Source organism: Spodoptera frugiperda, chromosome 30 (genome assembly GCF_023101765.2).
Source record: "Spodoptera frugiperda isolate SF20-4 chromosome 30, AGI-APGP_CSIRO_Sfru_2.0, whole genome shotgun sequence".
Classification (NCBI taxonomy): domain Eukaryota; kingdom Metazoa; phylum Arthropoda; class Insecta; order Lepidoptera; family Noctuidae; genus Spodoptera; species Spodoptera frugiperda.
In genome coordinates this window covers 7,661,630-7,733,718 of record NC_064241.1, presented here as the reverse complement: position 1 = coordinate 7,733,718, position 72,089 = coordinate 7,661,630, and the positions used below count along the sequence as shown (strand labels likewise).

The 72,089-nt window shown below is 35.4% G+C and overlaps 1 protein-coding gene across 1 annotated transcript; it reads right to left on the bottom strand.

Annotated features, from left to right (window-relative positions):
- Nucleotides 1-14,837: 14,837 nt before the first annotated feature.
- Nucleotides 14,838-47,588, bottom strand: LOC118269988 (roundabout homolog 1). Its single transcript, XM_050707150.1, has 10 exons — nt 47,236-47,588; nt 29,352-29,455; nt 26,098-27,070; nt 25,393-25,548; nt 23,791-23,919; nt 18,510-18,647; nt 17,704-17,853; nt 17,493-17,561; nt 16,872-16,955; nt 14,838-16,607 (listed from the first exon to the last, which is right to left on the bottom strand). Exons 1-10 carry the CDS (start codon nt 47,324-47,326, stop codon nt 16,522-16,524), a joined length of 1,980 nt encoding a protein of 659 aa, XP_050563107.1. The 5' UTR covers nt 47,327-47,588; the 3' UTR covers nt 14,838-16,521.
- Nucleotides 47,589-72,089: the final 24,501 nt, after the last annotated feature.

The following is a 72,089-nucleotide window of genomic DNA, read 5'->3' as shown; positions in this document are numbered from 1 at the left end:
TGTATTCACAACACAAACTGGTTCCTACTTATTGTCAGAAACACCGTTTCTATAATGTAAAGAGATACATTAGATTCCTCCTTCCCGGTTACATTCATTCGGAATTAGAAGCAGATTTTATACGATGTAATTCTTTGCTTATTTTTTATTAAATGTAAGGGTTTTCTTTAGTAACTTTTCCACTTTTTCTTGTTGTGTTCCGTTTTTTATTTATAGAAGTCTAATATAAGCTTAACATACTTTAACATATGTAAGGGAATTGGATACATTGGGCCACTTGTTTTCCTTTTAGCGTACCTACTATTATCATAAAAGTCGTGTTGTTGAATTACCTGAACATCGTATATCATGTAGCAGTACTCAAGCGGAATATTCATACTAGAAGTGAAGCAGAACAGAATATGTATCCATATCGAAGTGTGGGCGAGGCGATCTAGGTAAGACTCCGATTAGCAATGCGAATTTTATACCTGTGCTAAATATTGACTTTGAATTTTCAACTTTATGTTGACTGTTGCAGAGTTTTCGATTCATTGGGCTTTCTCACACGAAGTATACGAAATACCACGAATTTTAGGCCAAATACGTTACTCAAATACACCTTTGCAATATTTCAGCTATATTTAAGTTATATCCGATTAACTAAAGTCTAATTTGGTTGGCAGGGCTCATGTTGCTTGCTGTCAGAACGTATTCATTTAACGAGTATTGACGTAGATGTCAAATATTATAATAAAGTTGTTTAAATTACACGTTTTGATGTTACGCTGTTATTATTCTTGTGGTAACGAAACACTTTTGTTGTATCTTGGAACATTATAATTACAAAAGATCTTTGTTCAACGTATCTGTTACGTCTGGCTCGTGTACATTCTTATGTAGATACTATCATAGATACTAAAACGATGTGTAGGTATAATAAAAGACTGAGTAAACATCTTTTTGCTGAGTAAATGAATGAAAACGTATCTATCTTTTATCTTGGATAAAGGAGTATAGAACGTATTTAATTATTCTGGCACTGACACAGCTAATGGAAAAGAGATTCGTATATTCTATAGAAAAATACAAGTAGTTTAAGGCTTTTTATTATTAATTTATTTCATTTTCAGCCATGATAGTCACACAGGGTAAAGGCCTCCCTACCCACCATCATTCTTTTTTAATTATAGGAAAGTATTTCAATTTGATCGCATAAATTTGTACAAAGACATCGTGTCAAAAACTTGACATTGATCTAATGTTTTGATCACGATACATCTAACACAGAACATTATTGAATAAACGTTACAATATACAACGTTAAAAGAATGGGTTCTGAGTTCCGAGAAAAGCTTAATTGCTAGTTTCTGAAAACTAAAAGTGCCTAGAACGAAATACCAAAATTATTTGCAATAAACTCTTTTTAACCTAAGCAATATCGATATTGATTAAAATTATTACTAATACTCTATAACAAAATAAAAATACTGAATAACAAAACTTTCAGATAAAAACTATTTAATATTATAAAATATTTACTGGTAAACATATAAACTGCAAACTATTTGAACAAATTTGATGCGAGTTAATAAACAAGTTTTCCAACATTAAACATGCAACTCCATATCACACAATCCACATTGATCCCTTTAATAAAACATAAAATGCTTTTATAAATAACCCGACAAAGTTACAACAACAATTTTAATAAAAATCGATGAAAACTTAATGAACATCTTTCGGCGTATGAATATGTAAAACTTTTTGAAAATGTCATAAAATTTGCGGTTTTGTTATTGGAGTTGCATGGGTATTTGGGTAAAGCTTCGGCTCATCTCACGTTATGAACACGAAATGAGTAAATACGAACTTTTGGGGGCGCACAACAATGAAAATGTCACTTTATGAAATGGGCCCGCAGTTGATTAATGGAGTTAGAGTGGGGTGTTGTTCGGACCTTCTTACTTGTTTATTCATTCATTCTGGAACACCGTGTGGTAGCGTCGTAAATATAAATATCAAGCATGACGTAGTACTGCTGTTCTACTCTGTAATGTAATGTAAAGTAACGATTTGCTCCATAAAATGCATTTATGTTTTCGTAAGTAAAAGTGTTTTGGTTTAATAATGGAAAGAAGATTTTTTAAAACGAGTTATAAACATATTTATTCTAAAATCGTATCGGATGTTTCGTCATAATACAATTTCGTTAGTTAAGTTCGATTTATAATTTTCTAATCGACAACTAATTGTAAGTAATAATATCACGTGATTTTGAAACTTATTATACAATTCGATTTGAAGCGAGTATTTTTTAAATAAATTCTCACAGACAAAGTAAGCAATCACGAATAATATATGGTATTAACCTTTGATTTTGCAATAATTTCCACATCGTTAGCCATTGTGTTCGTAAATTCAAGTTCACTCAAAGAGTTTATCGGTTTTACATAGCCAATACACACAGTAACTATTACATCTATGAATTGGAAACATTATTCATAATGGAAACTTCGGTACAACTTGCTTACATCAATTACATGGGGCAAATAATAGAGAATTGAGATTAGATACACAAATCTTGGTATATGTATAGAAAATATAGCAATCTATCAAGTTAGTTTCTGTTTGAAACTTGGGACTTAGGGAATTAGCCAAATCTCTAACTGCCCTAGTTTACAGAGATTGTATTATACAACGATCTCACTTTATTGTTGATACATGCCTCTCTGCTATCTATGTATTTATGTACAATTGACTATTACCCCTGCTATCTATGTATTTAATGTACTAGCTGACCAGGCAATCTTTGTAACGCTTCAAAAATGTATTACTAATTTTTTAAACCTTTCCTAGACTACCATAAATAATTCTAGACCAAAATTTTTTATTACTTACCGAACAGCAATATTATTACTTTACTGCAAAAAAGATTGAAGACTAAACGTTTAACAACGGATTGAAATGGTACAGTAATATCGTGTTATTCTAAGCAGTATAAGCGGGATTAAATAGTTAAAAATATCGTTACAGAATAAATTACTATTAACTCAGAGACATTTAATGATTATTTACTTAAACTATTCTTTAGTAATAATTTTATTCCGAAAGCAATGCTAAGGACTAAGTTAAATAACCATTAAATTACTCTAGAGTGCAGACACTATATACAACTTTGAATGTCGAACAATAGGTTGAGAGATAAGAGTTTAATTTGGATTTTTTAATTTGTCATTTAATTTAACGTTAAGACTGAACCAAGAAAATGGGCCTGAAATAGATTCTCAAAGTCCCTAAATACCCAAAAGAAATTAAACGCTTATATCAGCTTTCAAGGAAACTCTTCTAACACCCGAAAACATCAATTTTCATGAGTATTACAACGAAGTTTGTAGTCATTTACAAGTCATATTGTTTTATGATTTAATTTCGTCATTGATTATTTAATCAGGGTTGGGACACGACAGTTACTATAAATGTCGTTTGACGTGATAACAATGCGATAGACGGTTTATGAACCAGCTACAGACTTGATAAATGACCCAAGCTGGTTCGAAGCGGACGCACCAATTTATGCATAGCCGTCATCGGCAGGATCACAATGCCTCATGGTAAAATGACGCCGCGACACAAAGCACATTGGCCTTTGTTTACAAAGATTTTCACACTGAAAATGTATAACATGCTATGTACACAACAAAACATAACGATGTTCATTCCCTAAAGGGGTAGAATGAGGTGTTATATACTACTTTTTAAAGGTTGTGATTTCCAACATCGTATTATTTTTGAGAAATTTAAATTTGGAAACCGTAATAAACGCCGATCCCAAAATTGAAACTGCAAATTAAACAAGACGGTAAATGAGTTTGTGACCATTCTAAAACCATATATCTCGAAAGATGGAAAATAATATGTTAAGTAGTTAATAAATTGTATTTATTTACTGCACACATATTACTGTAATAAGTATATGTCTGCTTGTAGCCTGTTGAGATATCAATCGTAGTAATAGAAGGTGACAAATTATACATGCAATAAGGTTTATTTTCATAAAATAAAACGTTTCTAAAACCAAATAGTTACTCCAGGAAGTTATGATTTCCACATATTTTCCGGCATTTTTATACTTTCGGTTATGAAGTCACGGCAAGGGGATTGCCTTTTGTGAAGGGGGACCTCTGAGGTTCATAACTCTCAGTATAAGCGTCGAATTAAAAAAAAGATCTCAATGGAGCGGAGAAAATGTTATGCTCTTCCATAAGCTAGGATTTGTGCTAGTTTCGTCAAAGGCCCTTTGTTACATTATACGGTAAAGTAGGTACACTTTAAGGTAGTTTGCTTCATATATACACATTGTAGGTATAGTTGAATTTATAGGTTTATAGGGTTCAGAGGCAGAGGGCTTAATACGAGTTTGTTTTTCGATGAACGGGATCGAAACGATACCGCATTCGGCGCTTGTATGATTGGTTTGTTCATTGGAGCTGGCCAATCAGAGCGCCAAACGCGGTCTCGTTTCGATCTCGTTCAATGTAAAACAAACTCTTACTAAGGGTACACATCAGTTTTATACAAGCCGTCTAGGCTATGTAAAAACTAAATGAATTTTTCTTTAACAAAACCTAGTCAGGCTTTGTAGAAAACAAAGAAAAAGAGGTTAGTTTTAAGGTACGGTATTCAACCTTAGCTGTAAACTATGCCAACCCGTTCAATGTTTAATGGCTGCAAATAATAACGCCGTAAAACACAATACAATAAAAACATGAAAGGTGCTAAAGTGTCTGGTATTATTAATACCCGACCTAGAAAACGCGAAAGCTCGAGGAGGTGTTCAGTACAGAATTAAAAAGGTTCAGTAAATATTATGACTGGATGCTTTGAATGATATTGTATTTCGATATGACGGTGCTGAGCATTGAAAGTGATGTTTAAATAGGCTGCTAATCCCACCAATATTGAAATATCTGCGACAATATTCACCCAGACAGCTGTGATCCGCTTTTATTAAAACACCGTTTTATATGAGCAACGGTAGGAAAAAATATTGTCTCCAGTTTTTATGGCACTGTTAACAATATATCCGACCTAGGTAGCGATTTGGAGAAAGTGTGATTTTATTTTCTTTCTAGTAAAATGTAAGAAGAATAATATGTCATATACTTTTTATATATTTTCGTTATTAAATTATACTGGCAGTGATACTAAAAATATACAATTTCGTGTCTTTTCTTTATTAAGATTAGAATAACAGGGCTGTTTTCGGTTTTTCGAAAATTTCTCAGTGGTAGCAGGGAGTCTGGAATTGTGCCCAGTATATGGCAATAGGCTCACTCCCTATTAGATGTACATTGTATAGCGGCATTACGTGCCGTAATGTGCACCTCTGCCTACCCCTTCGGGGATAAAAGGCGTGACGTCGACGTCTTTATCAAGATTGAGTCTAGAATAAATAGCTAGTCTAAACCAATTTAACGTTTAAATACATTTCTATAATATGTGTAAGTATATTCAAAGGGATGTATAATTAGACTGACAGGCTTGCAAATACGAGTTCTACATGAGTAAATTTAATATACAATGATTAATCATAGAATTCAAGAATACTCAGTTGAGTTGAAATTGATTGTTTGCGGAGGTTATTAACATGAAATTAATTACGTAGAGATTTGATTTATCAGTTTTACATGTTTTGAAAAATTAACTTCAAATTAAAACCGAGCATCACAACACAATATTTGGTAGAAATTAATATTCGCTGGAAAATATTCCTTTATTTTATTAAGAGAATGTGAAATTAATATTAATGTACGTTGGATAATTATTATATTTATGGCTGCGGATATTTTATTGAGATCGAATTCGGCGAAGGACTGTCTCGTTAGTCGGGTGGTTATAATGTGGAATGTGGGACTACAGGACCTAATCTCGATTTACCTATATAAGAAGCAAAGTGATACTTGATTCCAAAATTCTTAGAAGAAACATATCGCATAATAATTACGTTGGTAAAAAGCATATGAGGTACCTCTGCCTACTCTTTCTAAGTATGGTAGGCGTAAGTAATGTAATAAATCAAGAATTTGGCACATCTATGTTTAAATTCGCAACATGAAAGAGGAATATTTCTAATTTTGGAGTGTTCTCAGTAGCAGTTATTTTGAGTCTTGAAAATGTATTGTTGACTGTTTATGAATCAGACTAGTTAGCCTTAAACTAAACGATTCAGTTTAATCCCTAGGGTTGTTATTCATTGGTACAAAACTGGCAAGTTATAACTGTAAAGCTTATGGTGTGTGAAACAATGAGATATGTTATCTGCTTCTATTGTGATAAGTCCTCTCCGAAATGTTATTGTAAGTTAAAGCAATGTTTTGGAAGTGTTATCTATGTGGTTTGTATCAGAGGGTAGCTGTAGCTATTTTCAGTTGTGGTAGCACTTCGATATAACTTAACTTCTATTTATGGAATTATACTGATTTGACTCGTTACTGTTAATAGGATTGGCAAGTTTATTTAGAAATACTACAGTAGTTTGTTATATAGTAATGATACCACTATCTTAGCTTTTTTTAAGGGGGGAAAATCATTTAATGTCTTCCCGCAGCTTGGGTGAGACTCTTACAGACTATAGGCCACCTCGTTCCTACTCTTGGTTTTCGAGCTGGAGCCCCGGTAAGTCCGCTAGGTAGTCCACAGCTCTGGATCAAACTATCTTAGCTACATAACGTAACGTTTCGAAGTTTTTCCTTTCACAGTTTTGTAATCATAGTGTCGTCCGAATATTAAATAGTGCAGTCATAATGATTAGTCAAAAAACCGAACTGTGAATATAAAAATCTGTTTACTGCCTCGTTGGTTGTGTAGTCGCAAGTGAGACTGCCGGACAAGGGGTCTCGGGTTCGATTCCCGGGTCTTGCAAAGTTCAGCTGGGCTTTCCTAGGTTTTTCTAAAATTTCAAAGTAGTAACACGGAATCTGGAATTGTGTCCAGTACCTATATGGTAATAGGCTCACCTACATGGGACTTATAGCACAAATGTTGAAAAGTGGGTGTACATTGGACAGTGGCATTATATACCGTAATATGCACCACTGCCTACTCCTTCGGGGATAAAAGGTGTTACGATATCCAGAATAAGAATAACCACATCACCAACAATATACTTAAGTCATAAGTACTACGCACAATCGTGTGAACAAACGATAATGTTAATTTATAGTAGGTATGTTAAGCCTTTTAGTGGTTCTCAGTAATTGCTGCAATCTGCGGCCTCCTACAATATTAGGTGAATGCATAATTTTTCCGTAAAGACGGGAATGATTCCTTTTATGTTCGTACTAACCAGTATTAATGGTCTCGCCCGCACTACCTTCGCAGAGATTCTGTCATTTGCGAGCAATTACTGTCGCCCCCGTTTACTAAATTGTGTTAGATATGATTAATAACGTTTTTGTTAAGATTCCACTCAATTTTTTTTCCGATAGATTGGAGTACTTGGTGGTGGTAGTTGATAAATGTATGTAGAGTAGTAGCTTTATTGGAAACTACTTCTTCGATGGTAAAATGTTTCTTTTTTACTTTTAGAATTTTTTGTTACTTATGAAAATATTACTTACGTTGTCTCTATTAAATTACCTTTTTACACACAGATGTGAGTAAATTACGTCAGTTTATCCGTGATCGTGGCGCTTGCAACAGTGCTGAAATATCGGAAACTCATAGACATAAATAAACATGGTAAATATCTCGTCTTAAGTTCTAATGATAGTATAAGTTGCGTTTAAATCTATTATCAATTGTATGCAGTTACTTTGTCTTACCTTTAATAGGTTAAAAATTACTATTGTGTTCCATTACAAACTTATTTACTCTTAGGTACTGGGGTAATACTAATATGTCCTAGTAATTGGACCACATACCACATTGTACGGTGTAACTTTGCTAATTATTAAGCTAATTGTCTATGCATGTTACGCGTTGTCTAACAACGTTATGACCTAAGCTTGTATGTTTTAGGCAATTTAGGCTGTTAACGATGTCAACAGTTTAAAGACTTTTGATTTACTTGTAGTTAGGATAATAAATTAACTCTTTGAACAACTAAATGTTTTGTCAATTACTTCTAAGACTAAGGTTGACTTTACAACTATTATAGAAGCTACCACAAGTGAAACTAACGTTTACTAACATAATCTACCCTTTATTTTCATTTTAATTGTAGTACTTTATTCCACAAAATGAGTGCTGGTTTTTTATGTAACTAGTAGTACCTTTTTATAAATTTAACTGTACTTCAGTTTACATAACAATAAAGTTAGGTAGGGACACACTTGTGGTTGGACTAGACACACGTGTTACATGTACTTTAGTATAGTACATTAGGTATGTACTATAGAGATGGTTGAAGTATCTGACCCTCAAAAAATCACGAACAAATTCATCCCGAATGAGAAAATATATCAGTACTTTATTCGGAGTGACAGCCATCCGATCTCTTCGACCCAATTAGTACTGGATTCTAAGTATTGTGCGGCTAGACGTCGTACCAAAAATAACTTCAATAGATTGAGACTAAACTACGTGAATTATTTGCTCAATTATTCATACAAAACTAAATGTGCAAACGATTAGGATTGAGAGTTTTTAAATTATATATGAAGATAGCTAGCAGCTTTTTCTCAATACCTTCCTTTGCGTAAAAGTTATTAGACAATTTCAATTTCGAAATTCATGGAATGGGACGAAGTTAAGAGTTATATTCTGTGTATACCAAATGATAATAGGGTCACTTCTTGTTATTTATTATTATAACTGCTAAAGGTAGGTAGGTATAAATATAATCCAACTAGGTGTATCATAGTAAACCCTACAATAGAATACACATGTTCCTTAACAATACGTTATACATATATTTCATTTGTGCAAGTGCATTTAAAACTGTGTCCATTAATGGCTTAACGAAACCTAGAAATAGGTCATGCAATATTTCCTAGTATAAAATCAACTTAATCTTGGTCCCATATGCGGGAACTACGCCCCAACCCCGAACACCGGCGGACACTGCGCTTTGAACCATTTAGGAGCCATTTATTGTGGACTTACCGTTGAGTTCAAGCTTTATGTAACGACGAGTTATTAGGTCGAAAAAGATGGCTCATAATAGTTAGTTATAGTCTCAGTGTAACTATTAATGCGATGTAGTTACCATTTAGGCACATTATGAGATTGACCTGACCTATCTTTTATTCACGGTACATTTTCAATGTTTTCATCATCTATCAAAGTAATATTCAATTTGGTACCGTAAGCTTCTGGGAGGAAAAATAAAAGCAGAACTCACGCCATGTTGGCGAGCCACCCGCGGCCGCCGGCGAGTTTCGTCAGAAAGCCGAGCTCGCTCTCAACTACCATCTTATTAACGACTAGCTTCTGCCCGCGACTCCGTCCGCGCGGATGTCGGTCTTCGCGTGGAAGTTTTATTTCTCCATTTTGAGTAACTGTGAAAATGACATCTTATAAATATCTATTGGACCCAAATACGGCAAGGCCCATAATAATTAAGGAGATCCCTCTATTGAGCTAACTGCTGTTGAGCAGAATAAAACTGAAAAATAAAGAATTTTTTCTACGTATTTTTCCAGGATAAAAAGTAACCTATTTTATGTCCAGGATAATAAGTTAATTATACCAAGTTTCATCGAAATCAAACCGTTAGTTTTCACGTGATGCTTGAACATATATAGACAGACAGACAAAAAAATAATACACATATTTGGGTTTGGTATCGACCCAGTAACACCCTGCTATTTATTTTTTCTATATTTTCAATGAACAGAATTGACCCTTCTACAGATTTATTATAGCCCGCGACTTCGTTCATGTGGAATAGTGACTTCCGTTTTTGGTTTTAACCACATAGTTCCCGATTTCGCGGGATCTCTTCAAAAATGAGATGTGGAAAATATTCTAGGGAACTCCTCAAAAATCAACATAATGAGCTCTGCGTTTGAATTTAATAGATGTATACTCACTTAGGGCATTGAAAAATAGTTTAAAAACGGACTTAAACTAAAGAAATATTATAATCTTTCCGAACTTAAGATGAAAACTAACTTAAAACTAAAGAATTAAAGAAAGCTACGAATTACGAATTTATAACAATTAAAAAAGAAATTATATTACAACCTATCCTCAATGAGCCAAACCAAGCTTAAACTAAATAATTTAAAAGAAACGACTTAAATCTAATTAATTTATAAATTATAGACTTACAATTTTATTAAACAAACTAACTACAGTAACTACTAATAATCGATATCAAACTAAACCTACGTTAAATAATTTAACCAGGAAAACCCAACAAATAAACTTTTTAATAGACAAATACAACGAAACCAATTTAGAATATACGAAACAGCAGGACCACTGCAGACAAATAATCATACGACTTATAGTACACTATTTCCACAACAGTACCGAAGCGCTCGGCCGATACCCAACAAATACTAATAATAAAAACGATAGAAAACAAATAAAAACTATTCTATGTCCTTTCTAAGGTTCTAAACTATATCTGTACCAAATTTCAACCAAATCCGTCAAATAGTTGCGGAGATTAATGGTATAAGCATAGAATGTTCGACGTGATTCTTTAATTTGACATAACTTTTTTATTTATGAACCGATTGACATGAAACAAACACTAAATGTAAATTTAAGCATCCCACAATATATTCGTGAAAACCGCATCCAACTCGGATCAGCCGTTTCTGAGATTAGCGCGCACAGACGAACAGACAAACAGACAAACAGACAAACAGACAAACAGACAAACAGACAAACAGACAAACAGACAAACAGACAAACAGACAAACAGACAAACAGACAAACAGACAAACAGACAAACAGACAAACAGACAAACAGACAAACAGACAAACAGACAAACAGACAAACAGACAAACAGACAAACAGACAAAAAAAAAGTTAATTACATTTTTGGGTTCGACATCGACATAACAATAACCCCTGCTATTTTTTTTATTTTTATTTTCAATGTACAGACAGCACTTTTCTACGATTTTATTATATTATATGTATAGATAATGTTGACTTGCTCGCTTTGTGCAACTCGGTTTACGCAAACTTGGGCTCATGTTTCAGTGGTTTATCTTCATGATGTGATGTAACGTCGTTCAATTTTCCAACTGATTAATTGTTGTTAAACTTTCCATTGAACTTAGTTCACTCAATGTGATTTACAAGTCGTACCTATTTAAAGGTTTTGTGAGGTTTGTTGACTATTGATTTTGATTTTGTTGTAACTGGTGCTTTGTATACAGGTCCTCTTTATTTTATAATTAAACGCATTTGTTACTTACATGAAAACTCATTTTTGGACATGTATCCATATGATTACACAAACATGAAGATATTTCCACTGAATGAAGTTAAAATATATAAAATAAATGAAATGCTGTGTTATTATATTTATGTTTGGGTCGTTACAGAAAAGCACAACAGACAGGAAGTTATTATTTTAATGGTGGACTGGGAAGTTTTAAAAATGTTGTAGTCGCTTTCATCGTTAATGTGATGGGCACGAAAACTATTTTTTTCTGATAGAAACCGAGGGAAATGTAATGCGTTGCTTCGTAAATGATATCAAATAAAAGAAGATATTTTCGCTCTGCATTTTGTATTGTACTCGTACAATTGAAAAACTTGAGAAACTTATTGCTTTTAATGAGGGAAAGCCGACGGAGAAAAATAAACGAGCTGAGCTTGGTATGTTAATAAAATAACTTATTCTAGTTAAACCATAATAATGTCGTCAAAAGTACATCTCAAAATATATTCTGGGTATTAGAGTTATATCTGTTTAATTAAGCATGTTAGTGTCCACACATGCACGAAGCTAAAATAATATTATTCACATTAAGTATTCGGATTAAAGGGATATTAATATTGTTTGATGCTAAAAGTTAATTATTAGTTGATAAATGGCAATACAGTCTCGAGTCAGTCGGAGATCTTATTAATTTGGCATATTATACGCAACGCCAGATAATTGGATTAATCAAAATGTCAGCGCTCATCATGTTGTCACCTAGAACCTTGAGTTGTGAAATGGGAGCTCGGAATTGTGTAATGTTGGTATGACTTGTTACGTCGTATTATTTCGGTGTAGTATTACTTACCTATATACTTACGTACTGTTTCTGATATGAAGGTTCGCTATCAAAGTATTTTGCCTGACCCTGATCAGTGAGAACAGGGCATTGTCGGCCCAGACGGGTCGATCATGTCCCGACAATTGTTCGAATTCTTCGCCGACGCAAAGAAAAAAGCAATCATCTGGATCAAGAACCAATTTTATCTTACCAGAATTATGCCCTTTTAAGATATTACATACATAAATTATCTTGCTACAAAATGGTTATTTTTTGTAAAGTTTTATAATAAGTTTCGAAATGGTAATATTTAAGAAATATTTTTAATTTCATTTAATATAACTTGCACCCTATTTCTCCAGCCTCTTAATTCATGTTTTGTCGGCTCTAACACAGTTTGTATTTCTTTTCCAAGGATGATCAGGGAAATAAACATTTTTATTGGCATTACACGGAGTAACAGATATCAGTGTGGCGTCAAATATCACCGACCGCGATACAATAAACGTACCAATATTGCCCTGCGACAGAGCGGAGCAGATAAATCCTTGTAAACAAAATTGTGACTGTCACCGATATCGTACTTTATGATTGGATGCTGAAGGCAACATGAAATTCAAATCGTACAAAATTGACCGCATACCCTTTTCAAACGTCGTATACTTATGTACAATAATCCTAAAACACACCCTAAATCCTTTCAAGCCGTTGGACAATGACTTTGACGGCGTGCTATTATTATATTTTATTTTCCCTCACGGCTCCTTATTATTTTTGTACTTTTCTTTATACGAGGATATCGACAATAAAAACGAAATGTTTGTTGCTTGATTGAACCGCCGTGTGACATGTTTTTTTATTTCATGTCTACTGGCTTCAAGACAGCAATCGTATCTTATACGATTGCTGTTTGTTACCCAACAAAAATGAGAATATAAATTGATCTCTCGAAGTACCTGGTGTTTATGGTATTAATACGTTATTGACTTTTCGAGATTTCGTTCAGTTTCTAAGTGAACTCTTGATTAAATAATATTGAGTTGTGTTAAGTACTTACCCGAGGTTACTGGAACTGTTCTAGGTGTTTCGTTTAATCGATCACTGCTGATTATATCTGTTTGTAGTGCATATGCGTTCGTTCCGTTTCTCCCTTCCACGCCATCGAGACGAGGGCACATTAACTCATCGATCCCATTTAATGTTCTGTATCACCATTATAGTTTTCGATATCCAATTAAGTGTTTAATAATGACACAATAAAATTTGTCAAGAGACACGTAAAATTACTGACTTTGAACGCACAGAGCGTTCAAAGTCACTAATTTTACGATTCAGTTGTCAGTACTTTAGGAAACATACATACATCCACAATGTGTCACAACTCTTTACGTCATTAGAGTTACTGAAGGTGGGTGGCTGAACGTTGAATTTAATTATATTATTTACGCAAGTAAGATATTTTTTGCGAGTCTTATAAACATGTTAAATATAATGTTATGTAGATCGGTAGGCCGGTAGCCGCAGTTTCACAACCCCAATTTACAACGATGGTCCGATAAGTAGGTAGGATAAATTGATGGCTTATTTTATAATAATAAAGCGCGCAGTGCTGGTAAAATAAGCGCGGTTTACGGCTAATATAGCACAGAGTGTTCGTAGCGAGGAAGTTTGTTGCATTTTGCATAAAATCGATATACCATCATAGGGTCGCTCGTAACCACACAACCCTGAATTGTTTATATCATTGAAATACTTTACTTTAACCTACTTAGTATGTTTACGTCTGGTTTTGTGTATTTGATTCGACTAAGTGCTTTTTTTTAAACTCATGACCTTTCGAAATCTTTTTATTCATGCTTGAATTTTTCTTTAAATATTACAATATATATATATTTTTTTTATATCCAAATGGTCCGAACTCGCAGCAAAATAACATTAAATTGCATACACATTTTTGAATAAAGATCTGTACAATTTATTACCCTTGCAAAAATTGTGTCTGACACAGTGAAATTTCATCGGCTGCGTTTAAAACACCAATGAAAGAACGTTCGAACTCCGACGTGTGCTCATGCAAACGAGCTGATTCCATCCGTACGTCATCCAACCGAGTTTTGAATGCGATGCAGCCACGAATTTTAAAACCGGTAAAGCTATATTCACGCTCGTCAGTTGCTCGTGACTCTTGGCAGTAAGTGCATTAAAGTGTCTGTGCCCGGCCGCGCACTGCCTAGTTGGCCAGGTACCGCTTCCGCCTCCATTATTTTATGCAAAATAAGCCCGAGTGGGAGAACTGTAATAATTCTGTAAACAATGCCGCTTTGTTGCTCGTCTACGTTTATGTTCGCGATGTCGTGGCGATACCATTGCCTTACTTACGTGTGAACAAAGAACATAGTGTTACTTCAAAATCTTGATATAAAAATGTATTTTTTTAATTAAACTAAAACCCATTTCTGTGTTAAATTTAATAGTCTTTGCTTTTGTAAAACTCACCCTCTATAAACCTTTATTTTTTATTAACAAAAAGTACTCACTACATAAAACGTATTCATTCTAGTTTCGACTAAGTTGTAAATAGCAATTCATTTGTAACTATGTTCATTTGTTATCTTTCTGTAACATTTCAGAAAGTCTGGCTCAGTGTAGAGTAATTTCAGTGACAAATTATACTCAAAGGATTTAAGAAATTTCATTTATTTTGTAACTTTACATAAACAGCTAACTGCAACGGTCACTATACAAAGTTTTCAACGCTGAAATAGACCATTTCCAAGATATGTAGTTCTTATCTATCTATTATTTCTACAGGTACAATAAATTAAGATTCCATCTTGTTCTATGATTCTCTATAACAATTTTGGAAATGGTACAAACAACAACCAATGCGTACTATAGGAAGAAAACAACGCAAGCCTCGTACGTCGAAATATTACATAGCTATTTATTTATATTACAAAGCACGCCATATTGTCTTTATTGCAGAAGTGATGAGATTATGTACAAAACGTATTTAGGTAAACATTTGGTAAGAAACGAGTAACATAACATTAAGTAGGTACATTAATTTAACATCGCGTATAACTTATAATATTTACAATATTTGTATAAAGCTTTTATCCAAGGAACAAATTATCTTTGTATTTCATAGAAGCCTGTACTTTCCTTTCTTTTTATACATATTAAAAATATTGGTAAATAAAATAAAACAACAAAGATTAAAAAAAACTGCAGTCCTATTCACAAAGTGTCACTTTTTATTCGATTTTGCGAACATTCGAATAGTGCGTTGTCATTCGATAGAGTTTTGAAAGTGAATTTTATTGAATAGCACTACAGATCGATAGAAACTAGATTACTAGAACAATTTGTGGATAGGGCAGGTAGGGGAGAATCGATAACGTAATTACAATACATAATTGAAACTTAAGCTAGAACATTTTACAACAGACCAGATATTTAACAAACATATTTTCAAAACAATTTTTACACAACAAATGCTAGAACTCAACATTTAAAGCCTTTATATCCTTTACTATTTTATCGGGGAAGGAGAGAAAACGAAATACAAAGCAAGAATTGATTTTCTTTGTCCTGCACATTGTTGTGGCGAGGCGGTAGATCATAGAGAGGAACTAAGTACGTAGGTATATAAATTCTCCTTTATTCTATTTACAATGAGGGAAAATATGTTCATAACTTAATTCCAAGTTAACAGATGGTCATTTAACTGGCGAGTGAGTAATTGTAACGAGTGTTAAATGGTATGATATTATCTTAATGCGAGCAAGTACGTGACACGGGCCCGGCAATGGCGATGTAGCGTGTGCCGTGCCGTACATCGTACAAACGTATGCTCTAAGTATTTAAACCGATTAACTACACGGTGTAAATTGAACACACTATTGAAGTTTAAGGACATTTACTACTGACTTTGTAAACCGATTTAGGTTTGTAGATAGAAGAGTTTCATAGTATTGTAAAATCAAATGAAAGTAGGAAAACAATATTAAGATCCTTATGAACTAAACGCAATTTATAGTTATGAGATAAGATATGGCACATTAATAGTACAATTCTATCAGTCTTTCAATTATATCGAAAAGTATTTACAATTTCTATCAAATAGATACTACGTCTCCATAAATTATTCTTGCAATATAAATAAACAATAAACTTATAATAGACTCATAATTTCGATGTGATGACAGTTTTTAAATGATATTTTGGAGTCGTAATTGAACGATATGACAAGATCATGACTGACACAGCACCTATCCTATTGTTTATCACCGCTTTCGTATCTCTTTTAGCACAAACGTCTTATTGGCACTAGGATAGGACCTGCAGACCGGTAGCCGTATGTCAGCTGGCAATCAAAAAGCCTCCAATGATGACCAGAGAAGCGCTTCGACTGATGGTGGACCGGGAAGATTGCGTCGACTCGTAATCTAAACGCAAGGAACAAAGTAAATACACCGATAATTCAAACAATTTAAATAAGAAAACGTTCATTTGCATTTATAGTTGCTAATTATATGTCCAAGTTATTTCCAGTCAGCACTTAACGAGCGCTCCATAGTGAAATATTTTACCAATTTGCATCTTTCTATCGTACCAATTATATCTCGCAGGCAACTTTATCGACGTAAAGCGGTGCTGCAGAAACACTAAAAGGCTTTTAAACTACTAAATAATGTAAGTATTACACTTACCGACATCTTTCCACTCTTCTACTTCGTAGTCTCCTATGACTCTGTTCTCGGCGGAGCTGTCCCGCCAACGATTTTTATGTTTACCTGACAGAAACAAGGTACATGTGATACAAATGTCCCATGAGCAAAAACACCGATGTGGAAAATGATTGCGTCGTAAAATTTTCTTACATGCTGCTAAGGGGCTGTAAAAGTGGGCTTTCAAGTATGAACAAAACATATGACGCCATAAAGAGTATAAAAGAAAACCCAAATCTATAACAATAAGAAGGTATATTGGAAGTCAAAGCGCAAACAAAATCGCTTTTCCCACAATAATATTACTAACGACCCAATTGTACGCAAGCATTGGGCTGTGCCGGCAAAACCGATAAATACAAAATTCTCCATCGACCCTTCCGTTTGGTGACCCTGAGACTGCGATGAATGTATAACTGTGGAATGCGGGACTTGCACCACATTTTCCCGGCAGTAGGTGCCAAAATTGCTTCTTTATCAAACGGATCAAGTCACTTAAGTTGCCCCATAAATTGAATCGTCTCTAGAATGTTTACATTACGCACTTGTTTATTTGAAATACAATTTACAGCGAACAAAAGATAAATAGAAAGAAAAACGCACCTTTCTTCCTTTGAGGAAATGTGGGGACGTTATTGTCCGTGGTGCTCGTCGTCGAAGGTGCGGGGATTTCTGTAATTCAAATGAATTTTAATGTACCTATCAGCAATTATTTTCTAATTTCGTAAAGGTAAGGAAGTCATGTTCAATATTTCCAAAAATCGATGTATGGGAAACAGCATATGTAGTATGTCTACGAATAATCTGGTGTTACCGTCAAGTCGGATAAGCCCATCCGTCTCGCCGAGGGAGTTCTTCGCGACGCAGCGGTAAGATGAAAAATCTCTTGACGATACCCTCCGTATAGTCAATTTCATTTTCCGACTGTAACTGTCGTCGCTTAGTGACGTGATGTATTTATTTCCTGCAGACGGATAAACGAAATCATTAGTAATTCGATTAATTTGCTCGCTCCGGAAAGTCTGACGTTAACTTGTCAATTACGCTGCGAATCAATTACATCTTAGTAAATTCATATTTTGATCTTGTTCCGAATGATTTCTTCTGTCCAATTTACGATATAAACTCGTATTATGGTGGTGTGAAACTAGTTGGAAAGTTTGTTAATTAGTTGAGACAGTAACTAAATCATAATTAATTTAAATATTAATATTAGAGCTGATCAAATACCTGTCGTCACACAACTCGGATTCTAATTTGGTTCCCCAGATATAGTCCGGTTACGAACTTTATTCAGGTTTCAAGGGCGTCGGGGACTTAATTAAGAGGTACCAGAGCGGTTTAGAGACATATGTCACGTTGCCTTTTTTGCGGCAAGAGCACATTATGTTACTTACTAAGTGATTTATCTGTTTAAATAGATTTTTGCTAAACTATAAATCATTTTGTACTATTGTTTGCTAATGCTGAATATGATGAACACCTATGGTGCTGAATATTGTGGTAATAAAAAGCATAAAATATTTAGATAATGTCTTTAACTAAGTATTTTATGTTTTAAAGAAGTGTCAAATAAATTTTAATTCCACTATTTATTATTCTTTTTTCAGATGCAAGTACCTGATATGATCATGTCTCCGCGGTCAGTGGTCCAGTAGTTGATGGAGGAGGGGTACGCCTCCGTGTGGCACTCCAGCGTCACGTCCTGCCCAATGTACGCCGCTTCCAGTTGGTTGGGTATGGACAACATCGGTGGAACTGTTGATTAAATGAAAATTTATTTTAACTGTCTTTGTAAACGTAAGAATATGATCAACTGGAAGTGGCACATATTTTCCAATCAGTAGTCAATGTAACAAGTATGTAAGTAATATATGAAACATTCAGTACAAAATATAAGAATGAAAAAAGAGATTGGACTACGTACTCTGTTTTTATGGAAACCTTAAATCTTAACATTATTTCCCTCACTTTTTGCAAGCAGGTACTTAATGTTATGAGTTCTCTTTAAGTAGAAGACGAGATATACATATTTTGAGCATTAGACATTCAAATAATTAAGAAACCAAACCCACTTTGTGTTTGTGACCACTCAACCGACAAGGAAGTCAAACTATTTAATTCCTTAGATAACTTCCCTTTCATTACAATTTAGTTAGAAACGTACTTAATAATACAAATGCTATTGAAAATTTAAGGACCCGACGGTCTTTGAAGCGATTTTTAGAATATTAAGATGCGTTCCTTGAGTAAGATTTGGTGTATAAATTATTACTAAATGACAAAAGGGATCGGTGCTCGAAAGGCAAACGTGCCGCGGTGCGGGTCCTTGCTAATATTTAATTTGCATCTCGAAGCTATGTTCAAAATGTTTACGACATTTTTACAACGAAAATGACGAAAATTGTAAGCATGCGACGACTTTATAGCTTTACTTATGTGTACAAAGATTATGACATTATTCAATAGAAAAATTGGTATCATAAACGGCTGCTTACAGTTCAGAATGAGTTTGTGGTTTCAAGTATGTCGTAATTTCTATTTAGTGGTACGAGAGGGTACATAAAAGTTTTAAGTAACTTTTTAAATTTTGATGTTAATAACTGTTATTTTAAGGTGTAAAAAGAGACATTGTCCTGTTAAAGTATTGCTGAATTCAGGCACTTTATTACTAAACTCTAAGAATAGCGGAAAACTACGTACCACGCACGCACAGGTACGTAGTTAACGCACGCACAGCTAAGAATAAAAAATGTTCCTATTCACAAAAACTTTGTCTTTATACTCGTTACATAAATAACACAACACGTAGGTAATACATATCACATGCCTTTTGCGAAGAAATGGTGCCCCACACACGTAAGTATATACAATCGTAGTGACGTCCTTGGTGCATGTACGTACCTATTATATTATCTGCGAAGAGTTATGAATGAATAAAGGCAAAGGCAGGCTACAGCGACGCGTATAAAGAATAACATTGTCATAAAGATTTGTCTCCGGTACTACCTAAATGTAATGAAAACTGACAGTGAATTCATAAGGAAGTCTCCTTGGTTAATCGAGTGAAAGTTACGTGAGCGTTTCACGTCTCGCGTAAGAAATGGAGAGGACTGTGAACGCGCTGAGATACGGAATGTGAATTAGGGGAAAGAAAAGCGTTTCATTGGGTTCGGTGGCGAGGCGCGGCGAGGTGGCGAGGGCGAGAGGACAGATAGTATCGCCATTATCGCGTCCGTACCGTATTCACGTCAGCATAATGCTCTAATTGGGCGCAATTACGGCCGATCCGGCGGAAGGCGCCGCCGTCAGGTAGAGACGCTCGTGTCCTCGTAAATACTCGTTAACGACACCCACCCCCCAGAAAAATAATATTTCTCGACGCTGACTCCCGTCTAAAGAAAACGACTGCGATGAAAATGCTCACGTACTTACGAACGAAAGAATTTGAGGCTAAGTTAACGGGCTGGGACAAATGTGCGGCATATTCTTCCGTCTAGATTATGATATCCGAATTTGAATGAGTGCGTGCACAATTCAAATTGAATGGTGTGTCGTAATACTAAAATAAACCATCAAATTAAACACACACATTCAGCTTCTGTTTTTTGGTAGCCAATTTATAAGCTGAAAGGACTATTTGCAGCTAAATGGTCTCTGTATGCACGGTACGAATATTATAGATTAAAATGCAAAAATATATTTGTTTCATTTCATAAATAATAAATATTACGTAAATGACATTATGTAATTTATATAAAAAAAATATGTACATGTAATCTAAATAAAAAAGTATGTTGGTGTATAAATACACGTTTCACGTTGTTTCCTTATTTACTTTGATTACAACAAACATCGAAATATACATTATGGAGCTGCGTTTAATACATTGAACAAAAAGTTACAAGCTCCTTACTTTTGCTGGAAACTTTTCTTATAGAAACAGCAAGGTAAATTGGAAGGAAAGCGGTCAGTGGAGGAAAAGTACATTAAATATTGATGATAGTGTTTTTACCCTACTCCAAGAGGACTTATATTTATTACCCACTACATTAGTTTCTATTTAAAATTACCGTGACATTAACAGATGGCTATTTAACAACGTTGGAAGTTCGAACCCTTTGAAATCTAATTAATATTATGAATTTCATCTGAAATCAATAATTTGGAAAAGTTTTACGCAATTAGTGATACATGTATGAGTAGAGTTTCCTCTGGGAATTCTGTTCAGGGCTAGTTAACTAGTCGTCAATCATATGTGGGGACATTATAGTGGTATATTGAAAATGGTTTCGTAATTTTGAGAGCCTAAATTTGTTTGAGCCCAGAGGTTTAAGACGCCCACTTCTCATGCGTGAGGGCAAGGATGCAAAACCTACTAACGGCAACGTGTAATTTTTAATTATGAGTTTGAAATTGAAATTACCCAAGCCCCCATGTAAGAAGAGACCTTTGGTCAGTAGTGGCCACTTATAGGCCGTTGACGCGTTGTGTAATGTCAGGTTTGTTTAAAAACTAACTTCGTTTTGCTACGTCTGACTTGTGATCATAGCATACAGCAACGGCACCGCTTTAAATCAGCTATCATTTTGTCAGTTAACATTAAATCTTATGTCGTATGTGATATATACTTCATAACGTCAATACAACAAGGCTGTAAGCATCCGCGTGTCCGTGTGCTAACAGCACGCTTACAGCTATTTTGTTTTCAAAGCAACAAACGCCGTGCCGCAGCCGTGCCGTTACTGAATGCCAAGACCCTTATACATTGTGTATGATGTGTATAATTGGTTACGTTTACTTCAAAATTAAGACATGTTATAAGTTGACTCCTATATGATTGTTGTGAAGAGGAAGATGCAAAAAATGTATATAAACAAAGTACGTATTCGATCGAAGACGAGTATATGCGTATGTGTAAGATGAAGAAAGGTCTTTGAGCGATACAATACACAAACATACAAATTCTTACAAAAAGGGCAAAAGGTAACAATAGATTCGGATCCGAATGGATAGTTTAGTGACCTTTTGTACGATATTAAAGTTTATTAATATATTTTCTATTCTGCATTTTCAAGATTGAGATTGATTGAGTTGGTTAGTGTGCTGTGAACGGAAAAATTCTTTCATTGAATCATTTTATAATCCTGTCTTAATTAAATTACAACTATTCTTATTGCATTAAATATAAAATCATGGACCGTGATCGAATTAATTAAAACGATAATAAGTTTTATCTCAAACTATATCAATCGTCTAATTATGAAACTTAAAAGATATCCTCCAGTTTTGACTGTATCACGGAGTTGTCACAGCACTTACTAGCAATAAGCTTAATTGCTATCAATACACCGAAATACTGTCACGATAACCTGAATGTAAACAGAAATCAAATGTAATGAACCACATAGGAACGGTTGACCCAACACACGAGCACAATGATTCGGGAATACGATGGTAACCGTTAATTGTCACGTAGAGCAAGCTACGGGCCTATTGTGGTGACATCGAAATTACCAAAAATACCTCATAAATCACAACCAATGATTGGCTTCAAAGTATTCCAGAACATTATGTTCACCGATTCCCGGGACTCATCAGCGGCAGTAAAAATTTAAATGAGTCGTAATTTCAAGTTATCGAGGCGTTATCGTAAAAGAAAATCAAGAACAAATATGTACCGCTAAACACGTTCACTGTGTTGTGTAACGCAAACATGACAGTACAGGAATACTAACACATTTGTTAAAGCCAAAACATGGCACGTCGTTGACTAAACTAGTTCACAGAATCCAAGCAAGTGAGTAAGCAGCTTATAATATTCTCTGTAAGTGTTGTTTATAGTAGTTCATAGATCGTGAACTAAGAATAAAGTTTGCTGAAGTTGTCTTACAGCATTGAAGACAGCCCATAGTGTGCAGTTGCCCGGGCCGACACCGGACTGGCTTGAATTAATGTATTTCTTACTGGACAAATCCCAGTTGGAATTATTTAAATTAAATAAGCAGCTGCTGAGGATATTAATTTTGTTAGTCCTCAAAGTTTATATTTTTCTTAATCTTTTAAGTCTTTACATCTCTTAAGTTTAAAACGCTTTTAGTAGCATAATTTATAATTAATTAGATACCTAACCGAGTAATTGTATAAATTTAAACTAAGTTCCCGGGGAAAGGTGTTTAAAATAATGTTGCTTTAGGTAGCACACGTCTCTTGAATTTTAGATAAAAACGTTTGCATACATACATACATATATTGCACAAACTCTGCATAAAGCAGCGGAGGTCTTTATTAGACTTTCTTGTGTATTTTATTGCTATATTCAAACTCGACATAATAAAAGTTTTGTGTAAAGAGAGGAAACTGCGGGAGAGAAGTAAGTGGAGAAAATTCTGTGAACATAAATTTTAAGTACAGGTGGGTTCTGTATATTTCCATGTTGATGTGTTAATGAAAGCCGGTGTTCGTTTCGCTCAAGGTTTTACAGTCAGCCAAGGTACGGAGCAGGGTCCTTCTACGACGAATATTACCTGTGGGCTCGCAAACTTTGCCTCTGAGTACAATATGGAATATTTTGGCAGCTCGTTCAAATTATTACTTTACGATGAAGTATTGAATTTGTAAGAAGTTTACGTTCTCCTGTCAATTCATTACATCACATTCACTGACAAAATTCAATATATCCATAACTAAGACAATATTTCTTTCTTGAAGACGACAACTGAGATATTTGAGTTATTTTTACAAAATTTACCTAAAAGCAATCTTGACAAATGATTTCATTACCTATAACACTGTAGGTACATATGTATAATGCAGCACTTAATTATAATGTAGCGATACATCGTTAACTTATGTAGAACAGCGAAGATTGTTTCATGCACGAGGTAATAATGTAACTTACATTGCACCATAAGCACGACGCGCTTGCTGATCGATGGCGGGACTCCGTTCGAGGCGATACACAAGTAGGCACCCATGTGAAGTCGAGACACTTTCGATATCGTTAAATTTTCACCATCCACCACGTTCACTGCAACCAAGCAACACTCATTTATCGAACAACTTCGTATGAGCTAATTTACACACGGAATTTCAAATGTTAGGGAACTTTGAATATTGGGTAGTTTGTTATGAATGCGTGAACAGGGTCTAGACAAGTGCGTTTCGATGTTCGTGATCGTTTCGTATGACTGATCGAAATGTTTGGGATTAACATTAGCTTTTGAAATGTGTCGAAGCGTGATAGACTTCGAACATGGATTTCGTAGGCATAAAGTCACTCCAGAGTCTTTAACTCTAGTTGTAAAGGGAATTTAAAACTGGTGTTACTTTCTGTTTCTGTTAGTTCCGATATGGTTCCAATAGATTCATAAAAGCAACTGAATGAGTCCATCACCCGTTTCTACGTTTTTATACTAAGAACAGGCCACCTATGATGACCCAATTTAAAGGCCAATAATGTATTCAACTAAAATTACGAACGTTTATTTTAGATGTAAAAATGGAATGTGATAAAATATAGAATTGTTAAACGTAAGTGAATTATGGCGGGCTTTCGTAATTATTCACGTTCGATAGTCCATTGTTAATTCAATTGCGAAAATATTCCTGTTATGCTGGTTACGGCTACAATTTCATAGTACTATGTGGAACAATTCATTTCATCTCGTACCCTTTTGGGATCCCCTATTTGAGGATCGAGATGTGGTAGAAAATATTTGCTGTGAGTTCAACCTTCAGCCTTTCACCTCTTTTAATTCTAAATCTTAATTCAATCACATTTTTTTAAATAATTTGAATGTGTGTATGTTGAATGTTAATAAAGCTTGAAACACATTCATTGTTAAAAATATAAAAATTGTATAATAATTATTTACAAATTAAGCTAATTATCAACACAGTATCCAAAAGCATAAAATTAATTTCATAACTCTCATTTTGATCAACTGGCACAAAGAGGAATACAATCTTTGTTATAATTTCGTGTTGAAATTTGAGCAGAATTTTGTTTTGAACCGTGTAACGTTAGCATGGACGATGTACGAGATTCCCAGTGGGTACATTCCACTCCATTTTTCGCTTCAGGGATTTCTTTCATTCATCTGCTTTGTTTCGCTGGGAGAGCGTCAGTGTAATGAGCGTCCGGAACTAATGTTTTGACCGGATATTTATAGGAGCACCAAAATCTTTTGTTAACTGTGTTAGCTGTTCTTTTTGTTTCCATTTAAGAGAACAAAATAGACTTTTTACTTGGTACGAAGTATTTGGGCGTAGATGATTCGCATTAGCAACAAGATTAATTTTGTGATATATTTCAATGGGATTTAGGAATTGTCTTTTTTATGATTTTGGTGATGTAGAGAGGCAACATCAATATTTTTACTAGTGTGTTTAATTGCTAAAAGGCTTCGAAAAATCATGATGTGTGATAAACAAGTTTAGATAAATAGGCCATAACTAATAACCACTTAATAATAATTATTCAGCCCCCAAGACTTCTTACCTGATTCGCCATTACAGTTGAATTCCTGTCCGTCTTCCCGCCTCCACATGACATATGGTTCAGGATAGCCAGTGGCGCGGCAGACCATGGTCACGTTGGTACCTTCGCGTACCACCATGTCGGTGGACGTCATATTGTCTATTATCACTGGCGGTACTGCGTACAAAAGAAAAGTAATATATAATAGCTACGAAGAATAAAGGCTAACGTAATTCTCAATCACATTTTCCATTACCTAAACACAAACACAAAACATATTTCATGTTATAATTGATTCCGTGAATATATTTTTTATTAAGGGTAAGGTCACCGTTACCTGCTCTATTCCCGGGTCCGAACCGCAACCACAGCAATGCTATATAAATTCGTAACCTTATTACACCTAAACTAGGGACGGTGTACGCAGGTATTTAGTTCGGGTATTTTAATGTCAAAATATCAACTTGCTCTTAACCCAGGTTTGATAGTATGTAAAGCTTTTAGGGAATAAAAATTCCACACTAGAATGCCACGTATGTTACGCGGTTTTGTCAATAAAACTGGACAGGCAAACCTGTAGAGTGGTACCGCCATTCAGTAATTGAGCTAGTACAAAGTTGCAAGAGCATTGCAAACTCCACTAAAACGTCCATTGATAGTCGTTTCACCGTATACGTATAGGTAAAATAATAGAGGTTCCGATAAAACATTACTTTGTGTACTCACCCACCACCTGCAGGTATCCCTTCCTGGAGCGCATGGGGTCGGTGTTGACCTGGCACATGTACCAGCCGCGGTCCACCTCCTGCACGTTCTTGATGTGCAGGTACCACGAGCGGTGGTCGTTGTACGACAGGCTGATGGAGGTAGTATACTCACCCACCACCTGCAGGTATCCCTTCCTGGAGCGCATGGGGTCGGTGTTGACCTGGCACATGTACCAGCCGCGGTCCACCTCCTGCACGTTCTTGATGTGCAGGTACCACGAGCGGTGGTCGTTGTACGACAGGCTGATGGAGGTAGTATACTCACCCACCACCTGCAGGTATCCCTTCCTGGAGCGCATGGGGTCGGTGTTGACCTGGCACATGTACCAGCCGCGGTCCACCTCCTGCACGTTCTTGATGTGCAGGTACCACGAGCGGTGGTCGTTGTACGACAGGCTGATGGAGGTAGTATACTCACCCACCACCTGCAGGTATCCCTTCCTGGAGCGCATGGGGTCGGTGTTGACCTGGCACATGTACCAGCCGCGGTCCACCTCCTGCACGTTCTTGATGTGCAGGTACCACGAGCGGTGGTAGTTGTACGACAGGCTGATGGAGGTAGTATACTCACCCACCACCTGCAGGTATCCCTTCCTGGAGCGCATGGGGTCGGTGTTGACCTGGCACATGTACCAGCCGCGGTCCACCTCCTGCACGTTCTTGATGTGCAGGTACCACGAGCGGTGGTCGTTGTACGACAGGCTGATGGAGGTAGTATACTCACCCACCACCTGCAGGTATCCCTTCCTGGAGCGCATGGGGTCGGTGTTGACCTGGCACATGTACCAGCCGCGGTCCACCTCCTGCACGTTCTTGATGTGCAGGTACCACGAGCGGTGGTCGTTGTACGACAGGCTGATGCGCGCGTTCTGCGTAATTATGTTGTGGTGGATGCTCAAGATTGTCTGAGTATCCACGCGGACCCACGCCACCTGTATAAATAAATTAGGTTGACTACCAAGATCAACTATAAATTGATTTTATTACCATCCTACTGAATAATAATATTGTGACAAATGAATCAGATTCAGCTTTAACAATGCTAAACAGCGATTTGTTATTCAAAGTTTAGCCACTTGAAGTCAATATTGAAATGAAAATGTCGCGGCTACCATAAAAATAAATTTCTCAGGTGCACAAGCAATGAATTTCTTCATACGGCTGGCTGCATTATAAGGACATGTTCGGATGAACGAGCAGCAAATGTAAAAGTGCGGCAAACCAGAGAAGTAAGTATTTCCTTTGAAGCATTTCAAAGAATTTATGGATGTGCACAAAGTTTTAAGTATACGCAGAAACTTGTATTTTTACGAGAGTGACAAACACATTTAGGTTTCCATGAGATAGTGATCCGTTATACAAAGTTACGAGTTTTATCGAGCTGACTCACGTCCACATGCAAACTAAGTTTTACCACAAAAATTACATTACACTTATCAATCTTATCTTGGAACCCGTAAAACAAAAGCTTTTCTCAGCCATATTTTGCTAGAATGACCTAGTTGAAGAAGGCATTGCTCCCTTTTTAATTCAGTTGATTCTACGTGTTTATAAATATGTGCACATGTATATTGGTACGATATTCTAGAATATTATTTAACTCTAAAAGGCATAAAGACTAAACAGACCAATTTGATTATTCTGCTTCTCATGATATGCAACTATTTTATTCTTTTGACTTTATAATTTAATTTTCGTCACCGCATAATCCAAATGGCGACTAATTCAGCCTCACCTTCTCTCAAATATATCTGCGCTATACAGCACTCCAATTTCGCTAACTAGCCGTCCTGCATGATTAATAACTGGCGAATCGTGCATTCTGAGCAAAGTGATATTAAGTTGGCTTGTTAAAACTTTACCCCGTGCACCGCACGAATGGAGTTGTATGAAGTTCTGGCGCAACGTATCCGTTCATAGAATTACACGGCGCTCGTTCATCATGGGGCGTGACGTCATCGGTGAAGACTTCGTGCTACTGTTTGTTTGCTATCTTAATTGCTTGCCAATATCAACTTGAGGTATGCTCGTGTACATAGACCGAGGAGCTAATATTGTCTGCAATGTGTTTGGAGGTTAACAAGAAAACGTCTGTAAGCTTCTTTAGTTGGAATACTCGTGCAGAAAATTCCTGTTACCATTCATTCTGTCCGTGACTCAAAATTTTGTAAAAGGACAAGGCGGAGCATGAAGCTCCTTGTTGAACTTTGCTGACATCATGTGTGTACACGACATGCCTTCAGAGATATCCAAGCCGTATTTACTTTACAGTGAAGAAACTTGTAAATTCTTGATACGATAGAAATCTTTCTGAGAATTTGTGCTGTTCTATTGTTGGGATCAACCCTTTAGTAGCTAATAATTTAGGGTTGTACCAGAATCACCGCAACGGGTTTTGATGGATTAGTGATTTGCGGCATGGCGTATCAGTTAACAAGTGAAGACTGACATGGCCTAGTCTAAATATACTTGTGTTTCTCGTATAAAATATATAACTTTGTGCGATATAAGTAAATATGTTATAATATACGTATCTTGGCAACAACGTGAATAACAAGGAAGGGAGAATTGATGTGTGTTAGAGCGAGGTAGCTTGACAGGATCAATTTGAGTAACGATATTGGCCAGTATTGGCCTAGCTTTCGGTTTGAAATGATTTATTTTTCCTCTTTACTATTATATTTTGTTGTTATACCTGTAATATACGTACTCAATACGTACGTCTCTATTGAATATAATCACGTACTTACATATAGTACTGCATTTTTCCGTCATATTGTGTATTTATATGTTTTCAACGAAAACTTTGGGAGAGGTAACAATCAACTTTAAAGTAGCGAGCGAGTGAATGGTTATAAATACACACCCGCATTCCTCTAGACTTGATATAAGAAAAGAATCGAAACCAAGATAAAGCGAATTCCAGAATTAAACTTTGGAATAATGGTTGTTTAAAATAAAACACTTACACAACATTCGCTCATTGCGAAGCACTAAAAATAACGAGGCCACCACGCGTTGACTGTTTACACGCAAAAATTACAAAGAAAACAAATTGCGAAACAAACCCTTGAAAATGGCAACTAAAATAGCGACCCCTATTCATGAAGCCTTTGTTTAATTAACTTTATAAAGTTACAAAACGAGTGCTTTTCTTGGTATTTTTCCACTAAAAAGGGGAGAAATTTAGTAGGGAATGGAATGTATAGTCACCTTGTAACCTCGTAAGTCTTCGACGACGCAGGCGAGGAGCGCGTCTCGTCCCACCGTCACCGTCACGTTCGTGACCGGCTCCACGAAACGAGGAAACAATGATTCTGAAACAAACACAGCAGATAAACAGATCTGTTTGCAATGCCGTGTCCTAGTTGTCGTGTATTTGTATGTATTTTATTTTATAACCGTTTCTATTGGTGCATTTATGACTCGTGATGTGGGTGTGTGTGTAGGTTCTACGTGTTCTCTTATTTTTTCTTACATAATTATTTGAAATCTAATACAAGAGAATGGCCTAACAGATAATAGACAAATTTGTAAATTTTTATTCATTATTAGTTAAGTGTTTAACAAAAATAGTAAACACAACAAGTCAGGACGAAGGCCAAGTAAAAAATGTGAAGTAAGTACAAGAATTAGTAAAACTAATTGGTCGTTATTAATTAGAAGTGAACACGAATGTGCCGGTGACTTTTGACTGCGCGGTTACGTCCGCAGGTAGTCACACTGAGAACTGTACACTTAAATTAATCAATCACGACAGAGAATAATGTTGGGTCGGCCATGAATACATACAATGGGCTTAGGCACATGTAAGTACGAGGGCTACGTACAAGAGCAATCCATCAAAGTACATACTTTAGTTATATTGAGTAATATTTGACACGGACCCTTTGATTCGTCACTATTTGCTAACGTTGGCTTTTCACCAATATTGAGCCGATTTAAAAGGTTAGGTTTGTAGAGAAAAATATACGACGCTTTTATGTTCTTAGAAAGGTGACGTTTGTTACAATATTGTTTAGTAAGAAGTACTATCACGTATTCTGATAGTTATTTTACGTGCAACTCTCAAGTGTTTCGAAATACCTTAAGATGCCTCAAGAAACTTCGATGTAATCCTGGCTCATAAACTAAATAGTCAATGTTGTCGAGTTGGTAGAACTTGTAGGTAATTTGAAGCTTTATTTACATGGCCGCTATAGCGTAGGTGCCGTGTGCGCGCCGGCTTGTAAACCACAAGTAGCCTATTTGGTTATCTGCGAAGTGTGTACCAAATGGCGGTTGGAGCTGGTCGCATTGCGGCCTGTGGTTACACCCTTATAATATGACCAGCCATTGCTTCTGAATTACGCCGCTCTCTGATTATATTAGCCAGGATACTAATTTATTGTCAACACAAACTTTAATTTCCAACCCCAAACTTATAATTGAAATAGAGTATTACACGAAAGTAAGAAACTTTGAATTATTATCATAACGGTAAAACAACTTTCTAGTTGACTTCGTGTTGATAAACCGAATCTCAGCAAAAAGATTTTGTTTTTACAGTTTCGAAATCGGCTCCTAAAATATGAATAAAACATGTCGATAAAGTTGAATAATGTCCGCCACTTTGGGAGTGAGAAGACTTACGTATGTAGCCGTCAATACTAAAGCGATCGATATGAGCGATGCTTCAATGCTGCAACAATCTATTTAGGCTAAACAACCTGAGACACGGAAAAATATCCGCGAATGATTGATGAGTGAGTACGCGAATAGAACAAATCCATCCAGCGGCCATCAATCTTAGCGGCGGAGCGGTGCGGGCCGCTGTGCAAGCGACGCGCGACGTCGTCGTCTCTAATGAAAGAAGAGCTTACCGAGCACGTATAAACAATCGGAAAATGTTGTTTCTAATATCCCGCAAGATAGATGGCCCGTGAAATGTGCTCTTAGCTGGGATCAAGCCCTTTTTAATAGAAAAATGATTGTGCCAAGTCTTTTGTTCAACTTGGGCACGGCTTCCATGCTACGTAATAGTGTACGATGTTGGCCGGTCAACTCTCTAACGTCACATTGTCGAAAAATGTGTTACAATGTCGGGGAAGCGACAAAACGTTTGCTGTGTCGTTGTATTCTACGATACGTGACCTTTGAGAATGGTTTTGTAGGATTCCTTTCAATTTTGAATTGATGCTGCTATGAATAATGAATTCGACTTGCTTTGATTTTTTATTTACGTTTTGTTTTCTACGGAATAATGTTTGGCTATGTTACATGTTATGTAATTAATATGTACTGAAAGTATATATTAGCTTTGTTCCAAAATAACAGTTTCTGTTTCACTAAGCCTGTATACGTACACGTATACCTAGTTGGAATCGAATAAAGTTGACCTTTAGACTGGAACAGACTACTAACAACCGCAATGTTGCCTACAGTCTTATTACCCCTACGTAATTTCATTCGCTTAATTGAAAACTATGGATTCTAGTAAATAAATATTACTTTCAGTCGGTAACTACATTCACTAAGCCTGACAGTATCATCATCGTTTTAGTTTAAACTAATATCGTCACGTGATTACAAATCGTTCGTAATAGGTAACCTCCATAACTTAACGAGACCCCAAAGACGGTTAAATCCTACTGTAAAGGGTTTAATTACTTTAATAAGCTCTAATACAGTGTAACGTGTTAATAATGTAGTCGGTGTTGATGAGACAACGAGATTACTCGGCCACTTGAAATATGATTACGGGCGGGCCGCTCATCAGACCGTAAGTGTTTACGGATGCACGTGACGGGTCGCGCCTCCCACTCGGCAGTCGGGCCGCCTCGTCCACTGCTCGCGTATTTACCTAATTGGCACAGTACGCTGTGACAAAAGTCCGTGTTGGGCTCCCCGGCAAATTAGATTCCCTGCCCACCCGCCGCCCGCCGATGTCCGGGCCGCTCGCCATCGCTGCCGCTCGCTTTACTTACCTCTTTCACCCTAAATTGACTTTCCTCTAATTGAAATACGCGTCAAAGACTCATTCCGCTATTAATCTTTTTGTTTGTTTTTATTATTTAGGTACTGCAGTGCAATTGGAAACTATTTTATCTACGCCATTAATTACTCAATAATGAAGGATTTAAGTAGGTCATTTTGTTTTGCCATAACTTTTTATGTCAACGATAAAGCTTTTGAACAAATTAATAGGACCTTTGCACTATGTTATGTTTTTATATTTTAGTGTAGTTTTACAATAACCACTTCTTTTGAATCTACATCATATTAAGTAGGTACAAACTGTATCACACATTTCGGACATGGGAAATGGCGTTCACCTAAAAATAAAACCGATTGTAGCAAATTCGAGTAGCCGAGTCTCACGGCGGCTTCGCTGTGGCTGTGGGTATTCATGAGTATCGATTTTATGCAAAATGCAACAAGATTCACTTGAACATGTCGGCTATACGATACGCATTATGTGAGGAACCGATCTATTGTACAATTACATTGGCGTAGATACGGCGTTTGTAAATGGGTGCGTACATTGTCGGGCCGGTCGAATGAGCCTGTCCGGGATATAGAGCGCGTCGAAGTCGTGTACGTATAAACATGTAACACAATTAGCGGTCAGGTGTTCCAAGCGACACAGCCCTTCGCAATAAGAGCTTGATAAAGCCAATTTAACCGGAGATTCGATTCTGCCTGTTTATTATTATCAACCGCGCCTAATTTCAGTTCCTCGGGTCCTATTGTGTAAACTGAATGAACAAACAACTAATGCAAATTTCGGTTAGTTAACTAATTTGAAGTTTGCAGATAGATCATGACACTATCTAGTATAAGACGCGAATTTGTGGTGTACGAGTTCATTGGAATCGCGGGAGTGGATCATTTATTGCGCGGATTGAGTTTAATTTTGGTTACATCGTTAATCTTAGTACTTGACAAAAAATAAGATTGAGAGTCCGCATTTTTCTTTGTTCTCAAAATTGTGTGTGTTATGTATGTAGTAGTGGCGTCGTATGTAATTGTGTCGCGTATGTTGTTACATTAAAGTTTAATTGTTAACATTAACACGTGTGATGCCAATTAGTACAGATGCTTAAGCGTAATCGCTTCACAGGCTGAGTTTGTAGCACTTCGTTACATCGTTGTTAAGTGCACCTAATGCGACTTGTTCCGTACTTGCTCTGTTAGTAATACATACATAAACTCGCCGCAACATCACAACCAGACTCAAAGAACACATACGCAGTGTGAAGAACAGGGACACCCATTCATCGGCAGTAGCCGAGCATGCTTGTAGCGCGGGCACGGCTCATTTCCTTCGCTTCGACAAGGTCTCCGTACTAGCGAGGTGAGAAATACTTTGTACCGCGGAAAGTACGTGAGGCCATCGAAATAAGTCGCCGTCCCAACTTCAACAGAGACGGTGGCTGGGCATTACCACCTGCCTGGAAGCCGAGTCTACAATCTGCGTCAACCTACAATGTTGCGGGTCTGGAGTGTGACACAGTGAGCGCGGTATGTAGCACCGTTTTTGCGCCGACCCGAGAATCGAATCTAACACCTGCGCAGCCGCCGGCGAACGAGTCTAACGAGCCAACATCGTCGCGCGCGCCAGATAGTGCGCGCGATTCCAGACAGAGGGCGCGATGGGCGCGATCCTCGAATCGCCTGGCTTGAAACTAGTCGAGTTCCTCGTCAAAATAGTACGTGAGTAAGCCGATAACATAATAATTAATTTAGTATGTCTCACGAAAGTTACAATAAAATCAGACACAAACACAGGTGCACTCTCTATTCCCAATCTTGTAGTCTCGGTCTCGACAAGACGACACGAACATACGGAATACACTGGCGATTTTATGCGATATCTAATGTGATATGAAAAGTATAAGAGACGTATAGAATATTTATTTGTTCTTCCTCCTATACATTCCTCCATTGTTTGTGGTTTGGGATTTTTTTACTATATTTTCTTTTACTTGTCGAAAATTATATATCTGAATGATGGTCTTGAGTATAGTATGGTGTTTAGGAAAAGGTTAACCAATCGATCATTAATAAACTAGTACTAATGATCGAAGCTTCCCCAGCGATTCTGTTATGAAGTAATCTTTTGTTTTCTTTATTATCCTTTAATACCTCTCTACACTTTCAAAGAATAAAAATCTGATTTGTAATATAACTTCCGTAAGATGTACTAGACAGTTGTTATCATTCGCTGCGTCGTGGGTCGTGAAAGCTGCTCATGAATGTGAGCCCCTGGTGTAGCTTGAAACTAGTCGAGTTCCTCGTTAGAGTAAGTTACGTGTGCATGCCGGCAAACATAACAAGTAATTGAATTCATGGTACTATATTATGTCTAATGTCTATACATTCCTAGTGCTAGTATTCTTAGGACATCTTTTCTACCATGTCATGGTCTTTTGTACTCGTACCATGTCATCCGTTCAAGGACTTCAGTGGTCGATAGAAGGCCGTATGAATGTCCATAATGACATGAATAATACAATAATTTCACTATAGTGTCATGTTAGGTTCTCTTGTTTTGTCTAGGTATTATATTACAGATCTAAGACATTTCATGGAATAGCTAATTGTTGGCTATGGATAATTATGACAGACTAGTTCTATGATTACCTGTAACATAATATTTTTAAGGTAATGTTTATTGTGTACATAATGCACTTTAAATATCACTTAATCAATGAGGCGGAATATTTTTATTTGGAAAATAAAATGTGATAGCGTTGATCAGTTTCTTTGTGTACTTTACATTTGCATTGCATTCCGAGCCCAACGTATTAACATTTTGGCGTTGTAGCATTGCGCATACTTAATTTTGGTGCAATTGCGACAATTGCTCTGCTTGAAAATACCCTTAGTTAAATAAATTCCAACGTCTGATAATGATATCATCTGTATATTTTAGAGGAGAATAATTTGTATGTCGCAATATATCTGTATCTTTAAAGAAATCAGCCAAATTAAAAGTCTGTCTTAAATTATAAAGTTTCTTAATAGTAATCTGGAGTTTGGTTCTATGAAACTAAATACTCATTTTAGTTATTAAAAATTACCATCTCTAACTTATAACGAGAATAAAAGTATGATAAGAACGTGACGGGCTATAAAAGCTGCAAGTATCAGTTCGATGCATAACGCATCCATCAAATCCGATATAACACTCATTATGTAAATGAAAAGAAAAGTATCAAGTATTACCGTAATTAATTTTCTTAACATATTATAAAGCATACTAGTTGTGCTACGAAATTTCGTAGCGTATAAGTAGTATGAGTGCTACGAACGCTACGAACTCTCGTAGCACATACAAAATGTGTGCGACGTATGATTTTGCCTCAGAAATATTGTTTGTTTATTTTTTCTTAAAGTTTGACTCAACTTGACAGTGTTAAATTGAAGTATTTATCCACGAGGATAGAACATAAATACCCAAAGACAATTCTAGCAGTTTGTTGTTTTAAGTTTGAGTAATAAGTTTATACAAAAAACAATCTGTAAGCTCTTTTGTGAAAATGAATATTGTAACAAAATCAAAAGTTTCAATGTTAATTGCTCGATATAACGTGAAAAAATGTACTAACTGTAAAAACAACAAACAAAACAATATCAGCTATTGTTTTACATCTGAGGGACGAAATCAAAGCGTAAATGTCGCAAAAGTATACGAAGTTAGTATGAAGGTTATAAAAATATCTGGAGGACAGGTTGGCGTTATATTGCCGTTATAAATCAGCGCGTGCGACAGGCGAGCGTGGCGGCGGCGACGCGGCGCGGCGGCGTGACGACGCGTGGCGTGCTCGGCAGTGCCACCTCGTGTCGCCTGCCGACATTCTACATATGCATAAATATTGCGCCTAAAATTCTACATATAAAACGGTACGCCTATTCGTAGATGTAGGTTATTTGTTTCCATGAACTTTGTCAATTTATCTAGCTTTCTTTTTATTAGCTTAATGTTTTTAAATGTGATTGATGTGCTTAGTGTTACTTCGTTTTTGTTAATTATTATTTTATCGGCTTACTCACGTAACTGTTTGTTGGTTTTTTAGTTATTATTATTTAGTTTCCAATCGATTTAATAGTAAATACAAGATTTGAATAAATACAAAACAACGCTCGTAGTTATTCATTTGTCAATTTTATATGCACGGGAAAATATTTCAGTAAGTTACGTGTCTTAAGTAAATACTAAAAACGTATGTTGAGAAATATATTATAATACGAATCTGGAGGCAGAACTAAGGGTCTCGTCATAGTTCTATAGGCCTTATTATACTAACGAGCTCACGGCTACAGAGATACAATTTATAACAAAATTTCGCAGAAGCTAATATAACTCCGGTGAAGTACATATTTCTCTACATAGTGTGCAGTTTTACAAACCTGCAGTTTTTCTCGCGATGTTTTCCTTCGTCGCTGGAAGTCAGCAATAAACTTATATTGAGTTCATATGTTTGAAAAACACGCCGGTCGTTACGACGGCGCGGGCGACGCTATGAATTATTGTGAGTTGCACATTTCGCGTGTACTATATTTCTATGATTGTTTTGTTAATCATAAAACTTTTGTATTACTAAAGTTGTGTTTTCTCTTCGTAGTAATATATACTTTTTAATCTCTATAAGATGTTATTTATTTTTAATTAAATTATCTTGCATGTTGATTGTTGTGTAACAAAAAAAAAAACATTGATTTTGATAAATTATAAAATCCTATGAAATAAAATAATGTAGTTTACATCTTCTATGGACTAAGAAATTAAAGTTTAATTTGCGACATAAGTGCTAACTTGCGTGAATGTGTACACACTTTCACACTTATAATCGTTATTATATATTTTATAATCTTGTTACTTAAATAAACAACATGAAGCTTACATAAAGAATTACGTAATGCACACCATATTTTAATTTGATCATTAATTGAGTGATTGCCAGTAAATAAACGAGATACAAATAAAATGGATAGCGGATACTTCTTCGGTCCATTTCATAACGGGTGCGGAAATTCGATGATTTATGCGGTCATCCATAAATGAATCGGATTCTCTGTGACGGCAATTTTTATTTATGAAACAATTAAAATTAATAGTATCGTTACCGTTCCTATGTAGTTTGTGAGTCGTGTCGGAAAGTTACTTTGTTTATTCGTATAAAGGTTGTTTCAAAAGCTCTGAGGTAGTACTTTTATTACTGGACTGATATTTTATTGCTCAACTGAATTAAGGAAAACAAATAACGGTAGGTATTTTTACTACATGCATGGGTACCAAATAACGCTAGGTATTTTTACTACATGCAAAGATGTAATATTTGACATCCAATTTTCGCCAGTTATGGTGCATGTTAAAAACGTATTAAAATTAAATGGAAGATACAATTAAGCGATCCCATTTTGCGTTACGTTTATATGTATGAATGTATACCAATTTAATAAAGCCATTCGAGTGTAGGTACAAATAAAACCGCCCGAAAATTGTTGTTTAAAAAATATTCAACCAAAATTGGAAAATATGTCGTATTGTTTTATAGCTATAAAAGCTGAGAGCTGGGAACTGCAAGTAAAATTTTAAAGCGTGCATACTACAGATCGGTGGCCGGCAATGGTTTCCGGGTCATATCGCCAGATTGGAAACGCAAGCGCCTGACCAGGGTGAATTACACGAAACGGTGTGAGCGGTGAGGGCGAGAGCGTAGGATTCACTTACTTACATTCGCTTCGTGACTGAACTCCATAGAGCGGTGCAGTACAGCCGTAAATAAAATGGTATTGTCGCGCGGAAACCGCACATCGAAAAACCGGGGAACGTCGCGTGAAATGCTACCGGTGCCGGCATCGGCATAGACGTCGAGAAATATGGCTAAACGTACCGCACATACGAAATATGGGACTATAGGCACCGGTGTCGACTCGTGCCGGGTCGCCGAAACACGTATATGTAGCTCTTATACAATTATAACTGTTTCTTGCTGGGGAAACGACTACTCGTATGCTTATTTTCGAAGTAGTATATTGTTTTGTTTTTAATTTTAGGTGATTAATAAATCGTAGTAATTTATGTTATTTTCATTTCTCATACAGAGAGAAAAATAAAGATATTTTTTGCTATACAACCAGTTTTTATATTGATTTGAACTAGATCAACGGAGCAAAACTGTAGAAAACTACAATTTTAGCACACAACATACACAGGTTATATTCCATTCCATTATCCCATGGGAATACAAGAGAAACCAACGTAGAGGAAAGCTTTAGTCAATATATAAAAAGCAGGAAGCAACTTTTGACAGTTACTAATGCTCAGTAGCACTGCATGATATTCATACATAAATACATTATGTGTGAACATGGGTATTTGACATTTAGAAATGTAGTTTCTACTATCATGCACTCAACGGACATATTCCTAACACAATGTCGACTACAAAAGCTAGCAGCTAGCATTTTTTGTTCAAAAATCTTGTTTAAGTGAAATAATAGCTCTATGAACGATAAAAACCTGAGCTCCTTAATTCCGTATTCCATTTTATGAGCACTTATCGGCATAGCGGAAAGTATAGTACAATTGAAATTAAATGGCAGCTGACTCACTCCCTCGTGGTTCACACATTGCTTTAACCTAATTGTTAATTCTTTAATGACACTAAAGAACTCCAATTTTAAACGAATTACCAAATGCATTAGTATGCTACGAATAATCCTAACACATATGTCACAGAAACAATTTTAAAACGTACGTAGACGAAATTATGTGTTTCATTGTATGGTAGAAATTGTAGTTGCATTCAGACTCGGTAGTCTGAGATTCTAATATTTGTTGTTACAAAGCCGTGTTGTGTCACTGCAGTTAGGTGTACGGATGGGTAATTTTCAATGGCCGCTGAATAAGAGCTAGTATTCTGCATTTCGTTCGTAGTCTCGTAATGCCGGTTACGTAGCATCCAGCATCTGACTCGGAGGCAACTAGCATAAACTTTAAGTAAGAGAAAATTTGCTTTGAAATATTTCTATCCTAGAGACGAAGAGGCGTACAGCTACTGGCTTTATGTACTCTAAGATTTCTTTTAAAAATAACACATTCGACGAAGTTCGCTGCGAAGTTAATAAAAATTAGTTGAAAACTCGCGGCAGTGGAGCGACGTCTATCGAGACAGACGTGTTTGCCGCCGCGCCCGGCGTATGGTGCCGCTTTCCTTCTTTAGACTCCTTGTTTTTACTTCCAATGTGTTTGACTTTTGAAACATAGTTTAATTGCCTCGTGCGTTTGTTCGTTATCAGATATGAAGCTGTTATTACATAATGTTTGATATAGGCAATTGATCACACAATTTGGTTTCAGACTCTTTTCCAATCAATCTTTTTGTAATCATTAGAGTTATGAAAAATATATTATTTTTAATTTTGTGAAATTGTTGCACTCCATGTACAAAATCTATCTCCATCCCATGCTAATAATATATATCGTAGCGGATATTAATTTCACAACCACAAGAACCGATAATAGAACAGATTGAATTTATGAAATAAAATGTTCGTCTGCAACGATTAGATGGACATTTGTTGTTTATTAAATCAATGGTGTTAGAATTTGGAATCAAAAGTAATCTGCTTGTGCGGAAGCGCGGAAGGAGATGGATGACAGGGAAAATACGCGAGAAAATTCAAAAGGAAAGCAAGGTGGAGCGCGCGCGGAAAATTGGCTTCATTAGATAGAGGGACCGAGGGCGCTCCATAGAGGACACACGGTCTAGCCGGACCGACAACCTGATGCAAACTAACTGAACTAACTGAGGGAACTTGTCCAATATTCATATTAAAATCTCTAGTTTAAAAACTATTATCTCATGAAATTGAATTATAATTTGATATGATATATTTAGAAGTTCTGTAAATGTAAATTACAACGTTAGTTTAACTTGTCCAACAAATAAAGTGAGTACAAACTTTTCTGTAATATTGCAAACAAGTTGTCAACACTAAACTTCCGAGAATCCCGCGCCCCGACTACCCCGGAACATCCAACCATTCAAATTTCATATATCAAACACTGATTCACACATTCTCTTGAAATTTTTCATGTTTTCACCTGAAGACAAATTTTCTTGAATATTGTCGAGCAGCGTGCAATATACGAGACTGGTATGACATGTATTACAAAATTTTATGAAAATGTCCAAAGATTTATGGTTGTTTCATAGCAAAAAATACGCTTTTTCCAGGTGTACAGGGGCGTTGAACCGGAAAATCGTGAATTACGTTGTTACACATAAACAATGAACTAACATCTCATCTAATCTCATTTGAGGTTATTATCTTCTGCTGGCGAGTGGAGGTCTCCCTGAGGCCTACCCACGCTGCCTCCCGGTAAAAATATTGGCCTTGAGAATTTTATTGTTTTTATCACACTCACTGTTTATTTGTGGAACTTGAAGAATTAATAAAATTTGGTGTTGTACAGCAAATATTACCGGAATACTTTTTGATATCGACATCTTTCTCTGATTTTTTTTAATGAAAGGATTTTCTCCTATTTCATAGGTATAGCTTACAAAATCCTTAAATTATAACTTAATTCTATATTACTTTTACAATTTCCATTTATTCAAGAATAAATGAAATTAGGTAATTCAAAAATGTTCTGCAACATTCCTCGTTTTCATACAAAAGGGTAACGGGAGTCACATTCAAAGTGCAATTAAATTCTGACGTAGTCTCGTTGTAGAGATTGCTTTGCATCTTATGTACGCACTTGTAAAGCTTAAGTCAACATTTATGTACTACAAAAGTATGCTATTACAATTGTTGGTAAATACATGTATTTTAACCAGTTAGGTATTATTTAAATGTCTCTTGTTTATGGAAAGGAATGGGTTTAAATGTTTGTTTATACTTTGAGCATTAATTTGGATATAATCATTCTTAAATATAAGACATGTTCTTACATGGTAATAGAAGTAGAAAAAATCAATGGCAATGGTATTATTTAAATTTATTTTGAATCATGCTCATCCGCTGCACTAACTGTAAAGAACTCGAGTTCATAATTCGATATTAATAACGAAGACCGAGATACAATGAAATGTAACCGAAACGTAAGCGTAATTTTGGTTAACGAGCCATTATCCGTATAATTAATTGTTTTTCTAAATTGAACGTATTATATTAATAATATCCCATAATACAGTAAATTCAATTAAAAGAAACAGTACACCAACTGGGAAAAGCCTAATCAACGTATTAATTGCCCAACAATAACACTCAAGGGTCGGTTAAATTAATTTCCGTTTTGGATTGGTCGGGATCATAAACCTAAAACATTATTATTTCCTAGTACGTATGTTATTTATTAACAACCATAATTATAAGCGTTCTGCAGTTTATTTAGGAAAAATGTATTCACATGTGTATTTTGTTACATTATCATAATATTACGTCTATTCAGAAATTCCACGATCAAACATTAAAAGTACAAAAAAGTTTGTAACGAATCGACACAGTCGTATATTTCAATACTTGGTAACAGTCGTCAGCTTTTCCTTACATGTGTGAATTTCGGGGCTAATAATTATTATTTTATGAACAACAAAGTTCCGTGGGGCTTGTTAACTCGGCAAAGATGAGTGTTTAAGTTTCGCCCGAAATAGATGTTTTATGATATGTAGTGAGAACAGTAAACAAGCAAGTTTTGGTATCGCGACCGCATAGCCGGGGTTGGGCGAGGCTTGTTTATGTGGCAATTGGCGTCGCAATGAACCGGCATTCTAGCTGGGAGCAAGTTCGCAGCAAAGGCGTTCCCGAGTTGAGTAACAAATTGAAGTATGGCGCCGGCAACTCGCAAATAATCATACACAAGGTAAGTTGCGATTCTAACTGAAAGTTCATCCAACTTGAGACTGATAGTAATACACTCTGGAATTGCGGTCAATAACTGGGGAAATAACCTGTATTACTCTATTCGTCGATTCTGAATGTGTAATCATTATTGTACGTGGATTTACATTTCATTTTGTCCTTTTGTCTAGTCTCTACTTTGTTTAATGTGAGTATAGTGCCTTTTAAAGGATTTTTAGTTAATTGATTAAGGAAATTGATTTCTGTAATTGAATTTGGTTTCTGGTTACTAATTAAAGAAACTACTTTTCTTTAGATACATTACTTAAGTTTCCATATCTCATGTTTATGATTTTTAAGAAACGTAAAATGCACATTTTTGTTTGCGTATACGAATATTTATTTATGAATTCACGAAGCATGTTAATGAATCATAACGTTTATCTAATAGAATACAAGATAGTTATAATAAAGGCTTAATAAACACGTATTTAACCACCTACACTGGGAGTAAATTGGGAGCGATGATAACCAAGTCGTTAATTTTCGGTTATTTAAAGAGGGAGTCGTTAGTCTGGATAAGGTTTCATTGTGAAATAATATATCGTTCCTACTTGACTTGTACAACAATTTGTTAGTTGCCTTACATTTTACGATTCATGCTCTGTAATATGCAAGGTTAATTTTACGTTTAGGGTTGTGTATGAAAATTAAATTTCATTTTATATTGAACAATTGGGCGATCTTTATTTTAATAGACAGATACAGTAGTTATAATTTACAGCAAACGGTAAAATAGCAGTCTTACATTGTAATAAATATTGGGTATCCTTTAAACTCTCCTTAATACTGCTAGGAACCTCGTTCAGTATAATCGAGTCCTTTTCGCTTTATTCGTGGAATGGCAGTATTCAATCATATCTAATATTTCAGTCGCACGAATTCCTAGCGGAGGTAAATGGGTAATTGTGGTGCTTACTGCTGATAGATAGGTGGCCTGGTGCCTACAGGAGCCACAATCATTTGTTTCACCCAATTGACTGCTACAACTTGCCTGCCACACACATTCCCCATTTGTTACTTTAAAGCCAACACTACCTCACATGGGTACGTAAACAACGAAGCTAACATCGTAATAAGTTCTCCACGCACCTGTTCTACCAAACTGTCGCAACTTCTACCAAAACCTCACCCATTTCTCGACATCTTCGTTTAAAATGAAATGCGACAAAGTTTTTCCACATTCATAACCCACGTCTTAGATACTGCGACAGTAAGTAGGTCAGTTTATAGTCGTCGTCGGCGATAGAACATCTATAGATGATTTCTATATTAATGGTGGGTTGTAATCAAACGCCGAGGCTCTATAGATAATTGCAAGCGCGATGGCTGGTACAGACGTCGGTAATCGAGACTGTGTTGTTACTAAGAGCGGACACAGTAAAATAATCCGATAATATAATCTCGTTTTGTTGCGTTGTTTTCCTTTCCCCTCGCTGTTTCCATTCGATCAACAATCAGTATTGAATTACTTATTGTGTTATTGCAATTGATTTTCGAAATTTGATAGATTAATCCATTGTAGGTTTACAAATAAATATAAAATAGGAGCAGACAATAACAATGAAAGATTAGAACGATTTTAGTGGGACAGTCGTATAGATTCAGCAAAATCCAATAATTCCCTTTTGAATATTCTACGACTCATCCAGTAAAAAGCTAATCCGCTGAATAATGGGGGTTATAGATATCAACGTGGAGCAGGCATGGCGGAAAAATATGTCAATTGTTTGCCTCTGCATGAGTTTATGGTATTAATAACTTTAAATAATAAATCTCGGCTTTTGTTGATATTTTAATTGCTTTCAGTAGTGTTTATGTTCGCCGCTGTACGGGAAATGGTATTTAAATTAATCCGTTAAGAGATTGTGTCAATTTGTTTAAGTTATGTTCTTTTGTACTTGTTTCAGAACTAAAATCGATTTCGACTAATTAAATGTGACAGTTTGTTGTTGGTATTAACATAGTCATTTTGTAAACTGTATGTAATTATTTACTGTTGTTATTTAGGTACTAAAGTCTTATTGGTTTAATTTTAGAAATTATGATCGTATTATAACTGATAGAAAGTTATTGTCAAAGCTAAGTGTTGCTAAATATTTTATTGATAGAAATACGAATATTTATGGGCAAGATTTTGCGTATCATTCATTTAAACAATCAATAATCGGATAGCTATTAGATTATTGTTACAGTTCAGTCAGTAGCTTTTTAAATTAACAAAAAATCACGGAAAAAAGATTGATTTTTAGTTAATTTAGTATATCTCACGATAGTTATTATAAAAATAATTGCTATTTATTTACAAATTGAGTATGAATACTAAATAAAAACATATTATTGTAAGCTCATAGACGTGTATCGAATCATTAAGAAAAGGAACATAAGCACCAACGCATTTATCTCGATGTAGTTTCTAAAGCATCTATTGACGTTATGACGTTTTGTAGTCGCGATAGCCTATAAACAATGTCCCTTTCAGAACAAGGACGTCGGCACCGCACACAAGCACTTGTCTATTCATCATAGACATCAGTGAAGTTGAGTACTTTTAAAAACACTTTCCTTGGAGATTCTTAACTTTCAAGGCTTTGTGAAATTAACTGTTGACTTTGGTGCGTAAGAATACCTAACTATTTTAAGAAGTAGATAAAGACTGTAGGTAAGCCTTGTTTGTGGTTAAGGCAGAGAAGAAAACTTTTTTTACCACCCTTGCTCTTTCCGCGGGTATAGTAAGAACCGATTAATCTGCACATTTGACAGAAACCAGATAGTAGTGCTCTCTGATAAACCTGCGATCATTTTAAAAATGCATTACCTACATTTTGAAAGACGCGGTCCACTTAAAATTGGCTACATCGCTGTATAATTATTTTTTTTATTTAGTCTGATGTTAAATTCTGCAGCATAGCATAATGATTTATGACAATAAAACTGTGTTTGTAAATGACAAACAATTTTTCACTTCTCTTTCAACAAATGACGGCTAGTTTTTTTAATAAGAAATGTATTATTTTTAGATTAGCCAGGAAGACAGCATTCCTTTTAGCTTCCACTTAATCAAAGAAGCAATCAAAAATATTAAAATATTACTTTTGAAGCATTAATTAATTAAAGTGATTCCTTAAGTGCAGAGTGTCTTACTGGGATTTTAGTTCCAAAACATTTATTATTTAAGACGGAAAGCTGTGCATTGCAATCTCTTTCAATTTGAAGGAAAACGGTTGAATTATACCTTTCAAAATATTAAGATTTTTTTAACTGTACTTCAGTTTTTTTCTGAAGATGCTCCGTAGAGGAGGGAAACAATTATTATGTCGAGTGTTTTGTGGCGTATCGTGTGTGTGTTTTTGTGTTGCACCTCTGCTGCGTGAGCATTTAATTGCGGGCGGGAGGGTGTTGCTGCACACCGCATGCTGAAAATACATCTACAAGGGGAATGAAAACTAAAAACATATTGTATTGTGAGCGTATTAAAGCGCCTGACTATTCTATTTATTTTTAAACGTTAAAAATACATTCTACATAATATAGTTTTTTTTATATATTAAAAATTTATACGCAACAAAACATCACCCGTGTCATACATGATTTACGATGTCAATATCATTTTGCAAAATCTAGGCATCGAATCCGACACCTCGCATTCGGTAGTCTAGTTCGTGGTAACTTGATTGACCGTCACGATCTTAAATTCAATGAATTCTAAACTTAAGTCAAACAATATATTTCATTTTCGATTTACTTCTTTAAATAGTATGCTGTATATTATTTTTCTATAAGCAAGCTCTGACTTATGTTGTTGTCATATCTATATTTGTATACTAATATATAAAACTAAAGAGTTTGTTTGTTTAAACGCGCTAAACTTTGGACCTATTGGTCCAATTTGAATTATTCTTTGTATTTGATAGTTTATTTATTGAGAAAGGTTAAAGGTTATATATAAAACATCACAATACGAATAAAAGGAGCTGAGCAGAGCAGGAAAATGCGCGGGAGTAGTTTTATATACATTATATTTTTTTATTTGTAAATTCATATTATTGTGTGTTGTTTTAAACTTTATCTAGTAAATATTTATGACATCAGAATATCCTGAGAACGCCATTAAGTTAGTTGGTCGAGTGGTCGCAAGTGCGACTGCTGAATACGAGGTCCTGGCTTCGATACTCGGGTCGGACCAAGTGTCACCGGGGTTTTTTTCGCTTTACATAAAACTCAATAATAACAAGAAGTCTAGAATTATGTCCGATGTATGGCAATAAGTTCATTCATATGTATAAAATAACTATTGAAAAATGGGTATTACCATTGTATACACATACAATGGTGAATCAAAAACATTGCCTTAAAACATATCAGATAAAGAACTATAATAGGAGTTATTATACACAATAAAAAGACATCAAAACATTATTCATAACATCAGAATTTCCCGATACCATCGTTTAAGTTAGAAATCTTTTCCCAGAATATCACGCATGGACCACCACATCACGTACGTTAATGAGCAGTCTGCTTTTGAAGTTACTACCGGGAAACAGACGTGGAAACATAATATCAAGAGAAACATTTCTACGACATTCAATGCAAAATGATATCAAATGCAAAGAGTCTAAGTTTTCAAGACGTTAGAAGCGAGTTATTCAATTGTAAAATAAGTATCATTACTGAGGTATGAATGAAGGTAATATTATGATAATTATTACATGGAATATTCACTTTCCTAGAGTTGTTATTCAATAATTTTCCCTTCAAATATTTTGTAAACATAACAATCGTGGCAAAATCACTGAATAAAGTGAAAATCCTCAGGATCCAATAAAGGAAGAGCCACCTGTTTCATTGTAATGTACTTTATAGACTGCGAGCCGGTTAAAACTTGGAAAAAGTGCTATCTACGTTCTGCGTTGTTTCCAAAAACTTTTTCTAAAGAGAATAACAAACTTTGTGAGACTTCCCGCTGCTCAAAAAATAATTAACGCCCGTAGAAAACTTAAACTTGTGTAATTGTTTATTAATAACACAAATTAATTTATCTAATTGTTTAACAACAGAAAGTTTTTCACTTGTACTGGGTACCTCTATTATCCCTTATAATTTATTTTAACTAAACAACTAGCAACAAAATTTTGTGAAACGAACTTATTAGTTATGTTGTTAATTACTTAAAGAGAAACTTCGTACTCACCGTCTGACGATGTAACTGAACCACTAATTATGAGCACCAGCAACACAGCTGTGACTGCTGAACACGAGGCCAATCTTCGTCCGCTCATCATGTTGATTAGTTTACCCCAACGACATGTTAATCGAAATAACTTTTCCAAGATTTACAAATACGTCAACAAAAGTGTTGTGATGAATGTCAGTGGGGTAACGACGTTTCCTCATTCATTCGCCATCGAAATCGGCTCCATTAAATATTCATCGGCAGGTGAATCGAGTGGGGTTCGTATGCCGGTGCCGGCGAGCGTGCGGCGGCGTCCGTCGGCGGCGCGCTGCGATCTCGCGGCGCGCTGGCTGCGTACTGGCCGCGCTACGCTACCCGCGCCGCTTTGTCTACTACGCTGCTACGCTCCCGGCGCTTGCGTAGCCCCGCCTCGCTCTCGGATGAAAGGACGGAACATTACCAGTATTTGTAACAGTTTGCGTCAAATTGATATAAATGGAGACGGTTTTAATAAAGTGTAATTGACTTTTGCCGACTTTGCGTCGCATTAATTTCGACCACGCTAAGACGCCTCGGGCAGGTGCGGCGTTAAATACCACCACGGCAACTTCGCTTTCTGCTATGAATAATTTCAAATTTAAATGAATGTTAATTATGATGAGTTTTTAAGTTCACTTTGATATTTCTGAGATTGATGTTAACGTATAAAAAGATTCATTTTTATCAAATATTGTAAATTAATTTGCTCAAAAGTTTCGCTCCGGTGACTGCACTTTTAAAAGTCCCGGGATTTTATTTCATGTATTTATTTTACATACAGTTAAAACGTTTAAAAAGTAAAAGGGACGTATTTATTCAAATGAGTGTGAAATGTAAATAGGCGCGTAATTTATGCGATTACATGATAATTTACGTCGGTAGCGTCAATGAGGTTAGATGCCGTCTTAATAATTAATGAGTGCGATCTCACAACAAGGATTACATACAAAATGTTTCGGCGGAGGTTTCGTGGGCCTCTCGGCGATGATTACCATTATCTATAAACTAATAGACGTGTTTGAACGTAGACAAACATGGAACATCTTTAATTAACAGCAGCAGTGAAGATTAACAACGTTCACGTTAATATTATCAGAATGTTTCAGCCCGGATGAATCCAATAAGCATGAATAATTAATTGTAGTATGTTAATATGTCAATACGGTCTCGGCCTAATACGATCCATGATACGTACAATTAAGTAAGGTTTAGCATTACTGTTTACCTTTGATTTGTGTAATACAATGCTGAATTAAATTTGCTATTTCATTTTCTTTTTAAAAATTGCTTTTATGTTTTCATTTTGTTATAAATGAAATATATTACGAAATGAAAACGATATTGTTTTGATATTTCTTCTAATACAACTTTTAAGGCTGTTTTAGTTTTTATAACTTTTAAAATAAAATTGTTTGAGCCAGATTTGATTCTAGGAATTTTATATTTCAGTACTGAAATGTGTTTTCTTTAAAAATAGCTCTACATTTTTTAAATAAATTTAGTAGTAAATAATTTAAAATATTTACGTTTTAAAAATCTTACACATTCGTTGGGTTTAAAGATTTACTTAGGTAATCTTATTTTTATTGAATAATCGTCAGACAATACCTATAATATTAAGCGGAACTTGTTAGTGTAAGTAAATGGTTAATTATTATAGCCCACCGTTACTGAGAAAATAGGTACTTAGATATCATTTCATGGTATTCAAAGAATATCATATCTTGAAACTTTCTTACCACAATTTCTCTGGCGACATTGACGTCTCGCCGTTTCTTCATCGTAGTCTCTCTTCTGTATCTTGGTCAGGAGTATCTCAGAGCCTGCCTCAGTCTCTCCAACAACTTCCTTCTGATTCCCTAAATTATATTATGTTTTCCAATTGTAGATGAATGGACTGATTATTACAGGCACTGAGTAAAATTTTACCTCATGAAGAGAAAACATGATAAGCGCAATAAGAAGATACAAATAAAAGGTAATTAAGTTAATATAGGTAAGTACGTACGTACAAAAGTAATTATTAAATATCTAAACAACAGTTTTAAAGGATCTTCCTTTCCACATTGGCTGACGTATGAATATATTTTAAAAGGTTTAACTTGTTTCAACTTTGTACCTACTTAATTATGATTACAAGGCCAGGAGAGATAAATTAAAACAGTGGGTGCTACCGCAGCGAACACGACCACGGCTAGCCACCTTAACTTATAATAAAATTAAATTATTATACTACTTTCGTAGACAAGGATTCCGTACAGTTTTAGGACAAAGTTCTTTATAATAAACGGTCAAGGCTTTTTTAAAATATATTGCTCTTTTGTTTTGATAAATATTGTTTAAGAAATTTTACTTTTAAAAATACTATATATCGTAACGTTACTGAGCAGGGTGAGTGTTTAACTATTTTTGATGGTGTTTTACCATCATATTAATCTTTTAGTGAGCTTTAAAAAGTTTTACTTAAAATATGATGAAAAGTAAACTTAATATGCTGCTGGTTACCGGTAAAATTAACATAGTAACTGCTTTGTTCACACCACGAAACAGAAAACAACATGTAATACGACACGCTCATGGTCAGTTTATACTCTGTTAATTTTATTTTTACTATCGAGGTAAATTTAATCAAACATCCGAATACCTTTTTGGGGAAAAACATGCTTCGTGTACTGCAAACATATTTCAGATGAAAATGATTCGCTACATTGACATACTGCGTTAATAACTTGTCGATATGGATATTTCCCGAGTAACTACTTACTTGGGGAAAATAAATAGAGCCAAGGGTGATAGGCGTGGGCAAGAGGGTTGTATGGGGGATCGGTGCCGTCTAAGCTCACAAACCCTTTTTTCCGTCTTTGCAAATCGTCGGGGATTAAGCCAGAAGATCTCACACCTTTTCACAAATATTTTTTGTGGTTTAACCGCCGGTAAAACGGCATGATACAAAGTGTTCCTACCGATCAATAACTGTTTTGAAAGATAAAGAAAGATTCGTTACAACTCTTATTGATACTTTGATGAGGAATTGAGGAATGAGTCCGAAGAAAAAGGATTTGGGTGTAAATGAGATATTCCTGTTTCCGAAAATGAAGGAATTATTAATGGAGTTTTGGCTTTTGTATTCACTTAAGAAAGAAGTTTACTTTTATTTTTATTTCCTTAAAACTTGGAACGGAGTATGAAAATATGTTTATTAGTATATATTTACGAGCCGACAAGTTAGTATTCGAGTGTGTTTGAAGGTTTTTTTATTGTAATAAAGTTCTTGGAACTTCGCCTAGTACGCAAGATACTTAGGTACCTAAACGTGTAATTAGTAGACAAGTAACGTGTAGTGTTAAAATATTACGTTCAAGGTAGCGTATTCGTATGAATGTTGGCGTTAAACGTCGTTGTTCTTTGATGTCGCATAAAAATTATTGCATTGTAAACATTTTGAGAAAATCTTTTTACACGCGGCGGGGAGAACGTAAAAGTTTGTTCGTTTCAAATTCAATATATTATGGCGAGCGTGCTCTCGCTCAGCCGACACCGAAACTCACTCGAGCGTAGCTCACACAAAATTTATTGTTTTTCTAAGAAAATTTTCTTCGCACGACCCTACATCCTTGTTGAGGCCCAAGGGAAGAGTTACAAAAACTTAATGACCTCTTGCCGCGGTTAGATTGTTTAACCTATTGTTTTAGTTTAAACTTGTTAGTTAAGTAGATCGAGTCAGGAAGCTAGCTTAAGTGGTGTGCGCTGTTTTAAACTGCCAACGAGTTCATTCAATTGTAAGTTAAGATGTTTAGATACCTACTCCGTTCATTAGTGTACTTCTCTTTGATTTATGTGTAATGATATGTGGATGCCACAAAGAATATTTAACTGAAAATGCCTTTTTATTTACGTGATGCTTACGGCGTACGAGCGCTGAATGTCGTTCCGTCCCCGGGTAAACATGTTTGGCATTATTTAATATCAGATAATTTGCTTGTAAACACGCTACGTGTAAGTAACAAACTCTTTGGGAGTGCTTTTATTGGCACGATGATCACAGGACCAATATTTGAGCATTATTTACATAAACCCGCCTACGTGAACGGGTCACACAGGTACACGTAGTGCGTTAAATAAATATGATATGCAAACAAAAAAGGGACTGACGCCAAAGGCAGTTTCTAGATAAAGTCTTTTATCGGACATATAATAACGTTCTGAAAAATCGTTAGCCCGTGCTCACGTCGTGGGGACACGTGCGAGCAGGGCACTCTCGAGACTGATCCCTCCTTCTGCTTAGATTAAATTTGTTCCTATAAAAATGTGTCCTCTAGTCGATAACGTCGAAAATGTGCAGATGTCGCCGGCCAGTATGAAGCCTACGATAGGGTTCGACGACGTGCCGCGCGTACTGACTTGCTCCGGCGCGCCCAGCTAGCTTACAAGTTACAACACTACCACACACAAACCAAACGCTTAATAACTTTGATTTACCGTTTAAACACTAAAGAATACATTGTATTCTGATACTACTTTGTAAAATTACAGACCACGTAATACACGTGACAGTAAACCAGTGAGCACGAATTTATCTTTCCGAAATCTATGCGTAAAAGCACAGGACCGCGCACATTCGCCTCGAAAATAAAAATAAAATATTGATGGCACATAAAAGTTTAAACGTTCATAATACAGAACCCTCTAGTTAGATGTGAGCACAATGATAAAGTGCAGAATTAATCGTACAAGAATAGAGATTTATCGCGCAAAGAATCAAGGAGAGTGCTCTGAAAACTTTTTATTTTGTGATCACGAACTGAAACTTGTACATTTAGGTTTGAAAAAAATGTGAATCATTCCAAGTTAGATAATCAATATTTAAAGAAAGAGAAGTTGAAAAGAAACTCAATCGTTTTTAACAACAAAGTTTTTGCCGTCTTTTTTCTTTAATCAAATTCATCATTTGATACCTACAAGTATTCACCATTAAAAATAATTGAAAATACGCAGTAACTGTAAGTAAGGTTTTAATGATGAGAATGTTTTAAATTTTGCATGTTTTTTTTTATTAAAATACCAATGCATTGTACGCCTAATTGATCGAGTTCTTGTTAATTTGAATTTTGAGTTGATCCTCGGTTGCTATTAGGGCAATTTTTTTATTCTTGTAATAATTGCAATTAACGATCTACTCGTATTGAAGAAAGATATGACTTTTGTCTATTTATTTCACCATTTTTTATAAATACAACACATGATTAACAAAAAACTAATGAAATGATGAATTGACGATGATATGAGACCACTAAACCGTTGATTCTAAAACAAATTCCAGCATTAATACGTTTAGGTCTATAATTAGGTGTACTTAACCTCTACCATGAGTTTGAAGCAATAATACTTATCGATAGCCGATAGCGACGACGTAAATTTTTTGTATGTCCAATTTTACAACGCCTCTACGGTCACCTATGGAACTAAAATTTGCCATACAAAAAAATACATCTTCGCTATCGAGTATCGACAAAAACTATTGTTGTAAACTCCATAGTAGAGGTACTGTTTTACTAGTTGTAGTTGTAGGTTGTCAATATTTGCCCACTCGTTGCGATCTTTAGTTTCTACACAGTGCTTTGTACTGAGCGGTGGAGTGGTGGCCACCGAAGCTTTGTTTGATTCACTTGATAAATAGAAAACGTTTGTGTAACAATTAAATCGTACCTATTTATTAATTGTAATGTTAACGAGGTTTTTGTGTACGGGATTAAATGAGCACTTGTCACAGGTTTGATTTAATCTTTGGCTTAAATATATTTTTTTTATAAACATAATATTTTGATTACCTCTATTTTTTCCTAATATCTAGGTACTATTTATATTAGCACTGTTTTGTAATAATGATGCTGGTGCAAACAAGCATTTTTTTTAGAAGGAGAACGTGACATGTTTCTCTCCTTGCCATTTAAGGCGTGATTTCACTGACTTTTTTTTTGTTTACCTTTAAATCTGGCAAATGCTGTATCGCCTTTATGTGACGTGTTGGAAAATATACTGGAAAACGAATTTTATTTATTTCTTCTTTACTTCTTATTTAAAATTTTTCCAAGTTTTAATTGTATTGTGCTCTTTTGGAAGCAATTAGATGTAAGATGAATTTTAAGAAGACTTTATAAAAGAAGTTAAAATAGTGATCGAGTTTCGTTTAAGTTATTACCTATATACAGTGAATATCAGCTTCTAACATAAAACCCTGGTAAAGATCAAATGGTAATCATACAATGAATGAAAAATAAAATATACAATCAAAACACAAATAAAACTAAATTGCTATGTAATCTAGAATGTTGTAAATTAACCAGATCCAGTAATTAGATTAGTATTGATATGACGGCCGGCAGAACAGAGGCTATTGTTTGCGTAGGTAAATAGCCTTGCTTGGCGATGGCGCGGAGAGAGCTCTGTCTGTGGGCCGAGAGCGTTCGCGGCCCTAATATAATACCTCCCGATAATGCTTGCAACCTCGAACAATCAATCTTTGGGCTATTACGATGTTTTAGCGCCTTGATGTATTGTTTCAGCCTCAATAAAGTTTTGATGAATTTTCGTGTTCTCTCCCTCGCCCTTTGTTCAAAATGAGGCGTCGGATATTGATGAATAATTTGACGGGTAAGTAACGACGCTGTGATTATTTAAAGGGTAATATCGGATTTTATTATTGTTTATTAAAACCATTGAGGTGTTATAATGCTTTCTAATTTGCTTTGAATCAATTAACTTTTATTGTGTCTTTGTTGTCGCCACTTTATAGATGGAGTTTTAGTTTTGATTATAGGTTACTTATTTAGGCGTAAGAAAATAATGTCTAGTCAAGCAGATCAGACAAATTTCTCTAACAGCTCCACTAGATCATTTATCTGAATCAGTCAGAAATTTGCACAAAAACCAAAAATACATTTAAATATTTATTCATCTGGTGTGATTTCGAAGATGTATGAAAAATCTCGATAAATGGACTGCAAAAATCGTAACTGAAAATGAAACACAAAAACATTCATCCAATTACAAAAAGTATGTACCTACTGTTTCGTAAAATTTTATTTCGCTTATACAATTTTAAGTAAGTACCTCTAGTACTTTAAAGCATTTTTAAAGAACTTGAAAAATTCAACATTTCGCGTGGTCCGACACGTACTGCTGCCGGCATTCAAGTGCTTGATGAGTAGTAAAATTCATGCCGTAAAAGTCTGATTAGTATGCCTTTCCATACTTGTAGCGTTGTACGTACTATCTAATTGGCTAGAATAAAAACCACTGTTGAGTCAACAACTACCTATTTGGAATTAGCACAAGTACTTATTATCAAGCTTATGTAAATAGGAAATTAACGATGATAGAGTTTTAAAGACCCTCGTGAAATATATTCTTCCGAAATCAAGAAACGATAACCAATTCATTCGAAAGGTTAGGCAAATGCTCGTGAAAATCCGGCAAGAGTTTATACATCAAGCGACAGAGCTACTGAGTACACGTGCGAGAACCAGCGGGCGATAATATTTCATCCATGCGCCATGATTCGCCGCTTAAGCGCGATAGGGAAATCGTAAATTCAAGGGAAAGAATTTTCTTTATAGTCTCCTAAAAAGTTTCCACACACAAGCACGTATCTGAACACAAGAGGCGACGCGAGAGCAAATGGCACCGAATTGTAATACCATCCGTTTGTGTAGACACCCCTACTTTTCAAATTTTCTTTTACAATGCGACGAGGTAATATGCGTTTTATTGGATCGTTTTTCTTTATACAAAATTGTTCTTATTGGAAAATGTATTTTTGTTGGTAGGTAAAGGGTTGCTTTTATTAAAATTCGGCAGAACAACAATGGTTGCTATGATTTAAAATAATAAATGAAAACACGAATGGAGTGGCCTGTCATGTGAGAAGATGTTCGATTTATGCATTCTATTGTTTCACCGTTAAAATACACGGAACATTTATTTTTTTGGTGTGGAGTATAGCTGTTGGCCTTTACAGCGTCACCGGACTAGAACTTTTATTTATAGTTTTTGTTTTAAAAAAATGTTTTGTTTATTCTTTTCGACAAAAAGTACTGAAAACGTGTAGCAAAACGATATTTGAATAAAAAGCGACGTGTATGAAATGGGAGCGGCTCGGGCGCCGGCCAATCCGTTGTAGTCTGCGGTTAGGCGCCGCTGACAGATCCACGAATCTGTTGTGGGCGAAAACACGATAGACTTTTGAATAGAGCCTTTTGTTTCCCACCGAAAAATATTCGCATGAAAGCTTTGAAGATAACAAAACAATAAGTTAATACTGTACGTGTGAATTGTTTCATTTGAGTTTCTCTTATAACGGATTTGTAAATGTGTGTCTTTTGCTTAAATGTAAGTTATTAGCCGCGTTTGATGGATGCAACTTAAGAGTCCAATTTATTTACGAAATGTAATACTTAGATACCAGTATGTGGGTATGAATCTATGAATTAATAGCAGCTTTCTTAAATTGTCAGCAGCGACATGTGATTAATAGGACTATAAGTTGCCTATCATCTGTAATCCTTCAGTTTTACGAGCAAAAGCCGCGCCTCAAAAATACTTTGGTCATAAAAGAAGATCCGTGACAAAGTGATGAAGTAATAAAATTTGTGAATTTCACATAAAGTATGTGTACGAAAAATATGACATTGGTACGTGATAAAATAATAGGTATCGCGAACACACGCCTTTTAAAATAGGGGTTTGTGAATGCGTTTGACAACTGGCAGTAATTTCGGAGAAGAATGGACGAGACATGACTCCCGTACAACTCCATTATATCTTTATCAAACGCGAGAATTTGTTCCAAACTTGTAGGTTACTTTGCTAGTCAGCTGTCGCTTACTTTTACCAATTCAATTTTGATTGCCCGTTGTTTGATCTTAATACTTGTGTTACTTCTACTTATACGAAATGAATGCATGATATTACGTACAAGATTTTTAATAAAGAATGAAAGTAGAGAAGATTAAAGTACCCACACTGAAACGCTGTCATATGTGTGTGTGTTTTGTAACCTTAGAATAACATTGCAGGGTTGTAGGTGTGTGCCGTAAAATGGCCGTGATTTGAAATGTCTCGCTCACTTTGCAAATGTCAAGATAAAGACATCAATCACTCTTACCTGAGTACATTCAATTCTCTAGAGAAACAGCCAGCCACAAAAAAACCTTTTCTTAGAAAGCATTAACCAATAGACTTTTCTGATCAGAAAGCTAAAAGATTTTCTCGATAAATTGAAGTAATGTGGAAGGAAAAAATGCGTTTTATTATGTAGAAGAATGGTGGAAGGGGCCGTACCTGATGACAAGTGGTCACATAAATTAATCGAATGAAAATATAATCCTACACCCAACCTAAGAATTATTGTTGAATAAATATTTGTTTGTTTACACCTGAGTATTTTGTATTTTTAACTGAATGAAGTAGACGCGGTAAAATAAGTGTGTTAATACGTAGTAAGCTCACCTTCTGTTACATTGGTCGAGTTGAGTTGAGACGGCTTATAATAAATAACTGAGAATGACCATGACTTTAAGTTAAAGGAACTTTTGAATTATATTAACATTATGAGGTCTTCATAATCTATCTGTATGTAAATATGTAACAATGAATATTTACAAATGAATCATCTCAGTTTTGAAAAGATGAGAAAGTTTTTATAAGAAAATGCTATAAGTAAGTAAATGTTATTGGTTAATGTATTAAATTGATAGATAAAAGGTTCAATAATAATAATTTAAGCAACGTATATGATCTACATCTCATGTCAACGGTCATCCATGGCTTTTTACAAAGTTTACGGTTTTAATCAGAGAAATGAAGGGAAAAGCCAAGTTATTTGCTCGTTCAATTTATTTCACACATCGTTAATATCGTGATTGATTTCGACGCCGGCCCTAACGATACATGAAATATTCGCACTCATTAAATCACGTGCCGCGGCAGTGGAGTGCTCGCGAGGGCTCTCATCCAATCACGCCTCGATAAATATATGATGTCGGCCCACATATTAATACAATGTAAATGTTGCAACGTTTTGCACAACTAATGAACAATACCATCATTATTATAATCTGTTAAACAATTCAATTGTTCCACTTTGGAACCACAAGAACCCACGAATAAAGAATACAAAACAGTACCAATCTCAGTGACTTAAATTTTGCGTCTAAAAAGCCATAAATTGTTCGATACGAAATCTTTTGTGTATAATGCTAATTTATAACAATATTCCCCGTAACCTCAAGGGTAATATTGCTTCTAAAACGGTTTTTATAATACGTACTTTTATCGTGAAGCAGTGCTCGAGTCTCAGAACTCAAATTTACAATTCAATAGAAACTGCACAAGGCTTTGCATGCCAATACGTCCATTTGGGGCACATGCGATCGACTTCCCATTTGAAAGATGAATGAAATCATTCAAATGTGAAATTTCGATCATTCAAATACCGCATGTTTATGTTTGTGTTATAATAAAAGAGCATTGTTCAATTCCAGGAACACAGCCGTCCCGTTTCTGCTCGCTGCCGGATGGGGTACGTTGTAGCAACTTGGTCTTCTGAAAAACGTGAAGTCATCAAATTTCTATAATCAATTCGATTCGAGGGACACTGGAAGGCAATTGCCATGAGACCATTATTCAATCGAAACGATATATCTCGTCCGTTCCGAACTGGAGCGTAGCGATAGCTGGCTCCGCAAAAGTTGGCACGGGTGGCAGCCGAGACCACTGCCAATTTCCATTAGCCCATCATCCAAAACGAAAAAATGCATAGACGATCATTTTTTCATTCAATTAAAATTGGCTTTCTACCAAAACGGTTAGATTTTTTCAGGGGTGAGGTTACTACGCAGTGGTTTCACACCAAAGTTTGCTATTCATGAGTCTAAAATTTAATTCAAATTACCACCCTCTCGATAACACACGGGTTTATATTTTGACGTTCATTACGGAGTCATATTCGCCGACAACATTGAAAATCCATAAGCTTTCAATATCGCGAAGTTAACTCGGGTTTTGTTCCCAGTGGTTGCTCGATCTGAATATCAAAAATGTGAAAGCGGTCGTCAGTAACCGGGACACGTATATCGGGACCCTATCACTTCGCTCTTTACTTACTTGCTGGGCGCCATCTGCACATTCTCCACCTAATCCAGTAACAAATTTGATTATGTAACAATATAGCACACGCAGCTTTTTGTTTTCAGCTTTATATTACGCATTTATTTCAATAACAAGAAACGAAAACGTTCAGCATTTGCTCAACATTTGTTGTAGATCCTCACTGTTAGTGTTTTATTTAGTAAAGTGCTTTAAAAGTGTAGACTGGGAGATCGTTGTTGACATGCAACCATTTTTATCGGGTTGAAATATGAAATTGTTTCCGTGAGCGAAAGGCGTCCCTTTACATAACCCTGTATTTTATGAACAGAGGTAGAACATGACTAACTAAACCTAAATAATTATTGACATACAGTAAGAGCCATCAATATTAAGCAAAGTTGATTTTGGAGCGGCGCGGGCGCGAGGTCCACATGGGATTTAACGACTCATAAAAAAATCATATTCATCAATCACGTCTGTTCCAAACAAAGTTTGTTAGGGCATGTGCTGACGTACACAGTACCTTCAATTTATCAAATAATTATGAATCATTTTTATATCTTGTTTAAAATAAAGAGAAATTTTGACAGTGTCTGTTGGAAGAATTGGATGTGATACTCAAGAAGATTGGCGCAGCGGAGGGTGCCTTAATGGCCTCTTGACGGCATCTCACCGGGTACTCCAGGTCACTTCGTTACTCGAATTGTACAGACCGTTATGTGTACTATGAATAATCTTAAAGGAAACTTCGAGTTTTGAGCAAAGTGCAAACTATAATTGGAATCACGTCTGCGTGATGCATAGGCGGCTTCATCACGTACCGCCGCCTAATAAGGTCTGTGAGCATAATATCGGAGTCAGACACGCTTGTATGCGCACATTTGAATAAACTTGGCTCTTATTTGAACACAGCATAATATTATATATGTAGGTAGGTATCAATTCTACTTAAAACCTTACACATTTTCTATAAATATAAAATATTATCAGCAAATATTTGTAATAAAAGCCAATTTGAATATATTATAATTATGGAGTTCCCTGAGGATAACCAAGACATCCAATATCAGCCAGACGTTTTTAATTCAGCAGATTTTTCAAAGAAATTGATAAAATTAATCAAACCCTTGTTCGAAGTTTTGGAACTTGTTTGATTAATTTTATAAGTCAGGCACAATTAAAAACGAAATTCACTTAATATAACATAATTAACATTTTAGATTAACTTCTCCTTATTATATCTGATTATGAGATCTCACTTTATTTGCCTATCTCGAAGAAAGAAGGCGTGCGATTAGCTTTTCTTGAACAATAAATAACAGGCGAGGACATAACTGAATTATAAAGTTATTTAAGCGTAAAAGTTTATTGCCTTCGTCTCTGACTTGATTATTTTTCTTGTTATTATTCACATTAACTGTCTGGATGGTAAGCAAGTGTATAAGCTGTTTGAAAATGTTTGTGAGACACGATTCTGTACGTGACACACAAGCCTTTTATGTAGCATTGCGTCTATTGATGCAAATACGTTCTTCGATGCCCCCACTGGGAACATAGTTTGTTCGATACACCCTTATACCCTGATAAAACGCCTGAACTATGGGATATTGAAATTTGTTGACAATATTTTCCTGTATAAACCTTTAAGTAACAATTGAATTAGCCTAATAGTTCTAAAACAAGTTTCAACATTAATGTAACAAAAAGGTCCAGTAAAACAAGACTCATGTGTTTAGGTAATCTCTTAAAATTAGCGAGGTTTATGAATTCAAATCGGCTAACGTCGAGTAAAAGTCAACATGGCGCTCAAACTTTGATTGCGTACGCAAAGCGGCCGTAGATAATATTTCTCTTTGTCCAATACAATGGAATTATCGTCGAAGCTGTAGGTAATTTAATCATCGCATCGGTCGTATGTAAAGTTTACACATGGATAGTAAACATAAACTTGGGCAAAGTGGGCGACTTGCAACTTGACCCATGTCCCACGCCCGCGCCTCTGTACCTACACGCAACTACACCAACCACTCTGTTTTATCGTCCCCATACACTTGTTTGTAGAGTCCATAGAGATTGAATTATGTGTTGAACAACCACTAGGCTCATTTAATTTGGGATATGTGTTATCACTTCTGGAATTTGTTAAACAGGTTCGTTAGAGGTTTAAGGCCGTAATGGTTTTAGAACGCCATTAAAAAGTTTGAGATGAAAATGGACCTTCTATTTGTACCTTCTATTTTGTACTTATTTTGGTGCTGTTTGGAACAAGTAAGAAATGAAGTGATTGTGAATTGAAATAAAATGATTTTATATACTGAAGATCGTATTATAAGTGTATGAAGTTAATTTTCAATATTGCGTTATTAAAATTAGAAGCATGCTACCGTTAAATAATCGTTTAGAATGAAATTTTGCGTTAACAGTATCGATGCGTTTCACAACGTTTCAATACTTACGGTATTAGTTAGTCCGTGAGACTATAACCTTAAAGTTTATTACCAATTTAGAACCACTATCAGATTATTAATTCGGAATGTTATCAAATTTAACACTCAGTTATACGATCTAGATGGAATATAATATGGAGAGTTTGTATAAACCCGAGCTAATAAACAATATCGAACCCTATCGACGGTTGTGGCTGAATATTAATTTGTTATGCATCGATTAAGAAACATATTTAGTGGAATCACTTTGCTAGTTATTAAATTTAAGCGAACCTTTATTTAGCAAAATGTGGTTTTCTTTTGATTGTACAAATTGCGTGCTGCTCTGAAAGATAAATATAATTTATTATTTAAGTACATATTAGTTTCTATATTGTGTTCTTTGTTACGCCTAGCCGAGTTTCATAAAAAGGCTGAACGTTTACTGAGACGTACATAATATATGTATATTGTATAAATATGACTATTATTTGAGAGTGTTACATAAAAAGCGAGTTCAGTATTTTTGGCGGTAACGTAGATACATTTATTTTTAAAAGTGTATCATGTTTCACGTTAACTGCCAGTTACAATTCTGCAAGTTACTGTTATTAACCAATACGAAAAATGTATTAAAGCTTTTGTCGCAAATATTGGATCGCTCGGTAAAATGGCTGAATTTCCGATGAAATGTCTCATTTAATTTTAGTTTCGTATTATTCTGACAAACTGTGTAAATATCGCGTTGCAAATGAGGAGGTTATTTTTATTAATGGTTGATGTTAATTAAAATATATGTCGATTGAATTATTGAGATGTTTGAACTGATATGTGACTACAGTCATGATACGTAGGTATTTGAGATGTCTCTCATGTTAATATTTATTTTTGAATCGGCGTGCAGCTTCCATAAAGCCACATTTAAGACACGTACCTACTTCAGGTATTTCGAAAATTTTACCCCGCGGGGATAAAAGTGGAGTTAAAGTTTGCCTGAAGCGTGTTTATTTTGGTTCTGTTTATTTACTTCAAACTTGGTTTTAACGTTCTTTGAAGGCGGATTTCACTGGATTTTATAAATCAATCCACAAGGCAAGAAAGGAGCGGTTATTTTTTATATTGAAAACCAAATATAGAATGAAGGTAAGCATTGTATACAAGTAAGTATATCTACATATGATGTTGATAGAAACTGGACGTTATATACAGTTCCATTACTAAGAATTTCAAGACTAACAGCTCAAGCTTTGTTATAAGATGAGCAGGAAGGCAGCATATTTTTAGTTAGATTTTTTATATGTTGACCTGTATTGTTTTTATGGAACACAGAGCCAACGAGCATACAGGTCACTTGATGGTAAGCAATCAGCGCCGTCCATGGACACCCGCAACACCAGACGAATCACAGGTGCGTTGCCGGCCTTTTAAGAATAATACTTTTCTTGAAGGTTTGAAGGTGCAGTTACCGTGTTTACATCATTATGAACTATATACTACATCTTGTATATATGTATGTATGTATGTACAATAGTACATTTTGTTAACAAAGAGAGCTGAGCTTCTTACGGAACTCAAATTACTCATTAATGGGAGAGCGGTGAAGAATAGCGGCTGAGCGTTTAAATATTCAAGGAATTTAAATATACGTGTCGCGTTTTACAATAATCCCTAAGTAGGCACTAACAATCAGAATAGCACTTCTTTGTAATTTCATTCTTGTAGGCTTTGTTACAGCAATTACGTACAAAAATACAATTTAGCTAAGTAGGTAGTACTTGTACCTACTCGGATGTATTGTATTTTTCGAATCGCTTTTTGTTTTGGTCTAGTAGTCAGAATGCAGGAATCGATTTTTCGGTTGAAAGAAGCATGCCCAGGTGTTTCGATTTTGAAATTGTCCATGGTTAGGAATTGCAAGCTTGTCTTTTACAAAGGAGTGGTCCGACTACTACTCGTATCTATAGGTATCTACTTTTGTGCATTAGGTTACGTTTGTTGTTCGAAAAAGTAGAGATCGACTTTATGGAATACCCAGTTTGGATCTTGTAATATTGGTTTCATTAGGTATATTTTATTATACTAACTGGTGTCCGCGGCTTCGCTCGCGTGGATTACGGACGAAGTGAAACCTTCCTACCTGTCAACAAAATTCTCACCAAAATCGATTTAGCCATTTCAGAACCAGAACAGACAGAAAGTTATTTAAGTACTATAAAAGCGGTACTATAGTTGCACTATTACTGCATTTTGTCCCCTGACTGTACATCTACGTTGATACCTATAATTATGAAGAAATACAACAAACAGTCATTATTCGTAAAACAAGCCCCAGGAGACTCACTGCCACAGAAACATACGTCAGATAGCGCTACGGAAATCTAAAATACGTTTTCTCATTTTGTGTTGTCCAAAACTGCAACAACACTAATTTGTCAAAGAACTTTCGTAGTATGAATGATAATAACTTGTTTCCTTGAACAGGTACATGTTTTAAGTAAATATATTTTCGTAGTTAGCAGTTTTAATAGTAGTCACATAAAATACGCCGTTTATTATCCAAAGGAGTTGATAGGAAAGTGTTGCAAAATATAAAAGAACGAAGAGGGATAAAACAAAGAGAAGTAAAAAATATTTAGTAAAAAGTTCAAAATACATAAAATCCTGAAACCGTACACATTTACAAAACCAGCACAGAATGTTGGTCACGGCAAACATGCAAAGGTACATAATAATTAGAACATCATCGCGTTCCAGCGTCCCGGTTTCCGTGTACACAAAAGTAGCGATTCAATGTAAATTGCCCAGTCAATGGGCGCCCGCATCTCAATGGCCCATAAACAACGCGACCGTGAATACAAATCGAATATTAGAGCGTTGCTTGCACGCATGCCACGCGACATTATCAGTTTGTGGCATACGATATGAGCGATTATTGCGATCACATGTGTTCTGTGTACCTTGGCACCGGTACACGCCGCTCGTCTGCACCAACACTAACGTTAATTACGTATTTGACATACATGAGATACGTTTAAACGGATTGCTACGTGAATTAACACCTAATTCAGATCTACATGCGATTTACTTGATTTTATCGGTCGGTATGCAGAGGAAACTATTAGGAATAATAGCTATGTAATGCTTGAATCGGAATTGTCGCAATTAGCTGTCTTGTGTAAATGTTTAGTCAGTGTTAGTGGCTACGGAATTTCCAAACCAATGAAGAACACCCAATTTTAGAAATGAAAATAATATGAACAAGATTACTTGTTATAACAATGTTTTTTCGGTAAAGAGTTTACCGAATGTTAAAGAAAAACCCAGACTCCAGACATAATATGTAAACATATCGATAGCACCAAAACCAATATAAACAACCTTCATAGATTCATCATTCTGTGTAATACGTCATCTCCACGTCACCATTTCCTTAAGATAATTGATTAGAAAATATGTCTTGTGGTAAAACAATTAAAGTTCAGTTTAATATATCTCGCCTTGTAAAAATAATAAACCTTTAAATGGATTACTTTCGCCGAAGTTTAGAAAAATGGTCTAGTTATTAGACATTTGCTTAGCCGCTGGCGAAATATTAATGTAGTAGATCATTTTGCTACAAAACTTTAAGAAAACCTGAAATTGAGGTTTCAATAAAGATGGTTTAATGTAGTCTGTCTTGTCAGTTCTTTATTGTAATATTATTAAATGTAGATAAATAGGTTTATCTAAGCTTAAACTTGATAGTTTTATTACCAGGTTTGTACTAAAGAACTTTTCGGACAAAAGATTTAAATATTGTTATTGAAGTGAAAATAAGCATCTGTTTTCTAAAAATAACAAGATAGACATTTGTTAAAATGCGCATTAAAAGTATTTTTTCTAATTTTAAATTATTATTAATAAATTATGTACGCAAAAAAAGTTAATATAGGAAAATCGTTTGGAATCCGGATTGGAAATTAGCCACCCCGCCTGCAAATTAAACAAGCGAACGCTTCAATAAAATACGGCATAAATCATGATAATTACGTTTAGAAAAACAACGTGTTTAATATAATAAATATTATTTTAATCGAGGTATACGGAAAGCAGGCACAGGTCGCACATCATATTACGTCGACGAGAGAAAACAGATGGCGGGATTTCATTACAATATCTCAGCGAGGCGGAAAGGGAATCGCAGCCGGGACTTGTAATGTTCCGTAGATTATACAAGGCGTATGGATCTCTGCTCTTTGGATTTGTTAATGTGGACTCTACTGAAATTTTCATATCATACCTCCTTTATTCTGATATATTCAAAACTGTATGAACAGGAGTTGCTGTTTGTGATGTAGATTTCAGTTATCATAACGATACAGTATGTAAAGCTTAGCTTATTTACACAAATGTCCCTTTGCTACTAACACGTTCCTATACAGTTATAAAGAATTAAATGTCTTAAAAACATTATAGTTTTCGGGAACCTGGAAGTTGAAGATAAGATGAGTCACTTAAGTCATTCGAACAACACATAGTCCCCGAACACTAGCCTTCATGAGAAAATCCTTAAAGAAAGTACCTACTGGTGTAGTTGTATCCTCGTCCTTTTAGCAAAGTGCCTATTCATCGAGCAGAAACTGACAGGACGAAAATAATGATGTTATCGTATAATATAATAGAGCAATCCTGGAGACGCAAGTTCCGTATACCCATACCGAATGTACGTTTGCTTCCTTTCTCCGGGTAATATATATTTTTTGCCATCGAACTTTGCGACTACCGAGATAAGTATACCCATAATTAATTTCCGTCAACTTTTTGTCCAATCTATCTAATTAATAAGATTAATATCACGCTTCTAGGAAGTAATAAGCTATGGATAGTATTAATGCCCTGTCTTCTCTAATATCCTTTGTTTAGTGAAGGTTCCTTACACAGACCGTTGTAATTTTTCGTAATTATAACGTCAGAGTTTTCAGATTGTCACGCTTTTCAACTTGCGTTCATTTCTTGAGCTCACATTTCTTAATTAGCATTCATTTAGGTGCACGAAATTTTACCTTTCAAGCACAAACAAAGCCGCTTGTCCGTCTTTATTATTAAGTTTAAATTATAGTCATTAACTAACGAGAAAACAAGCGGAGCCTCTCAATTTGCTTAAGATTTTAAAGATAAGGTTTTCAGTTACCAGAAACTTTTGTGAAAATTAAACTTAGAATAAATTACCGCTGTTATTTTTATAAATATTTAAATGAATTTGGTTGGGTTACTGGGAACGGTACTTTTGTATATCATTTGATTTTGTATAGGTATATTTTCCTGTATTTTTTGTTTTAACTTTTATGCTTCACGCTCTGTTTACTAAAATAAGCAGCTACAGTATAGTACATAACAACATCGAAACGTTAATCACATAAGCAAAGCCAACAACATTGATCCTGCACACGCGTATACGGTGCGAGCCTAACTGCCACAAAATTTGCCTCAGCGAGCTGTTTAAATTGAAATTATTAGCACCTAGACGAAAGTGAACAGCCGAGCAGTTTTTGCCGGTTTCACATTTGCACATTAGCATTTCCAACGACGGGGTATATGAGGGGAGCGATTCCCGCCAAGCCGTCGGCGCCCACAAGCGTACGGCAATACTGCCTCTTTTATTTATGTAAACGTGGAAATGTAAATTAATTTCTCCGTTTATAAAATGAGACTTTTTGGTAGTCTTTCATATAAATTAAAGTGAGGTGTAACGTGACGATTTGACAGTACACGTTTTGGTCTACATGTAAACTCACGTTTAATTCGCAACACAAATATTAAACAGTTTATGAACTGCATGTATCTATTTATTGTGTGCAAAGTTGGATGGTTAGCAAACATCAAGTTAATATGACTTGTTGTGTATCAAGCTGTACGTATCTAATAGTTTCTAAAGCGATAACAGTGCAATAAAGTGAAAGTGCATAAGTACTTATAAATAATTTATTCTGAAATATAACTAGACAATATTGAGCTTCGATTAAAAAAAGTTTTTATGGTATTGATCATTTAAATATGAGTATCGCGGTTACATTTGAGGGAACAAACAAATGATTAAAATACCATATCGTCATTGCCTGTCTGTTATTTTAAAGATTCTGTTTAAAGAAAAAAAATATTGAGTGTGGGAGTGCCATGCTTTAGTGTGGGAGAGTTTAGTTCGGCACGAATGGGCCGGTTCACCCAGAATGACACACCATGGCCTTACAGAAAACCAACGTAAAGCAACGTTTGCGTTGTGTTTCGTTTTGTAAGTGAGGTTTCTAGAGGAGGAAGGGTAAGTGCGCCCTTCAAAATCGTTCCAATTCCTGATTCCCCAAAAAATCTTAAATTCCGCACCGTCAAAAGGCCAGCAACGCACTTGTAAAGCATCTGGTGTTTCAGGTGACAATGGGCGTCGGCGATTGCTTACCAGCAGGTGATCCGTCTGCTCGTTTACCGGCTTATACCATAAAAAAAAATACGTGTTGTTAATTTTGAAAGGAGTTACATTATAGGCACTAAAGATCATAATTATAAAGACATCAATCTACTAAACATTGTTATAGTTTTTTAAAAGACGATGTGTTTATTTACTCACACACTCAGTTAGCTAAGTCCTTCCTTCCCCTGCACGTTCTGAATGTTCGACTAACGAGTTTTTATACAGTCGTATATCAGCTTGAACGCACGGCACGAATTCATTGCTTATACAAAGTGACTAAAGCTAAAGTTCACATGTCAAAAATCTTTTTGAAAATGGTCTTTGATATTTTTAATCTTTAAATTTATTAGGATCTCTATAATTCTAATAACTAAATAGCTTCTAGTTGACTATAGTTTAAATTTTGTAGGTCAACACTTTATACATTAAAAACTCAGTTTAAAAATGTTTTCTATTAAATAAATTACAATATCCTTAAAAAATGGATCGAGTGACATGAAACGAGCGCCCTCGAACTTTGCTAATATGTGCCTAACCTCTGTCATCTCGTGAAATAATGGTGCTAATATTTGAAAACTTTCCCGAGGTAGGCCCATTCTAATACCGTAAAGAATTTTGCTTACAGTAATAACCACAAAGTCTCCTAAGTTCGTATGTCATGATTCCTCCTCGAATACTAAATTAGCAGGGTTCCTTTTGTCTTATATTTGACATGTTTGTACAAAGATTGTAGGCAGATATAATTACGTCTACAATAGAGATTTTAATTTCCTAGAGACTCAAAGAGAGAAGGTAATTATTTGTCTTTGAAGTTCTTTTGAGAATAAATGAGTGTTGTTGGTTCGTAGAAGGCTTTTAATAAATATAAAAGTTAAATCGTGCCGTTTATATCACGCTGGAAATTTGTTTGCATACGGATGAAAATAAAACAAGAAACATGCGATCGTGGGAGCACACGCTGCCGAAAAGTTGATTGGTTGATTATGCGAAAAGTTAAATATAAAATGTTTGGCGTGTCACAGGAATCGGCAAAGGGTAATAAAGTCGGGTTTCGCCGGTAGTGTTAATAAGTGAGATCATTTTTTATCAGGCTTCCGAGTGAGGTTTCGCAAAGCCAAAACAATAAATCACCGGGGCGGCGGCTTGCGGCTTATTATTTCGGGCTATACACTGCTGGTCTTTTCTGCTAACTAACCAACGCTCAGCGGAATGATATTTTTTCTTCAGCTCGGAGCACACACGCGGCTCGACCCACTCGCCGGTTATTAATTAACTCCACCAGATATAGACCCTTTGTGACATATTATATAAAAAATAATTACGTACCAGCCGCTGTTCGAATTCCGTGTTCAGAATCGCTTCATGCGTTTCTTAATTACATAGGCAGGCTAATTTGTGGAGCTCAATTTGAACTCTGTAATAATATAAAGTTCTACATTATTAGATCTGAGTCAGTAACCTTGTAATGAAAAGCGTAGCAACCATTATTTTCTTGACAATATTTCTCTTTGACTTTATTATCTGAAATAACATAAATATTTCAGACATTATTTTATCCTGCCACCGAATAATTCTACTTTTGTGACCATGATATATGAATTTCTACAAACATTTTATTATTACTGTGCGCCAATTTAGCTTTCGCATCGTTTTATACTTTTATATCACCAAAAGACTAATGAATTTTAGTAGTGCCTAGAACATGGTTTTATGTATTTACCTGCACATAGCTACAGGTTAATAGATTCGTAAAGATCGATTCTCCAGATAGTTGGGACTGAGACGAACAAAACCAATATATTTTCCGACACTTGAGCTCTCAGGTAATTGTGGCAGAAAGTTTTCGAACGTGCGCGCAATATTGATGAGTACCGCCACAGTTCGTGCCTCGAGCTCTGGCTTACAGCGCCTACGAAGCACCCACTAACTCTTGCTTTTTAAAACATCGCTCGCTGAATCCACTGCAACTGGTATAATATCTAATTAGCTCATATGAGCGAAACGTGTCCAATTGCCTAGCACACCTAATTAACACGTACAAATGTGCTAGTGCGAAAAAATTTCGCTTCAAAACTTCGGAGCATTAAAAATGTGTCATGGTGCAATATTAACGCTGAAATGTTAACTTGACTTTGAAATTATTATTTTAAGATAGAGTAATTAGTGAATCTGTAGAACGAACTTTATTCGTGTCAGACGAGTAATTTCAAATCAATGATGCGATTCCTCCTCAATAACTAATTAGTCTGTTTGTAATTGCTGACGTGGACTTAGTATTATTTATTGGTAAAGTTAGATAGTTTAAGATGCTTATTACTCTGCAAATGTCTGACACAGATAAAACAATTGATCAATATTTGAGATTGCTCCAAAATGATCAATTGCTTGTTCAATAAGCTTTGTCCTACGAAATGAACAAATACTTTCTGATACTTGAAAACTTTTCTTATCTTTTAGTTCAAATTATGGTAACAGAAAAATATTCTTCTGTGATATTTCATGAAAATTGATGATACGTTCGAGTAGAGACTAGGCTTCGACATAAAGCCAAGTAAATGATGAACATCACCAAAACTGTGAAGTGGCTTCGTTATAATAAAAAGCTAAGCGGTTCAACCTAGTTCAATTTATTGATGACATGTCATCTTCCATATTAAATTCGGAAATCTCTTGCTTATCTCTTGTACCTGTATTATTTTGCTTTTGATTACATTTTGGTTATGATTTTGCCCTGAATTTACTTTGGAAAGTTGTTATGTGGTGATGTGTATAAGGGTATTCGTAATTTTTTTGGCAGTTGCGATCAAAACAACATGTAGGTAGAAACCACAACGGTAAAATTTATTATGGGCTCGATTCGGAGGGTCGGAGGATTTTATTATTCTGCATACAATTCCATTTTCCTATCACAAATTATTCGAACGGCAACGGTTAAGGTTTTGCATATCGCGCAAAAATTGTTCTCGACGTATTTACGTATGTTTTGTAGTTTACGAGTAACTCTATCTGAATCGGTCGTGTCGAATAAAAATATCAAATTGTAAAATGTATTTCATTTTGTGAGAAATGTGTTTGGAAACTGAAAGTCACTGCTGATATTGTTTTCACTTTAGTTGCCGGCTCGGATTTTACACCTGCATGCATGTGTTGTACCATAACTTCCGCGGTTCCGTTCGCGATAAATATGACCTTAGATATTGGCTTTAGAATTGATTGAATACGTGTGTGAGATGAATACGTGTATTAAATTCTTCTGGGGGCACTATCGCGGCCGGTGCGAGGGTCGGTCTTCCGGCTCAATTTCCTCCACTTTACGCTTCCTCTGTAGGTCCGTTGACTCTTATGCTTAGAGCACAGCAAACCAACGGCCGCAGGTCACCCGAGGGTCCTACTGATGCGACAAACTAGGTCAAGGCGCCTATTTCCGATGCTCTAAACGTTTCGACAGATATTAGTGATGCGTTGGAATCGTTTGAAGTTACCTATGTATAATTTATAAAGTTACAGGTGTAAAGGTTCTAATAAGTTAGCGTTGTATACCAACTGTATGAAATATAAATGGGTTTGAATAATATGCAGGTAATTGATAAAATATAAATCAAAATCAAACCCAATATTAAGTAAGTTTTTAGACAGATAAAGTTATATATCACCTATTATAAGCTTATTATCAGTTTACAATTTATTTACTAATTTTATATCTTATGTTTTATTTAATTTCTATTCTTATCTATTAAATTTTATTTCTTATATAAGTTTCACTGTTGCTAAAAAAGCTAAAACGGTGTTACGAGGCGATTTAACCGCATCCTCGGAATAAAAATGTGTGTTTCAAGTTTACGACATCCCTTTCTTTATCTTGTTACAATAGGTGCCGATTCAACCGCGGATTAGAGAGATTACAACAACTCGAATAAAATAAAACTTACGAAAAAAATTACAAGGTATTTGTGTAAATAGAATAACTCATGTTTAGTAAATGAGAAGGTAGGACCAATTACGCAGATCAAATGTACCGTACGTTAATTTGTTTTCCTAATGAAGTTGCTAAGTATTTACATAGGCCTATTTCCTCCGAGGTAAATACCACTTCAGTGGAACGAAATTATTTTCTTCTGCCTCACGTTACCTGAGCTGAAATTAGGGTATTTACTATTAATTATTCTAAATGTCGGTCGATCTTTAGAATCCTTTGTAATTCAGTGTTTCTCGGGGCAATACGTTTAGAGGGGTTTCGTAAAATTCATTTGCAGGGAAATGGGATGATATATTCCAAAACACGTTTCAATTGTGTTCCTATAAATAAACAAATAGAGTCTATTTTAACTTTTTGGTTTCACAATTCACTTAAACTTTGTTAATATCCAACTAAAATAACTTGTTGGTATCAATTTTGTTTAATAAAGATGCTGAAATAGAAATAGATAAATGGTATTCTAATTTTGTGGAAAGCAAATTAATAAAAAGTTTGAAAGGAATTTGCGAAGTATAGGTTTGTTCTTTATGTAATTTTGAAACAAAACTTGTTCGTGTCGACGTCTCCGCACATTACGAATGTCTTGTAATGTTGTTACTTAAATGAAATTAAACATTTATTACAAAAGTTTCTCGGCTACAAGTTTATTGCGAAAGCGATAACGTATCGTCTCCTCGTATTTTTGCTTCCCTGTTTCTATGTAATGAATTTATTTACTGAACTAGTACTTTCCATTATGGTTTCGCCCACGTAGGTTTTCCTGTAGGTATCTCGAGAAAAAACATTCACAAATAATGTGCCATTCTGCTGGTGATTTTTTTCTTTAAATCAGGTCTGTACC

Coding starts and splice junctions, on each gene's coding strand:
- LOC118269988 (XM_050707150.1), bottom strand. CDS start 47,326: ATGATGAGCGGACGAAGATTGGCCTCGTGTTCAGCAGTCACAGCTGTG. Junction 27,071..29,351: donor AAGACTTACGAGGTTACAAG/GTGACTATACAT, acceptor TTATTTATACAG/GTGGCGTGGGTCCGCGTGGA. Junction 16,956..17,492: donor ATTTCCTCAAAGGAAGAAAG/GTGCGTTTTTCT, acceptor TGTTTCTGTCAG/GTAAACATAAAAATCGTTGG.